Source organism: Anopheles arabiensis, chromosome 3 (genome assembly GCF_016920715.1).
Source record: "Anopheles arabiensis isolate DONGOLA chromosome 3, AaraD3, whole genome shotgun sequence".
NCBI lineage: Eukaryota > Metazoa > Arthropoda > Insecta > Diptera > Culicidae > Anopheles > Anopheles arabiensis.
This window is the reverse complement of record NC_053518.1, coordinates 76,253,062-76,325,150: the sequence shown is the minus strand read 5'-3', so window position 1 is coordinate 76,325,150 and position 72,089 is coordinate 76,253,062. Positions and strand designations below refer to the sequence as shown.

Below are 72,089 nucleotides of genomic sequence, written 5' to 3'. Positions count from 1 at the left end.
CCAATCAAATTGTCATTTGCTTTTGCACCTACGTCTGGGGCGTTTGTTTTAGCTATGCTTTGCCCGCACATTTTGATTGGAATTGTAGTCTGCAAGGATGCCGACCATCAGGGAAGGTGCGAGAAAGGCAAGCTGTTGTGCACTTTCACCAATAAAATGTATTGTTTTTTTCCTTCTGCCCGATGAAATAGGGCTCGATTAATGCCCCGCAGTGAGACAACGCTCGAAACATAAACGATCTAGCCCAAAACTTTTCCAACCGTCATTAGATTCCGTGTGTAGGTTTTGGCTAATAAAAAACTAAATTCGTCGCTCTGCCAACTACCTGCACCGGATTGAAGATTTTTGTCCCATAATCCTTTCTCCAGCCTTTCTGCAGCACCGGGCTTATGGGGTAAAATTTAATTGGATCTGTCAACTTTTTTAACGTGCAATTATATTCTTACCTCAACCTCACATTCCAATTCCACCGAAGACAAGAAATACACCGAGCCGTGGCTTGTTGAGAAAGTCATCAAACATTGGCAATACAAAATTGTCATAACACTGCGTTTTGTTGTGCAGGCTTACCTTTAACTGTGCGCGAAAACAATTAAGCAATCGGTCGTTGGGATTAGGGGAAAAGGTTCGCGAATGGGTCCGATTTGGGTTGTCTGAGTGTTGAGCTAGGTAAAAAAAAAACAAGGGATGTAAAACTGGCAATAACGACATCTTCCACGAACCAAGAATGGGAAAGTTTTTCCCTTCCCTTGGTTTGACTTCAAATTTTATGCCTCAAAGGATGGTACAATGGTACAACATACACACACAAAAAAACGAGAATGATCCCAAACAAAACGCCAAAACTCCAAGAAAACATTGCGCCACAAATACCCTTATCAAGATTCAATCATTGCCTATTTGTCACATTCCATTGTTGGCGTGGCTTTGGTCTTGCTCGGTTGTGTTGGTCCATCCGTTGGCTTATTTTGTGCCTGCCGCGGAGCGAACGAGCGCAGAGGATCTTTCCGCTTCTCCGCAACCGCAACCAAAACCGCAGGCTTGGCAGAATAGTTTTTGCTGGTAAGCCTGCCACATGGGAACACTTGCACACACACACAGACAGACAGACAGACACAGGGAGAGAGAACACACAGAGGGCTTAAACTCGCAAAAGGAGCCTCGCATTTTACCAACCACTAAAGATTTGAAAATCCATTTAGCAATTTAAGGTTCTTCTATCCTTTGCCCCGGCTAGAAAGCTGCTTTTGGGGGTTGTTATTTTTTATTTCCCCCACCCCACTGCCCGCTGTTGTTGCTGTATGTTTTTCTTAACAAAACCTTATGACTATGTGAATGGGTTTGTGTTTTTTTTACTCTTGCGTGTGCCAAGGGACACATCCAAATTCCTCCCGGGAGCTGATTATTGTGATAGATGGAAATGGTTGTTTTCTTTTGGCAGCAGCAGCATCAGCAGCAAAGCTTTTTAAGATTACGATTTTGAGTCGTGATTTTTCACTTTCACCAGGACACTTTTCGGCTATGCCTTTTCTATGAGCCGATTGGGTTGGAGAGGGTCAGTAGAATGTGCATCGTTGATTTGAAGGGTTATTGTTGAAGGGGGAAATCTTATCCCTAAGCGTGATTCATCATCGCAACGTCTCTATTTGCTGTAATTTTGATGTAAGATTGAATGTATGATTGTAACGATATAATGTTATTCAAATCGTATTATAATCAGTTTTTATTCTTCTAAAGGCATCATACGCAACAACTTGCCTGTCATGGGTTCAAAAACCGAATAGACCGTGCACCCATACGTAGGACTGACTATCCTGCTATAGTAACAATAAGTCACTGAAAGCCAAGCTCACTTCACTAGTGGGTACGGGCAAGCCTTGACCGACAGCGGTTGTTGTGCCAAAGAAGAAAAAGAAGAAAGGCATCATAATTATTATTTAAGATAAAATGATCTACAGACGCCATTCAATAGGAGACAGTTTCTATAGTAACTTAAGCTTCACTTATTGTATTTTTATTGAAGTCTAAACACATTCTATACATAAAGATAATTAAATCGTCCATTAAATAATTTGAATTCCATAATATATTGCCAGCAGTTTGAAAATCAAAGCCTTATATCTTACATATAAAATGAAATAAAATCTAATACGAATCTTAAGAGTAACTCGCTCAAGCTATTTTTTTCTCAAATCTTAGAACAAGCAAGAATTGTAAGGGTTATCAAGCTTATTGGACAGGTTTTAAGTATTTTTTTAAGGTAGTCACATAAGCAGTATTATCCTGTATATGAGTATATGAGCCTGTTTTATCTCTCGAGGGGCTTCGGATCCCATCCCATTGCAGAGCAAGTAAGTCATATAGAAATAACCTGTTTATTTGTTTTCTGGAAGTGTCAGAGTACAATTTTGTTTCTAACTGTGCATTTTGAGTTTTTATTAAAATGACTGGAATAACTTTCACAGTATTTTTTCATTACTTTTGACAGCTTTAGGTTCCTTCCACATAGCTTTGAAAATTAAGTACTTAATCAAATTCATTTCTTACATTTTATAAAGAAGGAACAATGTATTAAGTGTTCTAGACCTAACATTTAGTAAGCGTCGATATCATGAGCTAATTATGTTTTGCATTCAGAAAATAAACAACAGGTAACTTACGATGGAATTGCAAAAATTTCACGATAAAGATTCGCGGATATCTGTTCCTGATTTTTCGTTGCCATCAGAAACTGTAATTTTGACTGGACTTTCTAAGCAGGAATCGTTATATGAAAACAAGTCTCATGTTAATTTTAGAATGCCACAGTTAGAAATCAATCCAATTTGATCATGTTGTAAGTTAATGTTATCTTTAAATCATTGAAATATTGAAATTATATTACGTGAATCATTCGCCCCGCACATTATAGGTAGTTGAACAATTCAAATAATTCAGCTCGTCATTTAAAGAATATGAGATAACTTGATTGCATTTTTTTTTACTTTGAATAATTATCATATTTTTCATCAATTCGGGAATGATAAAGCACTTTTTAATGGGCCCAAATATCACTCTAGACGCGCTGTCGAGTACTACATTGTGCGAGGTAATTTTTGTACAAATTTCATTACATCGAACCACTCAACAATGCAGTCATCTGACCCCCGGTGTGAGGTCATGTTGTTTATTTACCTTTGCCTTTCCATGCTTTCGTTCCTGCCACTTGCCCGATGGTCGGTAATGTACAAGTATGATTTTGTTATTCCTCCAGCAAAGCCATCATCATAAAGGCAGCACCAGCACCAGCAAGCGTCGATCCATTCCGTTCCATTTTCCATTCATTCCGGCACGAAATGCCTGACCGGAATCTCCACACGGTGCGCGCACGGGGGCCGAGGTCCTGTCGAACAATGTTTTTCTTTTCGCATTCTCTGCCTGCCCGGTCCACGGAGGTTCGTCCACGTGCCGAGTCGAGTGCGTGCGTGGTCCGTGTTGTTGTTCTTTACCGACGCGATGCATAACTCACAGCGCGATGAGTACACATTTCCGCATTCCGGTTCCGATGTTTTGGTTTGGGATTTTTTTTCTGCCTCCCTTCCTTTCCTGTTCCTGTTCCATCCACATGTTCATCACGCTCTTCTCCTAACTTCCTGCCACTCGACGGCCGGAATAGGAGAATTATTATTTTTCTCTTTTAGCACGCATCTTCATTTAGTCGGTCGATTTCGTTCTCGGCTGATGCTGATGATTTTCAATTTTGTTTACTTTTCTGCACCAGTGGCCGGTTTGGTGGCGTGGCACGTGGTGCGTGCCCGTAGCACGTGGTTTACCGAAGCACGAAACACCCAGACAGCCAACCACACACAGAAATACTGTTTGCATATCAATAATCGCTCTAATAATAAGCAAACAGGCTGTAGCAGCAGCAGCAGCAGCACCAGCGTAACTGGCATCTTGCAGCTTCGACATTGTTTATCTTGTGTAAAACATTCAACAGATTCATTCATTTTGTCGAAGAATGGCATGAATTCATTCTGTTAGGCTGTTTTGCAACCATGCATTTGGCTGGTTTTTTTTTCAATTGATTAATAATTTACACCAGCGCGAATGAATAAAGCAAGAACGACGTCGTCTACGACGCAACCGATTGCAAACCCTCTTCCCTCGATGCGTGCCGTACTGCTATTGCATTATTCAATTCCCTGGCCGGGATTTGATGCGAATATTTAGCATAACTATCCTTAGGAGGGGAACCTTTCCGGCCGTGGACCTTGGGTTTGCCTATAATGTATTCCTTTCATGTGATTGATGCAACCGAAGCATGGCAAATCCCTTTGGACGTTGATTGAATTGTGGATTTGTTATTTGATTTGCACTTTTAAAATCGTCATTTTTTGTTGTTGTTGGGGATGTGTGATTGTTGATTTCACTTGAGAGGGATCTCTTGACATGATATTGCAAAACAATCACCATTTATCACAAACGTAGTACTTGTGGTGATGGATGGTGATGACGTTTTGTATAAGGAATAATTTTTGCGTTTGGAAAAACGTAGTATAGAGTTTGTGAAATCTCACTCAAGAGAAACTAGCTTCAATTTAAAAGATAATGAAATGAAAGCCATGATGTCTCAGATGAAGACTATCACATATCTTACAAATATAGCAATCGCATCAAATGACGTTACATCAAAATTTACTATTTTACTATGTTATGTCTTTCTTTTGGTATTTGGTGTGGTTCTCTCGCAGCATTTAAGATATTTTAGACTAGTTGTGTGTTTTTAATTCTTAAAATGAACTGATTTTAAATCAATTATATCATAAAACATGTATGCGAAGGCTGCAAATATCTCTCATGTTACTCTAAAAAACCTTTCCTGTCTAAGATTGCTATTCAATTTCAATATTCTGTTTGTCGTTTCAGAGTTTCCTCTTTCTGATCTTTTTTTTTTTAATTCCTCTCTTTCAAAACATCCTACGTCTTACCGAAACAGTGACAGCTTGGCCAAACACACCGTCCACCACCACCGTGTCTGGGCCCGGTGTGCCGCGGTGACGCATCAGCATAAGAAAAGCCGGCTGGAATCAAGATTTAATAATTCATAAGCACCATAAAGGAACGCGTCCAGGGGGGAGGATTTCAACGCACCGGAAAGCAACTTTAAGTGAAGCGACATTGCACAATAAAGATCAGACCCCGGAGTGACAGACGAAGACTGAGAGCGTTCCCTACCCTTACACCCTGTGTGATTGCTCTGCACAGCTCTGCTCGACAAACCGGCTGGTCGCGTTAAGTGGAATCAAGCATTTACACTGGGATCAGCCGGGCGTCGTTTTTTTGTTTTGCTACTACCACCGCGTCTACGGTGTAATAAAAGCCAGCCCAGTCCTTACGACGGGAGCAATATTTCGCTCCATCGTGCAAAGCCCGGCACGTGTCAGGGTGCCGCTTATCGTAAAATGTTTACCACCCCGTGCGCCTCGGCGCTCACGTGGCTTATTATTTTTGATATTTTTATTTCTACGTACTCTCCCGGGTGGAGTAAGAAATGGAATGTTGATTTTCAAGAAACTGTCAAAGGGGATGGAAGGGGTGGACATTCCTGTCGCTGTCGGTTATTGCACAACGCCGGTGCGGTGAAGACGAAGCAAACAATTAAGACAATTTCACCTAAGCTGACGCGTACGACATGGATGAAGTTTCGATGACTTACCGACTCTTGCGGGCGGTCATAGAGATAGATCGGCACGTGCGGTGTGGATTATCGGCGATGCAATTATGCGGCTAACAAACAAAAGCGAATGCCTGTGTGCCTGTGCGGCCTTTATCGTGCCGAGCGGGACCAATGGATCACAATTGTTCTGGAGCGATTGGCGTATGGGTTCCTAATTTTTCCAGAGCGAAATGTGTTGAGATGGGAGATACGGTGAGCTGACACAAGCACTAGCATACAATAGGTTTATTAGATTATCAATCAAACATGTAAATCATCCGTTTGAGTGTAACGGCCCTTGGCAGGGTTAAACAAAATGAAGAAATTGCGTTGCATATTTTGGAAGCAAGTAAAATGCGTTTTGCGGTAAAAGGAAATAAAATAAAAGTACAAATTCTAGGTATTCTGGAAAATGTTTCAAAATGTTTGATGGTTCGATGTTTTTGCTCCAAAGCGCAGTTGGTATGCCATTCCTGGAATTATCTACACATGAAGCGTTTGAATGAAACACATAAACTTTACATGATGGCTTGATGGTTTCATTGATGATGCTCCTTTGCACAAATTCCTATCATGAGCAAAGCTATTTTCAGTGTATAGAAATTCCAATTATTTTTTTAAATATTGTGGCATAAACGATTGACTGACATTGAAGCAGCAACTTGATTGCTTAATATCAATCGGATCAGATATTCATCAAAATGGAAGTTATTCTTGTTAGTGTCGTCGCCAGCTTTACTTAAATGAATTTAAAATGTATATCAATTGTGTGAATTTTTGAAGGATAGTTAATATGATCCATTAGCTTTTGGTTTGAGTTATTTCACTAGCTAACTTGAGCAGAGCAATGTTTTGCTTGCAGTGACGGAAGCTTCGAAAGTTGTATATTGAAACTACGTACTACGCAGTACGTTTATCAATCTATTTTAATTGTATGTTCATGGCTACTTGCAAAACCAATCGTGGATTAACGAGGGAACGATGATCTGAAGCGTTCATTATTAGGATTTGGGTACTTGAGACCTTAAGTAAAGAACCAATAAAAAGAGTTTCTTGAAGTTATTTCTATTAATTTGACTGGTAAAAATTTGACCCAGTATAATTTCTTTCTTGGAGTTGCTTTTCAAACCATTTCCAGCATTGAATGTTTTGAAAAGGAAATTATTAACAATCAGAAATAATGAATAGCATAGTAAACAGTACACAAAAAACATCAATTGCCCGATGAAATGACAAAAGATCTAATGATTTTTCAAAAAGGATTCACACGAATCTCCCCTCAGAAATATCTGTGTTTGAGCCCCTCCACCACATTGATTGCCATCTTTGCCATCGCGAGTAAATGAATTGATCACGCTTGAAAATGTTAAGATTTCACCCTCCAAATTAAGAACGTCACTTTATTACATTGTCAAGACGCTGTCCTCGATGCTTTGTCGGTTGCGGATGAAATGAACAGACGCTTAACGAAGAACTCACACTTTCCACAATACACCACAACGGGGCAAACGCCACTGGCAAACTGGCGCGAACCAATCATGGCGTAATTTATCAAGCAGCTCTGTCGCCAGTGGCCGGTGGCGAAAGTGGCATGGAGTGTAAGATGGACTTTCTTCGGCATGAGAATAAATCACACCGCGTGTCCTTGCAGCGGGGGGACGAATGTGCAGAGCGTAATCGAAGTGTAAAAAGAAATAGAATTTAATGACTTTTAAGTAACACCTTTCGTTTGCGCGTGTACAAAGAAAGAGTTCTGCGGGCGGGGATGGGCATGGGAAGGAGTCTTCCAAGGAGCAAGACAGAAAATATGCGAAGGATAGCGCGACAATCAGCGCAGCCACAATGGTCACCGATGGCCACCGGTCGGCCATAAACCGATCACGACCAGAGCAGCGCACCAGGGGTAGCTCGCTCGTTACTCTTTTCGGGGGACTTTTTTTGTGTGTGTGTGTGTTGAGTTTTGTTGTCGCAGGCAACCCCCCGGTGGGCTGAAACCATTCAGAGTACGGTAAGGATCGTGTGCTTCCAACGACCATTGTCCACGGTGCCATCGATTGCCGTCGATTGGCAATAGATAATGCTGACCCCGTCACCACCACCAGCAGCTATCCAGGAACAATGGCGAGGTTGCACCTCGGCAAGGATTCGCTCGTCCCTTCCGCTGACCAAACGAGCGACTTGGAGATGGTCAAACCCGGTGCGCCCGGTGTAGAAAACAATGCGAACGAAACATACTCAAAAAAAGACTGAGAAAAGAAGGACCCAAAAGGCAACGTGCATGCAAACAGCACACAAGCGGGATAAAAATGCAGCTTGCGCATCCTATTTGCTCTCCTCAGCGAGTGTCCTTAAGCACCGGTACAAGGATATAGGAACCTTTCGGTCCAGCGAACGGTCCAGTGTGAGTGAAAAATGTACCCCCGCTAGCTCGAGAGCAACCCTCGGGCATTGATTTATAGCGCTAAAAGGCAACCAAAAATCCTATTGTTTCTGCCCAATCGGTTGCAGTTTACAGAGCTTCAGTTTGCTGGCATTACACAACCCATGCGAAGACGTACCAAAAATCTTCCCCCTTTTCGGCTGGCAATTTCGGGGAAGCTTCCTGGAAGAGTGCAACGAATGCGTCCACCCGCCGCATAGGTAGCGCGGTAGCGGTGACGAGTGTGCTGAATTAAGGACAAATGAATGGAAAAATTATGGTCCATTTATTGGTTTCGAAAGCGAGTTGAATCGCCGCATTCCACCATTGTGTCGGCGCACATCTTGAAACGACAATTTTAGGTCTTTGTATTCCTGCACTTCGGTTCACGGGGTATTGGTCAACATACGCCCGTGCGCCCTTTTGAGACGGGGAAGAATGTAAAGATCGTGGGCCACTGGGGGAAATATTTTTATCCCGATTTTATTGATATGAAACTATAAAACTCTGCACTGCGGAGATGTTCCGTTGTTGACGAGAGAAAGGGACACAGGGCGAGAAGGTCCGGACAGAGGTTCTGTTTGACGTTATCCAGGAAAAAAGGTATTGTTATTGGAACGATCGTGAAGAATCAATTCTTGGGACATAATCAAATCACTGACCGTGCTTTCAGTTGATTGTGCCCAATGTCTCTGGAATAGAATGTTGATATTGGGGTTTTATTGGAAAATAATCACTCACACACCAGTCACAATCGTGCCAGAAGAAGCGAGGAGACATTAAATCTCTTGTTCATCTGAAGAAGATATGCTCCATGGGCCTGTTCTCTACCTATTTTGAAATGCACGGTTCAACATGCTTATTGGTGACACTTGGTGATAGAAAGCCGGGACCGGCTCGTTACCTCCCAAAAACCCAATGTAATCGGCTACGAAAAATCACGGTACCGAGAATTTCACGCGGGTGATTACGTGCTGCGTAAGCCGTAAAAGTGGACCACTTTCCCGCTCCTGCCGGGCAGCGCTTTTGATTACTTTACGACCGTTTCGGGACGGGGCCAATTCGGGACACGAGGCGACGAACGAATTAACCGATTGATGGGCGATTTTACAGCCCGCGACGATAAACGAATTTACTACTTCCAGTGAACTGCTCTCCTGTCCCGATGACGGGTTTTGGATGGCTAAAACAATACAGAGGATGGTAGATGGGTAGCAAACGTAATGGGGATGTTCGCCGTCTTTCGATCATTCGATTGATCACGTACGATTTTCGGGTGGCGGTGTGATGGATAGTTTTACTGCGCGCTGCGATATTCGATACGCCACGGGTTGTCTCTCCACTTGGATAATTGGTGGACAGCCTCTCTCTCTCTCTCTGTGCCCATGCTCATAATCGTTACAGAGCAAGGGGTAGTAAAAATTTTGATGATCAAAAATTAACCACTGATTTTGGGGCTCCGGTGGGTTTAAGATTTTTGGAGCGGTGATTTTATTGCCAAACAGTGAGATTTGATTCCAGCGGAGTAATATCGCAGTTGCATCTGTGTAGGAATGTAAATTCTTAGACAAACAAAGTAATTCAGCTAGGTTTTTCGTGGTGTCTAATCATGAAGCGATTAATTTCTTAAGCGGGGAATAAAACATGTGATAAATTCACCAATCTACTGTTTCAAGTTTATGTTATGTATGTTTTACTTTGCTTTGAGTATTCTACATGAGTTAACGTTTATTTTTGTTTCTTCTGGAAGGCATATAAACGTTAAATTTATGTATTTTTAATCCATTCTGTTCTTATGCAACAAGCTCAAATTTGAACTCACATTCCAGAATTAAAGAGTCTACTTATAGTAACGAGTACATAGCAGTCATTTATAAATATATATTTCGTCTTCAATTCTCCAATGTTATGCAATTTAAATGTTTCATTAAACGTTCTAGCAGATGTGTCCAATATACAGAATAACAGTACAGAGTAAAGTAATAGTCAACTTAGTCTATCACAGCACTACAATCAGATATCATTGTATATTGATTGGTTCCTTATTATTAAGTTGTGTCCAGAGGAAGTTCTAAGTCTTGATCTGATTAAGATGCTTAAAATGTATAAAGCATCAGTATTTAGTATTTCAATTACTGGTTTGTAAATTGAATGTGTTACTTGAATGATTTGATTTAAAAACGTTAGTATAATTTGATAAGATCTTCAATCAAAACAAAACTAAAATTGCAACAACTCTAAGATATCATCAAAAACCAACTTCGATGGATAGGGACGGGACATTCTATGCATCAAAAAGATGGTGTCGTTGATATATATACAAAAAAGAATAACATTGTAAATCGGTGTAATCCGGATGTCTAAAGCCGTTTCTATCAAGCCGAGGATATATAAAGTTCTTTAAGTTAATGTAATACTATCAAACTATTCCATAATTTGCAGAATGCATTATTTCTGAGAAAAATTCCATTATATTATCGAAGAAATTATGAATAAATGCAGTACTCTTACTTGGAGCTTTATTAGCAAAATCAGCGTTACGGTTAAGACATTCACGATTCATTAACCTCATTCATTGGAATTTGTTCTACATCCAATTCAGTGTGCACTGAACCATGCATTAACGAAGTATCAGGAGGCATTTCAAACAAAATTCGTCCGAAAATGTACTCCCGCTAAAAACCGCACGCCTGAAACACGTTATCTAACGCTAATAATCCATTCCCGAGCAAACCTTCTCGTCCACAGCGCCAACAGATACCGCGTGTAATTATAATGTTTCCAGGCCGAGCCGAAAATTTGCCGGAAAAGATGAAAGCGATGCAGATCCTACGTTTGTGCACCGGTCTTAAGCCACCAGCACCACCACAGGACGCACACCTTCTTCTGATCCATCTCAGCCATTTCCCTTCCTTGCTATGAGTTTGCTCTCGACAAGATAAATACTTCACCCGGGGTGCGCATAATCCCCTTTACACCCGATAATTATCACCCATCGATACTGGGCCCGGGCCCCGGGGTTTCGGGTCGTAAAGATTTTGGCGCCAAAGTAACGCCGGATGACCGCGAACCGGTTCGCCGGGCACCAGGCACCGCTTGAGCGATCGTGGATTCAAGAGGAACCCTTCGCCAGGACCCAAACTCAAGTTCCAACTACCTTCGTTTTGGGGACGAAAACATTTTCTTTCCGCCTACCGTAACGTTCGTGCGGGAAGGCCCCGTTAATGGTTAAATGGTCATTTCCGCTCCGTTCTCTCGCAGTGCGTAAGTAACGACACACTTCTCGAGCGAAAGTTGGCCCCGACATTTGTTCGTTCTTTTCTCCGTGTGGAAGGAAGACGTGGAAAAGGTGGCTGCAAAGACAAACTACGCACCGAGCAACGCCTACCGTGGCGTGTGTATGTGTGTACCTGGATTTGGAGCAGAGATGGGAAGACTTGAAACAAATGGGATATAATTTCATACCCGATTATTAAGTCCAGGTGAGCTTGAGGTTTTCGGTCATGGGAAGACGGTTGGTCGAACTTTGGCTGGCCTGGCAGACTGATGAGGTGAGGGAAGAGTGATGGTAGGTTGGTATTCGGCAGGGTCGAAAAGATCTACGACCGTCCGCATCGTGCGGCGGAGGCAAATTTGACAAACACCTTGAGATACAGTGTTGGTGTGCAAGGTGGCAGAATAATTATTACTTGACAAGAATTATGGTTCGTGTTACATTTAGTACGGTTGATTTTGTGTAGATCCAGTAGATTTATGCACTTCTTATTTCAATTGATTGGATTGTAGCAATGGATTCAAATTGTATCATTTGATTTAGTTTGATTTGGTGTATTGCATTTATAGTATTTTTTTTTTTTACTTTTTAGTTCAATGATTCTGAACTTGTGGATAGAAAACTTCTTTAACTTAAGCTTTAAAATGCATTTCTGCTTGATTTTATATGTTCAAATCTCACTCGAAAAAAATAAAAATAAAATAAATCCTAGTTAGCAAATACTTCTACCGACACTGTAGGGCATTGGTTCACCTTGCTTCCTTAGTAATCGCCACTGCTCCTGGCACGGACCTTGCTCGGCCGGATAACTCCACTCCATCCCAACGCGTCATTATCCGTTTTCTTTTTTGCCAGATTACCGCAAATCATCCTAGACACGGGGTCATAAGAGAAGAGAGAGAGAGAGAGAGAAATAAAGCAACAAGATCAAGCAGCCGAGACAGATCCATCGAGTGGCACAGAACACTCGTAGCAAACACCAGTCCAGTTTCACGCCTTCTTTGGCGATTTGGCGGCCGCCCTCTGCTGCTCTGCCGCGTCGGACGCTCTCCCTTTGCCCGCCCATTCTAATTAATGGCCTAGACCCGTGGAGAATGTGAATGGAAATGAGGAAAATTGGACTGGAATTCGATTTTAATTGAAAGCATTCGAATCGAATCTCGAGTTCCGACAGGTTCTTCCTTTCCTACCGTTTCGTCAGGGTTTGCTAAACGTTCCACCCTCCCCCCCCCTCCGCCTCCCCCATTACCATCGAATGTAGCCCTTTCTTTTGTGTTTGTACGGTTCCCTGCACCACCGTTCCATCGGCTTCAAAAGAAGCTCTTTTTCACCGTGTAGAATCGGAAAACGATACCGAAAACGAAGGGAAAGGCGGGCGGCGAAGGTGATTGTAAAATTCAAAGCAAGGTAACGAAAATCGTAACAAGCGATGGCTACCCTTTTTTGGCTACCACCGATCTCTCTCTCTCTCTGCGCGATCATTGTGCGACCGTGGTGCCGAGGTGAACCTGCCCGAGTATGACTAATTATCAATGGGAATATTCCTGATTGAAGCTCCCCTTCCCGAGCGAATGGTTTCTGTGGGTATGGTTTCCGCTACAGTGCGTCGGGGCAGGTGTGCACCAGAAATGATTAATTAACTCCCGGGGCACGCTGCTTAGGAGTCGATGGAAACGATGGGTTTATTGTTTGACTCGTCCAGTATCCCGTCGATTTTGCAATTGGAGCTCTTGGACGCGCGAACGAGTTACTTCCATTAAGGGTCTTACCCTGGGCAAGGTTAAAGCATCGATGCACAACGTATTGAAGCGCGATCAATTTCGATCCGTTTGTGATGATCGATCGAGGCCGAATGCGCTCTGGTATGTGTGTGTGTGTTCTGCTTCATCCCAAGTTAGGTCCCGCGATCTCCGGCAGGCGAGTTACGCCTGATCGTAAATTATTCCCAACTTCTCGTCTTTCCACACGGCGTGTGTTGCTCCCTCTGCCTTAAGCTCCCGGTGTTTGGAATTTAGGAGCAGCATCTCGGGACATTCCTGCACCGATGGCCCCGTTGGTTTTGGCTCGCTGAGAAACGCGCCGGGGCGCATCGAATTCGAACACTACCCGGTTGCAGAGCTACTGCGGCTGCTACTGCAATCCGGTATGCTGGGAACGAGCCGGTGTGGGAACACACCCGCGCTCCCCTCAGGGTGCCCCCTGATGAGCATTAGGCGTGCGGATTCTTTTCTCCCCTCCCATTGACCTCTGCCCCAGAAACCCCCGTACCGCCGCTGCTCCAGACGATTGGAGCACTAATCTATTTATAGGATTTATGGTGAGAAATGGGATGCGCTAGTTGATATGGTTCTGTTTTTTATGGGATGGCGACGACACTGCGATGTAGGTTGTGTTACTGGTGGCTTTGACAGGCGGGATTGTAATCGCACCCCACGGCAAACAATGGAGGGCGGGATGGTGGGCAGTGTTAGGAAAAATCCTGCTCCAATTTCAAAACAGGTGCAAGTTTGTTTTTCCTAATGCGATTAAATATCGTACGGTCGGTCTTTGGGAGGGCTGCAGTGGGATAGAGAACAATGGAATGGTTCTACGGAGAAAGATGCATTTCTTCCGGTTATACATATGAGCGGTAAAAACATCTTACAAATCGATAGAAATAGATTCTTTCTCCTAATCTTTTGCTGGCACTGACGATGGAAGTAAAAATTGATAAATCTACACCAAAGTAAAATGGTTTACTGATTCATGTTGAAAATTACATTGGAAACTAAAAACTGCATGGGCTTTCCTTGTTGTTAAAGCGTAATCTGAGCGGATTTAAATACGTTCTGGAATACTTGTGCAACTGGGATATAGCTCATGACGTCATCAAAACACAATTATAACGTCTAAAATATCATTCCTGACATTTAACTGTTCAATAGATTTGTAGATGTTTGTGTAATTATCCATTTTGTTTATTTGAACAGCTTGTCATCGATTCAATTAGTGTTTCTACATTTAATATTCTTCTTGGTGTAGCGTAACTTTTCCTTTTAGGATTCTTAGACTTAGGGGTCGTCCATAAATTACGTAACGCTGAAATTGGGATTTTTCGACCCCCTCCCCCCCTATCGTAACAAAACGTAACGTTGGAGGAGACCCCCCTTCCAAAATTACGTAACGCATGATCGAACACCCCCCCCCCCTTAATTTGGTTTTGCCTGAGACACTTGCCTGAGAGTCTTTACCTGAGACACACGGCTCTTAAACCTGTATTACACGGTGGATTTTTTCATGGCAATTTTCTGTCAAACCTCTGTTTTGGTATTTTATGAATGTCAAGTTCGTATTCCCTATCAAAAGATATAAAGAAATAAAAGTGCAAAACTTACCCAGATGGGCGATCATTTGTCAGTGACCAGTGATAGGATTGTATTACGTTACGTAACAGAATGTGAACCCCCCCTCTCCCCTATGTAACAAACCGTAACGCTACAGGGACCCTCCCCCCCTTTGAGCGTTACGTAATTTATGGACGGCCCCTTATTCATTTCAGTTTTGTACAAATAAATATTTATTAAATATTTAATAATTTGCCAGTTTGAACTAATACTTATAATTCTGAAAATTTGACAATTTTAACAGAACGTTGCATTGAATTGTAAAATTCAATTCTACACAATTTCTGAACCCTTCGGTGCGTTTTTGTTGTCTTTTTTATTCAAATGACTAAACGTTTTATTTTTTTAATATGAGAAATACAGAGAGAAGAAGATAGAAGATAGAAAGTGATACTGATGATAGCCTTTTTCGTATATTTTAAGTGTTTTAATAGTTTTTTTTATTGGGAAATTTACTAAAACGAACACTGAAATTATTATTTGATTTTATAAGCTCTAATAGTGTTACCTACCATTCGTTAGAGTTTAACATCACTCCTTATTTCCAAATGTAGCTCAAAAGCCAAATCGACAAAACTACGTTGGTGCAATATACAATCGAGCCGAAGGGAAATAATCGTCCGAAATCAGCAACGGAGCAGTGGTTGCAGCTGCCCGCTGAAGAAACTGTAATTTAGAAGTAATTATTTTATTATAAGTCCGTTTCTCATCTGCATCGTTAGCAGCCGCCCCCGGGGCGTGTTAGGGTAAATGGGCAACCCGGGAAGGATTCGGATCGTTTGGTCCAGTCGCTCAACAACAAAAAAAAAAAAAAAAAAAGAAAGACCCTCAAACCATCCAAACACCGGGCTAATTCCACCATCCACTTCCACGGTTCCTAATCGGTGCCTGCTCCTGCTCCACTTGGTTCAAGAATTGGAGCGTTCTCTTGTAGCAAATTGTGCGGTGATCGCTCCGGTGCTGCGGAGGGACCCCGGGACGCCAGTGGGTCGACGGCTAACCAACGATTGAGCCGAAAACTCCAGATCGTAAACACATAAACCTACCCTGCTTGTGACTGCTTTTGTTTGCCGTCGAAATCGTGCATCGATTCAATTTCCACTCACGATTGAAGGTTCGACCGAGCATGCTATCATCGCTCCGCCGTTGGTGGAGTTGTAGGATACATTTAAAACCTACCATAAATTTTCAATTCGTCCGTGTACGTCGGGTACGTCGGGAGTGGGGGTTACACTCTAAAATTAATACCTCCACCAGCCCGCCGTTCTCTCGGTGCTTTTTTGAGGGGGGGAGTGCATTTTCTTGAATGTGTGGAAACCGGCAGCCAGAATCAGCCGGCCACAACGCACGAACGGTCGATTCAAATGGGACGGAAAATGAAAATCATACCGGCCAGCTCGTGGAATCGTGCGACAAACCGCGACGACAAACGCGTCGAATCGTCCGTGGCACACGCCAGGGGACGTTCGCGTTTTCGTTGCAAGGCGTTCCTCTCTGCTCTTGTCGGCTTCACGTCGTGATTCAACCTGGATTGCGAGCGGTCCGAATACACCGGGCGTGCCGGCCGGAGTTGCCGGTAGACTTCTGAAAAATCTCCACTCCCTTGTGTTCGTGAGTTTGTGCCTTTTTCGGCAGTGTGCAGCGAACACGGAAGATGGACAAAAACAAAGAGGCGAAGCGCAGAAAGCAGTGTGTGACTGTGTAATAATAAATAAAGCAAGAACAATCCTCATGGCCCATTTGTCTTTTCGGCAGCGATGCACTTTTGTCTTGGGCGATGCATTTTTTCTCCCCTCCATGCTCTGCTTGCCTCTGCTGTTTAACAAATACAGTCACACAGAGCTAGAGAAGAGGCGGCTTTCGGCATTAGGCCGATTTGTTTCTTCTATTCTGTTGCTGCCGTTGCTTCCTAACTGGCCCGGGCCACAATGACGTCGTGATTGTGTGTATTTGGAATTCTTTTCAAATTTACATTCCATTGCAAGCACGCCGACAGGGCACAGGGCTGTATTATTGCATCACCCGGTGCTGCACCGTGTCACCCGGTGCAGTGCGAACGAACTGGCGCTGGGATATGGTTCTAATGATCTAAAGACGGGTTTTCCGCTTTCGAATAGTGCTGCTGCTGCTGCTGCTGCTTCGTTAGAAGGAAATCTCCTGCTAGGTTTTAGAAATCAATACCGACACCTGGAAGGAAGGGTTTCACCGTAGGGTTTCTTGTGTCTCTCTGTTGTGTTGTGCGTTCATTGTCTATTGAATGTTATGCATTATTTGGCCGCTTGACTGACGATAAGCTAGGATCGGACATCAACAATCGGGGCATGCCAAAGCCGACATTACGCTGCGGGATGTTTTTGAAGGCGTCTTCAAGAGAATTTAGATTAATACCACTACCTATTCGGGATGATGTACAAACACAACTTTTATTAGTAAAAACATGATTTTTGTTTAAAATAATACATTTTGTTGATTTGATTATTTATTTTTTAAAAAATGCATGTTTTAATATATGGTTCCCTGTCAATGAAGCAGATATTCGTGAATAATTGCTTGAATTAATGTTTTTTTTTTCATGTACTAGTGCACAGTTTTGTTTTCTCGTACCTTATTGCAAAATGAGAATTTTTCATTTGTATTTTAATCTATTTTTCTATGTTCCATTTAATTAATTTGCATTTGCGAATTAATATTCTGTCGTGTTTTACTGATTAATTTCTTTGTTCTTGTTGAATTTAGTCAATTTGTTTATCAACTTTTAATTGATGTTTTATTATATTATATTATGCTATTGTTAATTTGGTTAGGCTTGTTACGTATTAAGCGTTCACGGCAGAAATAACGAAAAGGTGTTTGAAACTTGAATCAGCGTCTTAATTGTACGCTGCTTAATAAAACAATCAAAAATGTATTTTTGTTTATATTGTTGAAGGTTACACATCTTTCTTTACCATTTTCCACCACAATTGCAACATTGGTTTTAGTTATTTTTTAAATATCTATTGTTCTATTAAATCTGTAGTTTCTGTCTATTTTATTATTTTTTTCATTTTTATTGATTTTTGTTGATTTCTGAAAGTTTTGTTTTTAATAACACTTTTTCTAATGCAACAGAAGGACCTTCTTGCGTTTTATAGGTGTTTAAATCATTTTCTTTGCTTTTTCAAATTTTAATTATATTGTTAAACTTGCATCCTCCTTTTTTGTTGATTGATCATTCATACCTCATGTAGCTCATTTTTTGTTTAATATATTTCCATTTAAGTCATACTATAAACGTGTGAATCGAATCAACATTCAGCGCCCGTAAATTTCATCCTTCGAGTTTCCCATTTCCCGTTGTAAACCGTGATACAGGAGCGCAAGCAAAACACGAAACAATTTGTTGTGCAATTTATTTCTCGCTGCACCACTCAGCACCACTACGGCAAGTTTTCATTTTCCAATTTTCCTTGCCATTTCTTACGGTGCAAAAAAAAAACAAAGAAAAAGAGAAGCAAAATGCACTTTCTCTGCTAGTGACGTTTTCTATTGCCACCGTTACAAACTACATCTGATTCTTCTTGCCGACCAAAGTTCAGTTGTGGTCTTTTCAATTTGAGTTTGTTGTTTGGTGTATTTGTTTCTCTTCCTCGCCTGTCGGCGCCTGTGGCACCCCACACCAGTTTGGATGGCCACTGTACAACATGGTGCTAAAACTCGGCTGCGCGTTTCCCGAGCGGACCACCGAAAACATCAGCCATGGCTCTGCTGAGGGCAACAAGCGCGTGCGGTTTGCTTTGCGAATCATCCCACCGGCATTGCGTGTGCACCAATTGCTAACGTTCTCTGGGTTACCGTTGGGTTTGGATTCAATCTGGACCGAGCCGTTGCAATGCACAAGCTCCATTCTTCATTTCGCCAACGTCGAGCGGGGTAGGACACACTTGGGCTTGTGGATGCAGCGTTTGGGCAAAGAGAAATTGAAATGCAACGCGTTTCGTCTTCGGTTAAGGGGAAATATTATTTTATGCAAAACACTGGCAGGAAGCATGTTGCGTTAGTGAAATTTACTGGAAATGAGTAAACTGTTTCAACTTGCGGGTGGGTGATGTAGGCTCTTTGTGAACAACAGGGTGCACCAACACTACTGCACTTCCTTGTGGGGCTAGAACCACACGGAAGGATTTGTCTTGTGGCCGTTTGTGATTGGAGAAGTTGGAAAGTTTCAGTCATGTTTTGATAGGGTCGCAGTTTGGCCGAGTTTTGCATATGCTTCGTGGTAGCCAGACATGCTTCTGCTTTTAAGTATTGAACGCTTTACGTAAGTTTAAGCCCAATATACTCGTATACATATATTAAAGTGTTTAAGTGGTAAACATTATTATTTGAATTTCCAATCCAACTATTTTGGATGAACACTATTGTTGCATGATCAACATGATTCTTTTGCCTGTTTTATGTAAGTAAATGTAAAGCCCTCAATAAAAATACATTAAAACAATGCACTGCAATGCGGAACTCTTATGCAAGCTCTCAGCCCTGCTTGCTTCAAAGAATTCGGCACTCAGCTGAACCTGCTGGACACTATGGGCATACTATTCGAACGTTCTGCAGCGGGTTCTCATCTTTTTGTAATTACAGAAAGTTCAGTTAAATATTAATCATCGTACTCCCAGCGGTCGGCACATTCGGGGCAAAACCATTCGCCCCGGCGTCGATCGGTGCCGCTGTGTCTCGTTCTGTCGTAAAGTTTGATTATTTATCACTCCCAACTGGACGAAGCCAAAACGAGGCCGACCGAAAACTATGACCTCTTCCGATCCATCCCGACACCCCGGTTCTACCGCATCGGTGAAAATCGCCGGTGCAGGATGTGGTTCTTCCTGGTTCGAAGCGGGTTTTTCGGGGGCCCCGGAACAATCTTCGACCGACCGCATTGTTACGCCAGCGAGGGCTGGGGTGGGTGAGGAACCAAAGCCGCATCATCAGATTTATGAAATTTTAATAAAACACCCGTAAGACCGAGAGGCTATAAATAATAATTAAAATTTATATCTACACCATATTGTTTCAGCACATTTCCGGGTGGGTGACGGTGGCCGGACTTGCTGTGACAGAACCAATTCTTCGGAGGGTGCAGCTTTTTGGAGAGAAGTAGGCAAGAACTTGGTCGGGACATTCAGGTTTTGATGGAGGACTAGAGGCTGTGCAGTGGAACTTAAGTGAACCAGAAGCATCTTTACTTCTCTTGCATTGCAATAGTTGATTGGTGATTAAATGCGCACAGCGATTTGCTAGGAACAATCTGCATGGTTGTAATGTACACGGCTAGAGCAGTATTATTCAATAAACAGTAGCTCAATGCACAACGTTCATTTAACAATGTACAAAACCTATTGAATAACGAAATATTCTAATAAGAATGCATATTTCATAAACCTAATGCATTCTATCATGACGCAGGTGCATAAAAAAGGCCGTACAAAGGCACTTTTGATAATCAAATTTGATTAAATATGATTACAACACAGGAAATTTATTAGACTGCACCACACACGCACAACAAAAGTGCAGTTTTTGTTCAATTAATTTTCAATTTTCCATTGTATTCAGCGACCCACCCATCTAAGCCAGAGATGCATTGGAGTTGACTCATCGCACCGTAAATCATAGCGATCTAGTTGCGCTGCAATAACTGTAATGATATAAAATAACAAACACACACACGCGCGCGCGCGTTTTGCAATGGTTGAATTGCTCCATTAATATAAATTATTTTTTCATTTGTCAAACGTTCCGCCGGGCAATCCCGAGTTTTCGCGGGTTCGGTGCCATTGTTATGGTTCCGCGACCTGTCCATGGTTCCATAATGTGTAATAGAATTCTCACCCGCATCGCGCGATTCGCGCTCGCGGGAAGCTCATTTTTGTTTGCACCTCTGCCGATCGGTCGGTGGAATGGTGCGAAAATATTGTCCATAAAAGCTGAAACCTGCAAAACTGAAAAACACCCAAACAAAAAACAACACACGGAATAATCATTTTTAGCTGCTTCCGATTTCCAAAAGGGAGGAAAACAAGATTTTCCACACCATGAAGTACACAAACAAATTGGAAAACTTTTGCCACGGTTTTTCCCGTTTTCATTCCCTTTGCCAGAAGCCGGAAACTACCACCCCCTACAGTCATGTTAGTCAATGGCCACAGTTCGGTCAACGCGTTGTGCGTCGCTGGTGCGCCGCGTTATTACATTCCGAAACTGGGCACCCGAAACCCGCTCGACTCCCGCAGCACCAGCACTAGCAGGTTGCACATTGCAGCCACATTACCCTACCGAATATGCTACACATTTCCGCATCCCGCGCTTGTGAAGCTTAGGACGCTTGGTTGGAGAGGTCAGAGGAGGACAGGACAAACTTTTAAGATAACTTCATTTGGAGGTTGGCTTAGTGAAATTTTCTCAATATTTTTTCACTCCCCCCTTTGCGCCACCCTTCCTTGCATTGGCAGCGGGGAGTGGTTTTTAACGCGGGCCAGGGTGGTCCGATTCGTATTCACGCTCCACCGTTGGGGGTCTTCGCGAGATGATTTATGGCTCACACTTTTTGCTGCACGGTCCGCAATGAAAGTAAAACCGCACCGCTAACGAAGACAGGGACCGTGTTTACTACAGCTGTGGCTTTTTGGGTGGGTTGTCTTAGCGAGCCTGGAAGCTTAGAAGCTTTTTTTGTGGGTAATAATGGTTTTAGCTGAATTGAAGATAAAAAGAAAGATAATTATAATTGTGTTGGATGGCCCGAAAGAGCATTGCGAAGGAGGGACATGTTTATTTGATAGCATTTTTATTATTAGTTTAGGAACACTTGCGTTTGCGTTGATTGTTTTCCGTGTTGTAGGATAAGGAATTGATCCGTTGGATAAGGAATATCCACAGTCTTCACAATATACTTAAAACATGGCAACAAAATTTCGATGACAAATTTCGATCAGTCAAGTATTCTTATATTGTATTATTTTATCAACGTTTTTTTTTAATTTTTACATTGTTTACAAACAATTTCAAGAATTTTGTCGACTCTGCTTCAAAACCTTTAATTAAAAGCTCATCACAAAATTGCGTACTCTCTCATATATTATTTGCAAATGCCTAACCTTTAAAAATTACTAAAGACTAATTGAAAAACCATCTTCAAGGAAATAGGTTGCTGAAACACTTTTTTCAACCAAGTTATCAAGGACACTAGTGCTAGTTTCTACAACTTAATTTGTGGCAAACAAGATCGCATTTATTTCCTATTCCGGAAGTAATTGGCCTTTTCATTTCATATGAAGTTAAACTTTAATCTAGCAATAAATGATAAAGCACAGAATAGTAAATTTTGATTAAAACATGAGTCGTGTGATGCCAATCAAAATTATGGCACAAAGCGTAAAATTCCAGAGCCATCGCAGTTGTGTGATCATTTTTACTACATATAAACTCGTCTAGCCAGTTGAGTACTCAGGCGTCGATAGTTGCAAAAAGATCTAAAGGATGCACCAAGATGAATTCTTTCTGGTAGTTCAGGCATTTCAATCTCACCTATCCGTAAACTTAGACATAAAATTAGGCTATGTTTTAATCAGTGTTTCTGTCATTTTTGTATGGAATATATTGTAATGTTGTCATGTTAAATATTAGAGAAATGGAAGTTCAAGTTTTAAGTTCAAATCTTATTTTGTAATTGACACTGAAGTATTATGGTAAAACGGTAGTGAAAACCGAGCAAGTTTCGATTATTTACTTGCCCTGTAAGGATTTGCATATAGTATTGGTATAACAGCATACGATAGAAACATACAAGATACAAAGATACAAGAATTAATTTCCATAGAATAGTGCAATTTTATAAGTGAGTTCAAATAATAAAATAAATGGAGATACTCAATCAACGTTCTTTAACACAAACCAAATTCTACATTCATATATCTGTTCTTGCAAGTTCTAGTTAAATCATTGAAGAACTATTTCGAAAGCATCGCACCCTTAAAATAGTGCTTGTGCAAAAAGGTTTCAATTAAACCAGGAAAAACAAACTCAGTTTCCATTCGCTCGGAACAACGCACCAACGGAACCGTCACTCCGTTCAATGTCATGTGCAGTGCGCACCCGTTCAACCTCAACATGCGCTCTGAAAGAGCGTCATAATGCAAATATTATGTAAATTTTCGAAATAAACCTAAAATGAACGCGCAAAACGTACCACGATGGGGAAAAGTGGGCTGCCGCCATGACACGGTGGCGGCACCTTGAGTGACAGAGTTGATTTGCAGAAACAAAAAAAAAAGAACGAAAAATAAAGGGCAAGATGTGGTACGAAGAAGAAACGCCGGTACGCCGGTTGTGTTTTGCAATAACTAATTTTCACACTCTCCTTCCTTTACCGTGCGCTCGGTGTTCGGCGCACAAACGAGCTGAAAGACAAGCAACTTATGTCTTTTGGTGCTCCGCACGTTCGGCGGTGTGGAAAATTGAAGCATTTAAAAACTGATGCCCGGTTTTTTTTTTTTTTTTTTGGCGGGTGCTATTTCCACCTTGTGGGCATGATTGTTTTTTCCCCCCTGTTCTGCGCTGCCGGGTTACACACATTCTAGCTGGGGCACCCAGAAGCCGGCAGCAATTCCGCGCGCTGATGAAATTGAAAAATAAAAGGTAAAGTTTTGCTCATTGTTTCGAGAAGCTGGCGAGAGGAGAGAATTTTTGCAGAGCTTTTTCTCTGTGACTGTGTATGCAAGAAGGCGAGGAAAGTGCCTGTGACGTGTGCAGTGTGGAAATGTGCTCCGAGGCTGAAAGAACAGAACCACTCGCAATGGAATCTTCATTGCTGTAGCTGTTTGATTCTACTGTGAAGTGAAAGCCTCCCTCGTCCCGCTGCCACTGTTCTCGTTGCGTTATTGTCGTGAATTAAATTCACTCTCCAGGAGCAGCTAAAATTCACTTCTATGATGAGTTCCGTATGGTTCTGCTTTTTTCCTCCATTCTTTAGGGCGAGTTTTCCATTTCAGGGCACACAAATGCTCTGAGTCTGCTTATTTTTGTATTGTTTCTAGCATTTCTTTATTTCTTCTGTCGCTGTCAAGCCATCTCCCATCAACCAATCACGAAAACAGCTATAGTTTTTGCTGAAGAAAGTACTTTTCGTTAACCTTTTTGGGGCATGTTTTTTGTACCTTTTTTAATGGAAAAATATGTTTCAACGTCAAAATGGTTTGTAAAACATATGACATTTTCAGCGTGCATGACAACAGATGCATTAAAATAATTAATTTTGCCTATTCAAATGGTGTAAAACTGCCAAGCGTGTACTTCAAGCTTTGAAGCAAGTCCGGCGTAATGGGCTTTGTATTAACAAGAATAACTTTGAGCAGACTTAACGCCATTTAACAGAACCAAAAAATAACAAAAATGCAACCCAAAAAAAGTAAAAAAGCTTCTTAACCATCTTTTTTGTCTACATCAATTTCCAGGCTTTCCGCTCCAATAAAAGCATTCCAGCGCCCGTCTCGAACAATTGTCCACCCGTGCGTCGGTCTGCCAGCATAAAATTAACCCACGTACCCACCCACAGGCTATATACAAACCGCTCCAAGTTAATGGGTAAATGATTCAGCCCGCTTTCCCGAAAAAAAAATTAAAGAAAAAATGATAAGCCACATTATCCCGGTACTCTTTGGGTGCTGGTGAAAATTTTTACAGCACATTCCGTTTCCGCGATAGTAGCAAGCAAAAGGAAGTATGACAAAATAATTATGCACAGTCTAGTCTGGAAACGGTTGATAGGCAAAAAAAGGGGCAGCTGTGTTGCAAACTTTTGCAGTGGCAGAGGGACTGGAAGAAGGTAAAAAAACAATAAATGAAAGTGAATTTAAGCAGACAATGCCTTTAAGCCTTTTGCTGTGGGGTAATTGGATTCGCAGTCGGTGCTTTTCTTTTCCAAGAACGTAAAAGCTTCTGTAGAGAAGAGTGGTTTTTCATTGAGTGTTGAACGAACGTTGCGTGAATGCTTCTTGCTTACAGATAGGGAATTGAATAGCCTTTTTTTGCTTGATTCAATGCCAATGCAGATAATTATAGTGAAGCAAGTGTTTTATTTCTTTCACCAAAGCAAATAGTAGCGAAACAAAAAGTCTTTCAAACTTTCACCAGTCTGCTCTGTGCAGAGCCATATGGGTTAGGGCATGTCGTTTTTTTAAGATTCTAGTTTGGTCCACGCTTTAAAGACTCTGTTTTATGTTCTCTGTACCTTATCCAGGCCCAACTATCCGTTGCACTTGAGCGGACTGCCAGTACATGGATCGCATATGTGACCGCAAGCCAAAGTCGTTAATTCTTCTCTCATCCCATATTTTATGCCCTTGTGGGTTGAGCCAAAGATTCGCTCGGAGCGCTGGTAAGCGGAAGTTATTATTTCTTCGGGTTTGCTTTGGGCTGAGCTAATCCTTCGGTCGTAGCATTCTTTGACATACTTTTACTGATATATAGTTGCTGTCGTAATGAAGTAAATGCAACAATTGTATTAAAATCAAATCAGTTCGTTTAAACACGTTTCAAAAGAATCTAAAGGATCTTGCTACAAGGCACAAGAATGCTCAACCATATGCACCAGCGTTCTAGCGTTCAAGTGTTGTGCATAGCAAATGGGTAAATAATTGCCAGCACGTGTACGACAATGGCAGAGGTTACGGTCATAAAGGACCTTTTTCCTTAGCCGTCTACCGTCTGACTTCCATACACAAACGCCAGACTTTTCAGCTCATTTTGCAACGTCCCGTAAGCCCCTTTGCTTCCAGTGGTCTGCCTGCTTTGAAACATTGTGCCTTTTAATCTTTTCCTCCATCGCATGATCGCTACAAATTTGCTGTCAGTAAGTCTAACGAGACCATGGGCGACTTCATCGTCGCCAAAGCTGGCAAATGCAGGCGGGTCGTGGCGTCTGCAAGACCAGGCTCATGAAAGTTGCATGAAATTCGGTGCCGAATTCATCATCGTTTCGGCAGCACACAGCTTGCAGAACGCCCGCAACCTCAACCACCAAACGATGGAGATCTTTCGGTTATCGATGAGCCAAAGGGGGGGTTTTGCGGCATGCGAGCAAATGACGTCCACTGCTGCTGTCTCGTTGGGCGAGTGTTTTAATCTTAGCAGTATCATGTTTCATGCCAAACTTGGGTGGTGAAAGACTTGCGCGTCCCTTTTGTCTAGACGGCAGATGAGACAAACGACTCCTAAGCTGACCACACACATATGCACACGCACCGTGTTGGGTCATATGCACTCGTACGCTAAAGGATTTTGGTAATCCTTTATTGGGACGTAATATTATTGATTATCGATAGGTAAAGTAAAACCAAACCTGATGCGTTATTGAATTTTCCATCAAATTAAAATGGGGATCATCTTACAATCACCGAACCAGACTGAGGTGACAAAATTATTTGAGCTGTTTTCTTTCAATAACCATACCAACAGGCATATTCGAAACTGTTGGACCTCATTACAGTAAAATCCTTGACAATTGTAAACCATCCTCTTATATGGACTAGGAACTTTGTGAGAGGAAACCGAATTTCGCACTGAAGCAAAAGAGTTTGAGGATGGAGAGGTTTTTGAGGTTGAATATCAGGTGTTTCATCTCTCAATTTTGTAGATAAATCGATGACATGAAGCCGGAGAGCTCTGTTTTTGTTGATGTTACTGCACCTGTAGTTGAACTGATCATATCATTTGATATTGTTCTTACACTATTGAAGTAACGATCCTGACAAGATCAATATTCTTGTGGAATTTCAAATAAGCAAAAGTCAAAAGAACAGTTGATGTGTAGTCATGTATACTTATGTCCATTATTGTCCATTATTCTGTTCAAATGTGACCAACAAACAATTCTAGAGTATTTTTTCCACTTCCGTTTCAAACATCCGATACTGCCATTCTTGTAATATCTCTAAAACTCGCAAAACGAATGTAAAAAGAATAAGCTGCACAATGTGTAATGTTTTACTTGAAACACACTATGACCTTTCCGTTTCTTAAAGGATCCTGTAACGAAACACCACACAATGAAGCATCTTCTAATACACTTGCTCGAATCTGCTTCAAACATCCTCGAAAAAAAAAATGCCCAAAATGCACAAAGCGAGAAACGACAATTTTATTTCACACGCGATCTAAATAAGATCCTTTTCATCCGGAGGCTAGAACCAATTCCAGAAGAACGAACCGAAAAAACAAGGAATGGGCATCAACTAGCGTCATCGTTTCATCTTCTCTTCCAACAAAAATCCCGCTCAGCAAGGACATTTTCACATTTAGCAAAAGCAATGAAATATTATCCCAATGCTATGTCGTCAGTCCAGTTTTTGGTGTCCGTCGGTTGACGTTGACCGGTGTCAAGTTCCCACCGTTGGTTCACACAGCGAGGGGCAAGACCAACACGACTTGTACTGGTGCAGCCCATCCGTGCGGGAACGGTCTGCTAATGATGTCTACTTTCCGACCCGGTCAGTCCCTCAGTCATTGAACCAAATTGTTTGGTCAATCCGTAACGTCGCTATTAGCTCCAGGCCAAATCTTCGGCATACAATCCTATTATTTTTATCTCGCACTGTTTCCTCCGCTTCTTAAAGGCGACACAATATCGTTGCGACCAAAATAACACCGACACCGGTGTATGCTTTCCCATGTGTGCCCTGGGAAGATTGCATTTTCCACCGCACTCCCGTGTCTTGGTTTGCCAGTTTATTTTGTCACCCAAAATCATCTTCGTCGTCCTCGGCGAGCAGCAATGTTTTGTAATCCTCCCTGCATAGCCGCACAGGTTGTTCATTGTCCAGGGAATCGGAGCGAACGTAGCGGATAGAATTCGGAGCGTAAAATCTTCGTTTTCGATTGCTTTTCACGTGTGGGTACACACCAAAGGGAGAGAGGCAAAACATTCCCGGTTCAAGCAAAGGAAGGGAACAAAAGTTTAAGGAGTAGCTGTAACAAACACATTAAGGTTACAGCTAAGAGGCACTACGAGCAACAGTACAGTAGAGACAGCGAAAAGAGAAATTCTACTCAACTTCCAAACCCACAGCCAAAGCACACGTGCAACTTTTCTGAGCTGCAGATCTCTGCAAGTGTGCAGTCTTGATGCAGTATGATGATGAAGATCCACAGCAACAGGAACGAAGGAGAATAGCCGAACGGTGAAGTTACGGTGCAGTGAGTGAATGAAAGGTTTATGGACCAAGCATCATCGCTCGATCGCTGTGTCTCTTCTATTCGTTCGCTTGCCTGGCTTTTTTTATCTCGTCATAGCATAAATCTTGTCCCAATAATGACAACGGAAGGAAAGAAACCGACTCGACGAACAAATCGCTCCGCGTAGAGACAGTGAGAGCGAAAAAGAAAGAAGAGACTAAAGGGCACTAAAAAAACGAAATCCCACGATCGGAGAACGAGCAAGGATCGGGACATTGGGCGAAACTGGGAAAGGAGCTAGAGAAGCGGACCGATTAAAATCTTCAGGGAGTGTACGGGAAAAAAGGACACCTCAGGCATCTCTGCGGGGTGGAGGCTCTCCGACCGAAGAGAGCGTAGAAGCGAGGCACCATGAACTTGACCCACCAGCCAAGCTTGGATAGCACAGAAACAAACCCCTGGACTGGAAACGTATAAACTTTCGGAATAAAGAACGCACTGAAGGAAGCAAGAGCTAAAGTTTTTTTTTGGTTGTTTTGTTCGTCTTTGTCTTTGACCAGTTTTATTACTCCTTTTTTATGTTCTCCTCTCTCCCTGTTCACGAAAGCAATTTAATGAACTCGTTTTGTTTTAATTCGCCAATTGCCCTCCCCTCCGTTGGCACCGCTGCCCTGCTCGGTCGCGGTCGTGGACAGTAAATGAAACTCGCTTCCATTGCGCTATGTTTCCCGTGTGCCACTTCCAAACTGTGCCGGGTCAGCAACGATGCTCCGTCCGAGCCCACTGTTTGCTGTAGGCTTGGTGGCTGGCTTGCCGGTAATCCGAACGTGATTATTCCTTCGATTACGCGGTGACGCGCCTGATTGACAGGCACATGTGATCATCCAGTGCGATGAGGCCCGAAGTCTCCCAAGTATCCCCCCTGGAAGCCGTTGCTTGCCGGCAGCGCTTACAGGTCGGACACTGGGATGGGCGTTTCGTAGATGTGGTGCTGGAACTGGGGCGGACACGGTGGCTTCTGCTGGTACATCTGCTGGTAGTTGCAGGTGTAGATGTTAAAGTTCGGCTGATGGTACTCAATCTCGGGGAAGGACTTGACAAACTCCAGATCCTTCTCCTCCTTCAGGGCGTTGCGCTTGTTGTGCCAGTTGGGACCCAGCACATCCACCAGCCGATGACGCAGGCGATAGGCCACCAGGATGAAGGTGGTCAGGGAGGCAGCGGACGCTACCAGCACCACTCCAACCATTGCGCGCTCCTTCGAGGGGCGCTGATGACAGCCAAGCAGCTCGGAGCTAATCTCCCGTAGCGCCTCTCCAGCGAACCGCTCCGGATACTGGCAGATCACCTGGCTTTGTTCCGTTTCCAGCTCCGGTTTGTCGCGCAGCAAATCCTTCATCCAGCGCAGGTGGCAGTTGCAGGCGAGCGGATTGCCGGAAATGTCAAAGTTGCGCAGCTGCTTCCACGGCAGCAGCTCCTCGCGGAACGTCCGGAACGCGTTGTCGCGCAGAATCACGTTCTCGATGTGGGGCAGACCCGAGAAGGCGCCCTCGTCCAGCTCCTGCAGCATGCGGTTCGAAGCGATCACGATCGTGTCCAGGTTGGTGTTGGAGGCGAACGCTCCGGACTGAATGCGCTGCAGGTTCAGTGCACCCGAGATGGACACTTTGCGCAGGTTGGAAAGGCCGAAGAACGCTCCCTCCGGAATCACTTCAAAGTCGTTCTGTCCGATCGCGAGCTCCTCCAGGCGTGTCAGCACACTGAGCGCTACGGTCGGCACCTTCAGCAGATGATTGTCGGAGATGTCCAGGGATCGTACGTTCTCCAGACCACGAAACGTATCGATCGTCAGGTTAACTAGCATCGAGCCGCGCACATCCAGCCGACGCAGATGCTGCAGTCCCTCGAACGAGCCGGGCTGAATCTGGTTCAGCGTGTTCAGCCCCAGGTACAGCTCAGCCAGCAGACGGAGCGGCGTGAACGAGGGCGTAGGAATCACGTTGATCGCATTATCGTCCAGATGCAGAATGCGCAGATAGGGCAGACCTTCGAACGCTTCTGGGTGCAGCGTAGCGATTTGATTTTCCCCCAAGTTTAGCTCCTCCAGCTTGGGCAGGGCACGGAAAAGACCCTTGGTCACTTGCTCAATGAAATTGCCACGCAAATTCAGCACTCGCAGCTCATCCATACCGGCGAACGTTTTGTTACCGATCGAGGCGATCTTGTTGTTGTTCAGGTGCAGCTGCAACAAACGCTTCTGATACCGGAAGATGCTTTTCGGCAGCCCGAGCAGATGGTTGTAGCTTAGGTCTAGCATGGTCAGATCACTGTAGAACTGGATCGACGAATCGATCGCCTTGATGCGATTGAACTTTATCACCAGCCGCTCGATGGCGGGATTGAGCGCGATCGGGAGCACATCCAGCTCGCCCTCGCCACAGGTCACGTGCAGTTTCACATCGTCACAAACACACCGCGACGGGCAGTAGGCAGCAGCGCCACTCGCGAATGGCGCCAAAACACACGCCAGCACACCAAACACAACACAGAAGTTCTTCACTGACACCATCTTGCAGGTTTAGCCGATTCTTGCTTGCTAGAACTGAACTCTTATCCCTCTCAAGCTTCGAACCAGAACGTGCGATGTGTTCGGTTTCGAAGTGATCGTCAAAGTGTGTCTCGAGCTGTGCCGGGTGCCCCTTTTTATGCTCAAGGGCCGGCCCTCAGGTACTCATGCAGCATGATCGTGTGCCGAGATCTTCGCTCAGCTTACTCTCTTTCTCGAGGATGTGATGGAATGCACTCACTCTCGCAGCATAAATGAGTGGCAATAGGTCGCTCTCTTGCTCTCTTGTGTTGGGTCTGAGATAGCTCTCTATTTATTTTGAGAAGAGCACCCAAAAAGAAATGGAGAAGAGATGAGGATCAAATGATCGTTGAATTTGTATTCCAGGCATGGCATTCAGGTACGATGCATTTCGAATACTGTCTCTTCTTCTAGCAAAGAAAGAGATTGACAAAAACGATGCACGAACGTCACCTAGAACCTATCCCAAGATAGCTTCATCTTGAGAAACCGGCGAGTCTGGGAAGCATAATTCGGCAATTTATAATCGTCTTGGCGTGCAATGCACCTGCAGCACTATGATTCTCGTTTTTGTGTATCTGCTTGTGTATCTTCTTGCCCGGGAACACACCGGCAAACGGGTGCAATGGAGCCTGGCACAAAATTATGATGATGACATTGTAGGAATTGGAAAGGTTGTCTTTTAATTTAAAATTCTAACACACAAAAACAACGCATCATTGCTGCACGGTGTTGGCAATTCTTGGCGTGTACAGACGATTGCTCAACGTCAGGCTATCCCAGCAGCATAAACACACAGTACCGGAAGACTTTCGCCGCTTTGATGATGCGCCCGAGCTTACGGGGAGCAGCTCACGGTGCTGCCTTTTGTACGAGGATGAATAATTCATACGAAAATCCAGCTCGAGTCCGTTTTGCAGCTAGCCACTTGATCCTTCGGGTTTGTTTTTCCAAGCTTCGTCAGGTTCTTTCGCTGCCACGCTCTGCGTCTGGCATTCAAGTGTCCCACGGGGAACACTCTCCCCCGGCTCGATGACTGACACCGACTGGAAACCGAAACCGCTTTTTCACCTTCCCCTGCCGGCACGCCCCGGTAGAGTTAAATTGACTTTTGAGAGGACCATCCCGAGTATCATTGTTTTGATTTGATGCTCGTCTGGTGGATGCGTTCTTGGTGGCTGTGGTGTCCCAAGTGTTCTGTGTGCCTTTACGATTGTTACCGTGACGTGTCCGAGCTGCTTAAAGCTGCCAACGCTGCTGCCAAGATCGGTGCTGTCAGATATTGGAACCGAGGCTATGGGAGTTTCACACTTTAAATCAACTCAACCGCACACACACACACACGACACTCGACGGCCGGTTCGGGGAACTTTTCGGACGAATGGGAGGAATCCAATCCGCGCTGTTTGGGTTTGGTTCGCGCCTCCAAGTGAACGGGTAATTGAAGTAAAACAAAGCCATTCTTACAAAAGCAGCATTGTTGGTTTGGCTTTGATGGCCACACCAGTTTGTTTGTTGATGGTGTTCATGGTTTGTTCACGGTGCGACTAAACATAAACGATCCTGGTGGTGTATAATTGTTTCGCATGATAATCGATCGGCTGCTGATAAACGTGTTTGGAGGGTGAGGAGCGATTCTTGGGATGGTCCGTTTCCTTTAAACTGCTGCATCATGCTTTTGAATGAGGCTGATGTTGGTTCTAACGTCATCAAAAAACTAAAGAGCAAAAATGATAGTCATTCTTTGGGGGGGGGGAATGTGTTTACCTTAAAGAAAGAGTAAGATGTTATGAGTGACGTTTCATAACTGAAATATCTGAGATGTCTAAACATCTGAATGATTAAATTTTGATCAAAGATTTGTATCCCGTACATCGCTAAATAATTATGTTGTTTTGTGGATTCGAATGCTGAAAATGTCATTTCTTTTGAAATCAAGATCATTTACATTGATGCGGGAGTTTCTTACCTACCGAACTTGTGGGAGGTTACACAAACCCATCTTTTTCTCTTTCGTAATAATTCTAATTTGTTGAGCTTTTAGGTTGAATATCCTCAATGACGGCTATCCTAAGGTACTTCAACACAAGTGAGATGAATCTGTCTTCCCATATGACGAAAAAGTAAAGTTAATTAGAAGATGTATTCTGTACTGTTCACCATTCAATAAAAACTTTCAATCCTATACACACACCTATATATAAATTTTTGATTTTGAAAATCAGAGTAGAATGATTAGTATTTATTAATTTTTATTGGTTAACGTTATTTTGAAACCTGATGTAGATGAACTACGGGTCATATGAATACTGCTTTGTTTAATTCTGATTAATTAAATTGTTTAATTAAATATTAAAATCTGATAAATATATCTCAACAGTAATAACTATTCTGCTACTGTCTATCCAGCTGACTACAATAATCAGATCTGGAAAGGATGAATTTGCACAATAATCTAAGTACAAAAACAAGCATCATCCGAAACACAATTGTTGAATTAGTATGTTGAAGGTTTATCAGCAATAAGAAGCTAATTGTTCGATATTCGAAATGAAATAGATTATATTGCACTATTTCATCTAATTTTGATAGCGCTTTACTTCCATCGCTTGACATTCGCCATTTGCTTTAGAAACATGATAGTATAGAGCAAACAGCAGCGCTTTTGATATTGTGAGCTTTGTGTTATTGTTACAGGAAATTTATTCAACACGATCAGATTCCCATTTCAACTGTTTCAAACCTTCATTTGAATGTCTAGTGTCCCCATTCCCAGAGCCACTCCATACCAACTTGACATAAATACACGCGTAGCACAGCGATCAGAACACATACATTTGTCAATAAAAATGCAAATTTTACATCACTTTGGAAGGAATTTAATTAATTAAACTCCCTTCTGCTCACCTAAAGGGTTCTCGGGCTTCCCTCCTCGGCCACACAAAATCGATAAACGTTTGAGTGATAGTCCGTGCGAGCCCGCGGTTTTCAAATCGCGCTGGGGAATTTATGTGGGGAAAAATCCATGACATACACACACCCAGCTCGCGTCCGGTTTCACCGTCGATGGCCCTTTTTTTTACGTCCCAAAAAGGGAGCCTAATTAAAAACGCATTTCCTACTCGCGTATGCTAATTTGTGATGCATGTTAGCTACACCACCCGGGCGAATGGATCGCAGCAAATGTGCCGGCTGGTCTGAGGTCGTTTGACCACGGTCGTTCCTGTTACCTTTGTCGCGACGTCTCCCCAAAATGCAAAGCTCTAGTTTTGGTTGAGCTGAAAATCGATCCCGAACAGAGTTGGAACCATAGAGAGTTGGCACCAGAGAGGGGCAAGTAGGTACAGATCCGAGGTCCCAGAAAGCCCAAAAACGACGTAGTAATTCCCCCTGCGGGTGAGTAGCCGTGGCCGTTTCAACGGGGCGACCCCGAGGAACGTGACGCGCTTTACGGGAATGAAAAATGACTCCCGAAAAAGTTGCCGTGTCTTTGGAGGTTTGCTTCTTAACTCGTTGGGTTTAGGGTTTCGTGTACAACTCCCCTGGGGTCGTCCCTTCTGGGCCAGTCACCTGCGGGGAGGGTCCGGAATGGATGGAGAAATAGACTCAAGACGGCACGGAATTATTGATGGCCAGTTTTGGAGCCCTCGCCGTCGTCGTCCGCGGCCTGGCAAACCCCGCTCACGCCGGGGTGCCTTGTAAAGTACCCTCAGGAAAAACGACTCTGAAAAGGAACGTGTGCCAGAAGCATGAACTTGTTGGTAGAACAAAGAACTGCTGTGACCAACCCACACAGCCTTCCGATCCCCCGGCTCCGGCAAAGCACTCGGAGGAAATAAAACGGTTTACAAATGTAATTAAAAATTATAATTTATCATGCCACCACCGATCGCCCGTCGGTGGGTCGCTGCTTCGTCTCCTCACGTCCGTCCAACGCTTCCACTGTTGCAAGCATCATTTTTCTTGACCGTGGCGTTTAGAAGTTGCTCGCCAGTCTTCCATCATTCTCCGTTTTTGTCGGGGTCCGGGGTGGAAGCTTTTGCCGCGTCTAGAATTTTGAAGTCAACGCTTCTGGCTGTTTTGGGCGAGTGCTCTCGTGCGCACCTCTTACCCTTAGGGTGACGAACGGAACGCCCAAACGGAAGACGGAAAGCCAGTTCTCGTTCTCCAACACCAAACTTGCCTTCTCTGGAGTAAAAAAAGGAGAAGAAAAAGCATCCAAGAACAGAACCAACAAGACGAAGGCGAGTTTACTCTCGTTTCGATAAATGATTAAACACTGACAGCACCGAAATGCACGCTCTCGAAGGCACTGGATTATTAATTTGGGTCCCTCTTTAAGGGGACCGATCGGGTGCTCGGGGATGAAAACCACCACCACCAATGCCGCCGCTATCTCCGGTTTTGGATTCCGGTATGTCTTGAGCCTCTTGAGTCGGTCTTTCTTCGCCTCCGGGTGAGGTGAATAAATGTTTGATTTAATTGCTGATCGGCGACCAACGATCGACATCACCAAAGTGTAGGGTGCGCGTGCGTATCTTTTTGGGGAAAGTTAAACATTACCCCTTATTTGCTGACGACAACGGTGGTGTTGGAGTGATGACCGGATCGTGGTTGAACAAATTGATAGCCGTTATCTGTTTCTCCAAAATTGGAATGAACGTGAAGAATGCGTTGCACGCAGGTCGGTGGTCGATGATCGAAGAACACTTTTGTAAACCACGATAAGAAGCTGAGAAGGGTGAAGTGTTACAAGAATCTACCCTATTGTGGTTTGATATTCCAATTCATAAAGATTTATTGCCATGGTTTAATTTAGTAGTGAACTATCAAAAGGGTGCTGGAGAAAATAGGAGGTAACTATGGGATATTTATTTTATGTTCAATGAAATGCAAACGATTAAAGTGAATGCAAAATTCAGTATAAAAGCATTTACCAATGTTTAATAATAGAGTATATCTTACAAATCCTAGATTGCGTTTATTACGAATTTGTCAATAAATGAATTATCTTGATTGTTTTTCCTTTAAATTGTTATTGTATTATCGATTTCAGAGATTCTCGCCTAATATTTATTCGTATTTTTTTCTAATCAAAATACCTGAGCAGAACAATAAAGATAGCAGTAATTAACAAAAAGGTTTAATTTAGAACAATTTTTGGTCAATTTTTCCAAAAACTATGTAAATTTTTTATGTATGATTTCGCTCAAAAACATAAATGTGATCATCCACAGGGTAAGTGAGCATGCCAAATTATCCCTCTCGTTGCCCTGTACTTGGATTACAGAGGATTTAACACCTTTCTAAGGTAATTCAATGTTTCATTGATACTAAAAAATCAATTAGTCTGGTTTATTGGGAAAAAAGCAACAACATGGCGCCTTGGAGAACTCTCAGCTCTCGTAACATACTTATTGATGAGAACAGGCGTACTCTATATAGATAAAACGAACATTAACTAACTATGACAAAATCAACCCATCCAAATAGCTAAACAATGCACTAAAGTGCATGTAATATCCGATTTTGACGATACCGGATCAAGACAGAGGCTAGGAAAATAATTTAGGGATTATGAGTAAGATAGCCTCAAAGTACTCTATTTGTCTTTGCCTCAAATGTGCAAGACACATGTGTTGGCAAATTGATAATTTCAAATGTTCAACAAACAGTTTTGGGCTTTTAGGAGTTTAGGACTTCTACAGTAAATGAGAAACTATTCACAATGATCAAAATCTAGTTGACTGAAATATTATTTAAGCTTTTAAGAGATGACATTCCTTCTTTTTTATATGAAATTATCTCTAAGAAGAAACAGGCCACAAATCAACCAAAAAACTTTACTTAAACTATATTTTCAACTTAACGAGTCAAGCTATTTCTAGCACAGCCTAAAATTATCACAGCCATACATTCTTGCTTTTTTTTTTCTTGCAACTCAACGATGCCCGCAATCATCTGCTTTCAACCATTTCTACGCCAAATAAATTCCGCCAAATCTGATAAGAAAAGCGAAGGCATTAACCGGGCAATAGTACCACTTAAGGCCGAAAGTTAACAACATCATCACAAAGAACCAAATGTCTACTAAAAACAAATTTATGTTTTTAAATGGTTCTATTTACCTTTTTTATCATGGGGCCGTTGCTTCTGCCGCTCTGCTGCTTCTGAAACATCGCACAACAAATTAGACCGGCCGGCGATGCTTACACACAAATGGGCAGCAAAGCGCACACAATGTTATAATTTACTTTAAATAGAATGAGATTTTAAGCAAACGTTTGACACAAATGTCTCTTTCAGCCGTCATAAAGTATATGTAATAAAAATATGTTTTTATACTCATTGCTTCCCGGAGAAGGGGGGGGGGGATTTTTTTGGGGAACACAGGCCAAACCAAATAAACAACATTGCGGTGGGCTGCTGCATACATTTTTGTAGCGCGGACAAGACGCGGACGAACTTGTTTGATCGTTTGCATTAATCTAAAAGATTAGGAAAAACTACATTCCTCTAGGTATGCGCCACATTTTCATCCGGAGGGTCTCGGTTGCATATAAGTGGTGAAATTTATCCACCCCTCCCTACCTACTGAAGGAATGGAAAACAAGCGAAGAGAAACGAAGCAACATTGCCACGTTCACGGTCCTATGTGAATAGGACGCTTCCGCACTCACCACTCACCCGTGTTCTAGACAATGATTTGCCTGTGATGGGGGCCCGTTTTTCTCCTTCGGGGGAACCGGGGAAAGATTCGGTGGCGATTTACAATTGCACCAACATTATGTAAAACCCCTCTCGACGAAACCCTCCCAAGCGCGATATAATGAAGCTCTAAAACTCACTCGAAACAATGGGCCGTTATGGTGCGCGGACGAAAATGGGAAACTAAACTTCTTTATTTGTTCTACAAGTTAATTTTCATCTACCAAAGGTTTCGTGTGTACTCCACACAACGCCGGTAGCGGGCGTGCGGGTCCGTACGCTACGAACGCTTGTCACGGGTGGACGCTCGGAGTGTTAAAACAAACACGCACTCTTGGCTGTCGCGCTAGGAAAAACCGGGTGCCCGATAATAGACGGAAAAATATGACTCGTTTTAGCATTTTATGACGCGGCGTCACCACCCTTCTACCGAATGTGGCTGCGCACTGACACTGCAGCTTGACTTCCGTCATTAGGCGAACTGACAAGTGGATTATTATGTGGAAGCATGCCGCATGGGTTAGACATTTAGAGAGAGAGAAAGATCTACACATCTACCCTTGCAATGCCCGTACTCACGCTTTCTACGCTCGTTCGCGTGTTAAACCTTGGGAATGCAAACAAAAGCTTCCTGCTTAAAACGGCTCGAGTGAGTGAGTGACAGCTCGGAAGCCCCCGAATCGGTTGTGCCCTTTGTTGCTTTTGTTTTGTTTGAGCAATATTTGCGGCTCCAATATGCAGTCGCAGTTCGCTTTTAAAACTATGCCGATCGGATAAGAAGAGTTTCGTCTACGTTCTCTAGGAGCGTTGCGAATAGGCCCGGTGGACAAAGAAATGGGGCTTTGCTAGACGAAGCATAAATTATCAAAAGCCCAGGAAGAAAGTCTGCACCGTCATTCAATAGGGCCTGCCACGTTCTGGAAGGCGATAATTATCATAAATAAAGTATAATTATGGCCAGGTTTTGTTATGATAATTGGCAGCTGATTTGGAAGACGTTTCCGAGCGGGGAGTTAGCCGGCGGCTGCTGATGCGGCTGCCTTCACGCGCACCGGGGAACCTAGACGCTGCTGCTTCAGGGTCATCCTTCGCCCAGCCAGACAGTGTACCTTCAAATGATGGGTATTTATTGCATGCACACCCTCACCATGGGCAGACGCAGAAAGAGACCAACTTCGGGGCATAATGGGTTTTAAGGAGAAAGACCCTACCCGTAGGATGAGCCCAGGGGTGAAGAACTTTTCCGTGTTTAATGGTCTGCAGCGTGTGGCGTGTGGTGCGGTATATTCACTCGAACGTTAAATTCGTTTTTGACAACCTCCAAAATGCAATTGTCCTTCCGGTGTGTTAGCGGGGATGGCGAAGGTTTTACAGACGATTGCTGCTCGCAGCGAATGGCAGGGACAGTTGGCAATTTGTTCTAATTGCCTGCACACGACAGCGAGAGAATGAGCGGCAGTGACGGCTACGGTGTGCCAAGGTGATAAACCTCACGACCAAGGGCACGCAACGTACAGTTTGCAATAATGTTTTGCCGGTTGAGTTTGAAGTCCTTGGAAAGAAATTATGATGTGGAGTGAAAACTTCACCCACCAAAAGCTTCTCAAACATTCCAGCCAAGGTTTGGAAATCTTCCTGGAACTTAAAATTGGAATGATGAGAATAGAATGTCTAGAGGAGCATAACCCATCGATCGTTTGTTATTAAGAGCCCATCGATCGAGCCGAAAAGACTGAAATCTGAAGAGACATCCGTGTGCATCAAACACCAAACACAGCTTCGATCGAGCTGTCACTTGTACGAATCATAACTGCTGCTCAAGAGCGAAACTTCGGTTCTCGGGAACACGCAGCACAGGAGGCTCTTGATATGCCCGCGAGCTGAGACCAATATTGAGGCAAATTTATTCAAATCACCAACTTCAATTTGAAGACCATTCCAGCCGGACTGACGCGGCACCATCATTCAGGCTCCCATTAATCGAACGACGGCCACTCGAGCTCCCCGAGCAGTGGGCTTTCGAAGGTGTGAAGTACGTGATGGGTTCCGTACCGCTGAAGATGGTGCTCTGGTGCTCCGGGCGTCCCAGCGGAGGTTTTCGACTTGATTGCTTGATATGTGCCGCCGTTGAGCGGGGTAGAACCGTTTGCAGATCGAACACTTCCCCCCAAAAACTGCGCCGGCAAACAGCTGCTGCTGCTGATCCATTCCCTGGGCCTGGGATCTTTTCCCTCCCCGCGCTAGTGGCTGCTTTTTCGGAACCTGTTGGAGCTGGCTCCCAAAACCCAATCGATAGTCCGCTCTCCACCAGTCATTAACATTCTTCAGCTGCTGCTGGTGCTGCTGTTCAAAGCGATGAAGCAAAAAAAAAAACCGTTCCCAATCGTTTGCCAGCTTCCTGACCCCGACGGACGCATGCAAACGCTTCGCTTAATGAAATTTACACCGGCCAACAGTGGTGTTGGTTTTTTTCTCCTTCTTCCTCTTTATTTCCCGACTACGGGTAGTAGCAGTTTTCTTCTGGCCCTCACCTCAACCCAACCACCCATTACCACCGGAAATCTCAACCGGCGGCCACTTAATCGACGGAGATTGTGCCTGTGTGCTTTGAATTTCCATCGGGAGAGCGATGCTGTTTTGGTGTTGTGTTGGTTTTCATTGTTTTTGTTGTTGTTATTGCTTTGCTCTTTTTACTCTCCTTTCGTTTCATTCGTTGGTTAATTCCACTTTTGATTTAATTTCCTTTCAAATTAATTAATCTCACATTAATCCACTCGATGGAATTTACATATTTATTACAAACCCCGCAAGGAAGGGGTGGCAGGGCAGGGATGTATTTGGGGCCGGGGCAGTTGATAGTTGGCACATCTGGGCTTTGGTTGAGGTGGACGGTGGCAAAATCTTTGCAGTTATGCACGCTTTTAGGTTGTATTTCACTTGTTGGCGAGATTCTTGAAGTTGTTGCGATTAAACTAGGTTAAAGTACAGTTGAAGTGGATGAAGCACCGGATAAGAAAGAAATAACCTGACAAAGTTTTACAATTAAAGGCATTTACATTTTTACCATCTAGATCCTGAAAAGTATATTCAAGTAGAATAAGTAAGCTGTTGTTGTTTATCAAAAATATAATCATCATCAATCATCGTCAGTAGTTGAAACCAATTCTACCGCTTCTAAATAGACACCAATATTCTTTTTAATATCTTCCACAATTTATCTAAAAAGGATCAGCTTTGGAGTGTTTGAATGTTCTTCTTTTTTGTATTTGACCTAACAAGCTCATGAGTCTTTTTTGAATCACGGGCCAGATTTGATGATTCTTATTGTATAAGGCCTCAAAATCTCAAGGTTTGAGTTTGAATTGCAGAACTTTTTTTTCTGCTCATCAACTTCAAGACTACTGTCAATGTCAAATTACTCTTTAGAGCTCCAATGTTTTATTCCTAGGATGATTGATGTTAGTTTGATACTAAATTAAACTAAACTTAGTATGTTAACTTCTAGATCTTTGGGATATTAAAAAAAATTGTTTTTTTTGCTTTTTGCAAAAAATATGATGTAATAAAATGATAATATATTCAGGCTTGCGTATTATGCACTTGAATCTGAGGTCATCAAGAAAAGATGTAAGCTACTTATTTCAGTCATAAAGTAGCTGACACATACTCTAGATACTCTCGTAACTCTCCATAGAAAATGGATACTATAAAATCTCTTTTTTCAGATTTGGTTACCAGACCTCCTGAAGATTCCTCTATCAACTGTGATTTGCAAAGATGTTTCCTTCATGTTTTATATATATATTACCCACTGATTCCAGTGTGATACCTTGTTAAGAACAATGTTGTAAGAGCGTACTAACATTACACGGAATTCCAAGTAATTAGAATTTTTATGTTTCAGAGGGACATCAATCGTTAACATTAATTTTTAACTTGTAGATCATTTTGCCCACGCCAAATTCATCTTCAGTTCCATTGTGTCCAACTATACCAGCTTGTTTAAAAAAAACTGATGCTATTCCTGTGGCTTCAGAGATCAAAAACAAATTCGATCCAACAAAAAAGCCCCTAAACCGGTCATAACATAGCTGTCACGGGCGACCAAAAAGGCTTACCTACCAAAACATGGGAGGTGATACCAAAAAAAGAAACGAAAAAACACACACACACACACACACATACACGGTTGCGGTGCGGTTTAAGTTATCTGATTTCTTTTCACACCCCCAAAACCCACACGGCCGATCAAACGATCATTAATCCACATTTGACATAATATCGTTCAGCTACCGCCGGCTGACGTTTCTGACTGGTGTTTTTGAATATTCATACGCGCGATAGGTTATGGAGAGTTGTTTTTTAATGTTTCCAATGTCCCCTCCCCAACATCCCCAACAACTTTGGTTTGTTTGCCCGGTCTGTTTTGATGGGAGAAAAACACCGCCACCGGAGGGACCACCTGTACAAGATAGGTAGGGGCAAAATATGCAAAAAAAAAAACACGACTGTATCCCAATCTACATTCCCCAAAAAGCGTAGAATCACTTCCACTACCGGATCGGGTGGGGAAGTAATTACGTTTTCATGAGCAGTGTTTTTTTTTCTATTCCGCTCCTCCTTCGGTTTCCCACACCACAAAAATTGACCTACGGTTGTGCTCGGTTGGTTTTAATAAGCGCAGCCCGGTATGCGGGCATTTGGAGTGTATAGTGAGGCTTCGGTATGCAAATTGTGGTGCTTGATTAGTTGATGGAATGCTGGAGTGGCAACACAGCGAGCCAATAATTGCCAAAAAGGTTAAAGACCGTTTCGAAAACCAACCCCGAGCTCCAGAGCTGCACTCTCCCAGACGGCACTCCTCGTGGGGTCGACCGACGGGGAAATGAAGTTCTGTATAGCCTGGGGAGAAATGGTGCTTCGGATGCTGCTAGCCACTGGCTAATTAGATCCATAATCCGTTATCGTTCTGATCAATCATTCATGGAAAATTAGCCGTGGAAGGAAAGCAAGTTTGCAAATATTCTCATGACCAGAAACACGCATAGGTTTTTTTTTGCTTTCCTGATTGTTCCGATCACATCCAACCATCGAATAACGAATGGCCATGGTTGGATAATTAAGATATAAAATTCTAATCTCGTTTTCTCGTCCCTCCCTGTATATCCTGTTTGGAATAATCTATGATGTCAGTTGATGGGGAGTGGCTGCCTTTGCCGTGGATATGATTGGCGATTTGCGATTGAAAGTCAGCAAATATTATTATTCAATAGCCTGCGAAAGGATTCACAGGCAGAAGCGAGTAAAAATTGAATATTCATCTTCTACCCGCTCGCTTGCACGTTTGTTGTAGGATCAAGTCGTTTTTTAGAGCCTTTAGCTTTATTTTGGCACGCTACGGGGATTATGAATGCTGTGTATGGGAAATGGAGTAAAAGGATGGCCAAGGATGAATACATGCTCGTATAATTTTTATGAGCACATCAAAAATCTTCCTCACCGGCACCAGCAGTATGGGTATGTATGCTGTAATATAGATGAAGTATCCAAAACATATTTAAATAATCATTGGTTGTATGGGCTCTGCATGATATAAGTATATTGTAACTCTGTATGTGTCTGTCTGTCTTCAACGTTTCTGTATAAAAATGTTTTTGCAGTTTTGAATCATGGCAATAATTAATAAAACAGAAATCCAAAATAATAAGGTTGTGAAAACCGTGTTAATTACTTTAAAAGATTATTTTGCAAATTGAAATGAATTACCGTACACAATAAAACATCTTTAGGCATACTAATCCCAGAAAGATCAAGTAGGAATTAATGAATAAATTTATCTATTTCTCGAATTCTGTCAGTATGATAGAACTATCAATCTCCATACACCCAAATGTTTGGCGCAAAGCAAATATCAAAGCCTAAGAATTCACCATAGCAATCCCTCCCGAAATTCCGTGCTTTTCTGATGGTGCGGCATAAAACATTTTACGACACCGGATGACTCCGTTTTCCATCACCCATAAAAAGAAGCCCAAACTGATCGGCTCAGCCAATTTCGAAATTGCTGCTTTTGACCATGGTAACGTAACCTAAAATAAAAAGAAAAACACACAATAGAAAGTGCACACGACCGGGTAAAGAAACGGTTTTGCAGAGTGCAGTGAAAACGGGTGAAGTAGTTGCACGAGCGAACTGCATGTCAAGTAGTTGGTGTTCAATTTTTCTTCCACCGTTGAAAAGATTTTAATTATTTTGCACCATCGCAACGGAACTTTAGGTGGAAAACTTAACATTCCGGTGCGCGTCCAATATTCATTTCGTTTTTGATATTTTTTTTTACCTGAAGCCTGCACTGTAAAATCGTTGAAAAAACTTGCGGAAAGAATCACGCACACAAAAACCGAAATCCTCATACGCTTTCTTTTGGGCGGTGGATTTTTTTAATTAGTTAAAGAAAAGAAACGTACACCTACAAGGAAGTAGGAAAGTGCTTCACGCGGTTCATGTTTTCTTGCCCCACGCCGCTTTTACGCGCTTATCTTGAAGTGAAAAGGTTAAACCATCGGGATCACGGGCTAGTGAGAAACGCTCCCAAGTGGGTTGCCGCCGCTCATGCTGTCGGTTGGAATTGGATGGAAAAAGTTTTATTTGCTTTCGCAGTGGCACCTATATAACCCTTTTACGATAGTACGTGCCGCGCCTGAACGATCGCACCGTCAATGATCCGTGCTCTTTTGCTCCACGCTCAAATAGCGCCTGGATAGCGTACGGGATACGGTTTTAACCGCTTCTATGATTAGGAAGAAATAGAAATGCTGCTACCTTTAATTTGCCGGTGGAAAAGATGAACCCACGAAACCCACCGGTTTGAGCCGGAAGGGCCTGGAAGCGATGGAGGCAATCGCAGCTACAGCGATGGAGCTCACACCGCCATGTGAATTGATTTATTGCAAAAACACCAGACCTCGGTCGAGTGTGTGCGAGTGTGTTCGAGGATCGTGATAGCGGGCTGTGTGAGCTTGTGTGAGCAGTTCGATAAGCGGATTATCCCCCGACGCCATCCCGATTAAGCTGTCTCTAGGTAGGTGCTGCTAGTTCGAAGTCGTTGCGCGGGCTAATTGGCTCCCGGGATGCAGCCCGGCCAGCAGGGCCACCATAAACGGGACGGCGCGGTAGAGAGCAGAAATCGCACGATATAAATGATATTTATTTTAGCTCTAATGAGTGTCATGCTGGGTGCTGCGGAACTTAACCAGCATATCATTAGTGGCTTTATGGCGGTTCGATTGTTATCACATGTTCGTTAGAAGCGAGTGAGTTAGAATAGGAACGGATGCAAAGCTATGAAGAATGGACGCAGAAATGTCAAGCATTTCATTTTATTTTTTTCACAGCATATCTTTAGAAATGTTATTTGGAAGGAATAGCAAACACAAATCCACAATTAAAATATTCTTTACATGTGTTCTTATGGCTTAAAATGGTAATGAAACTTGGATTCCTCAACATTCGATTTCAACATGTGGCTGATATGTTTTTTCTAGATCGTTTTGTCACATTACATATTTGGATATAGCTGAATATTTTCGCAATGCTTCAATGAATCACTATTGAATTATTTTTGGTTTTAGAACCTTTATGGGAGACCTAATAATCAATCCTTGCTGTTGGACGGCATTTGAAATGAGAATTGAACCTTTTATAGTATATTTGTATTGTTTCTGTGTCCTTGAGCCCGTCTCAAATACAGTGAAATCTCTCCACGGTGAATCTTCAAGAGACCGTCAGCTTAGAGAGATATTCCTGGGGAGGAAAACTTATGAAGGTGTTGCTATGAAGTATCGAAGAAACAACCATAATCGCCTTGGGGTGACATTCATCTTGATGAGATATAAAATGTAAGGAATAAGACGGTACCGTCAAAATGATCATTTTAAAGAAAAAATTCATCTTGAAGAGACTACATCTTAGAGAGATTTCACTGTACTCAAACACTCAACTTGCGTGACTTCACCGAACCTCAAGAATGACTATCCGGCAATGGATAAACCAATTATTGGTAGGCTTAAATTTTGGCCCGTTCAGCGAAAGTGTTCAGTGTATTCGAGTTTTGTTAGCCTATTGACAGTCGCGTTCTATATATAACTACAATAATTGAGATCGTTTTGTTTTTTTGTTAAAAAAGGGTTAAAAAACTTCGATTTAATTGTTAATGATTGGTTCAAACTGGTTCTATCATATATTGAAAAAATAAGTATGCTTCAGTACAAAAAAATCAATAATAGTGGATCTGCTCTACTGAAACTGAAGCAATCTGATGTTGATTTGGCGTTTGGTTTTGTATGGAGTACTGACATAATTTCAGACGAAAATTCAATCTTTAGACAACGGAAAGAAAATAGCTAGAATTTTTAAATATTATAATTCTGTTAATAATTTTATATTCATGTCACACTTTCTGTTTCTCTCATCAAATGTAAGGAGCAAATTGATAGTCTCACGATGAATTTAGTTTTTAATGATGCTTAAAGCCGCTTTACATAAGCATAATTAAATTAATTACATTCGAATAGTTTATAATAGTTTTTTCTCTTCATTTCCTTGAACTTACAATAAAGTTAGAGGATATTTGTAGTGTCACCGACAATAGAAAAATAACTTAAAAAGACCATTTTGTTAATAATCAACTACAAATTATTATTATTTCTTACGAAAAATCAATCTGTTCAAATGACTGTTTTGTAATAATAATCAAATACATAAAAACAAAAGAACAATTAAAAATAATTTTGGATTTTCGTCGTTTTTTTATTTATATGCTTGATATTTATACATTGTTAAACCGTGCCCAATCAATCGCAATCGTTCCGGCCAACACGCACGCTATATTTGTTCGGTTTCGTCAAGTTAAGCTGATTGACGCTAAAACACGCATCAATCAAATGAATAATTCACATCGACGATCCACAATCCCGATGGCGGTCCTCCTCTTCCATGTTTATTTTCCACCTTTCCTCATCATCCCGGCGGCAAATTTTCAATAAAATGCACTCACATTGCACACCCTGCCGATGCATTAACCGTACTTCGTTCCGTTTTTGCCACACCGTCCTGATGGTCACATCAGGCTGTACCGAGGCAGTTGTCTGGCCGGGCCTGAAGGCTGATAGCAAAACAATAAACAATTCCAATTCCCGATACACATCCTCTAAAACCGATGACAATCAACAGGATTCGCCCTGTCATTGTGAGACCGGGTTCGGGGAGTTAGTTTTTTTTAAACCATTGATCCACGTGGGATGATCGTAGAGGTTCTACGAAAATCATACCTGCCATTGGAGAAAGGACATTAATTTATGCAGCGGCCTGGTAAAAATAACATTCTCATGCACCCTTACAACCCATTGAAATAGCATCTGTGTTCGTACACGCTGCACTGATTTCTGACCCACTGATCCGAGCAGGGTGGGTGAAATGCAAAAAAAACCCTTTTTTCTCTCTATAACCCCGAACCCACCGCTTGTGTGACCGCTTTGTGTGTTCGGGTTTCGCCCGATCATCATTGAATGTCGTCCGTGTTTCGGAACCATCCTAAATTCTCCCCCCCCCGCCCTCGCCTTTTTCTTTGTTGTCATTTACCCTTCCCGGCACACAACGGTCCACGCAGTGGACGGAAGATTAAAAGCAAACAAATGGAAAGGGAGAAAAATCGTGAATCCGGCCTCAAAAATATGTTTTGGCTAATCCAAAATGCAAAATAAATGCACGCACACAAAAGAGCAGGTGAGGTTAAGCTTTTGGGGTCCGGCAAGGGCGGCAGGCTTTCGGGTGAGTGCGAAATTCCATGGAATGGGAAAGAGAGAGAGAGAGAGAGAGAGAGCGAGATCGGAATTAAAAAGGACGGGCTGGCATCCTTTCTGGGGATGTGTGCATTCTCGTGTACACATCGGCTGACCCGGCAAAGGATTAATGAAGTGCATATTGTTATTTCTGTAGCCGGATCCGGTTCACTTTCCGACACACACACACACACACACACACACGCTTAAGGACGGCCGGGTGCAGCGGACGCAGCACAAACGACGAGAGAAGCCGGCAGGCTCAAACTCCACCAAAGGTGTGTAAGCAGCCATGCAAAAGTGTATCCTTTCGCCGTGGCCGTGTGTTCGCCGAAAAGGGGTGAAGATCAGATAAAAAGATTTCTCTGACCAAATCGCAGACACACGGACATCGTGCACACACAGGCACCCAGGGTTATACAGGGAGCGGTTCGAGCAGGTGATGGCAAAAATGAAGTTGAATTTGTATTTTTATGCTTATCTGTTCTTGCTTCGTTTTCGCCTTGATGTAGCGCTGCAGCATATGGCGAAGTGTTTGCTTTACGAAGCTTATGCTCTGGTCAGCTTCTGCCCGGCCCGAGGGCTGCATTTCCATTCGCATGTAGTTCAAGGTGCTCGTCAGTTGCGGTAGGAGATCCGCATTTTGAATGCTTGGAATAACACAATTTTTTTTTTGCTGTTTTTATGACATGAACATTTTTGAACAGCTAGATCTTTTAAAAAGAAAGTGATTACACGGCTTAAAAAGCTCTTCAATTTTAATATTACACTTTTTAACTACATTCCTAGAAAGAACTCGGATTTGTGCATGATTTTGCAAGCGTAGCAATGTTTAACGCAACTGCAACATTTGATAAGACAAGCGCAACAGTTGTTTTCGGAAAGCCATCACGCTTAAGGTTCTCCGAAAAACCTTGTAAATCCAAATTTTCGAGCTATCAATTGCCCTTAATCCGTCTATACACGTATAGTTGAATATTTCCTCCAACCCACGGTGAATTAATAAGATCAAGAGGTAGAAACTAGAGCATTTTGATAATTCATCACTTGATGTAAGGTCCCCAGAATTCAAAATTTGTTTACTTTTTTTTCATATAATTTATTTACCACTTTCTTGCGATTTAATAAATTTTAAAAATAGATTTTGAGCTTTGTTATTTCTTCTTTAACCTTAAAACATAGATTTAAGTATGTTATTTCGCGTTATTTTGTGATTTTTTTTTTGAAATTTTTTTGTGTATTCCACATGTTTGAGTATAAAAAACTAAGAAATCATTTATTTGTCCTATTTTCACATTTATTCCTCATTATCTACAAAACATATGGGCAATTTAAGTGAGATTAGAACTGTTACTTATATGATTGTATTTTCGTGACTAAACAAATACTTAACTATTTTGTTGATATATTTCATGTTCATAATTTGTACGCATTGTATACGTTTCATGCTACAGCTATCTATTTGAAGTATTAAAACGAATTTACATAAAAATGCAAATGAAATTTTGAACACAGAACTCCTTTTTCTCAGAATGCACATAAAACAAACGCTAGTAATTATATCTGCTACTCCATAACGAGCACCACCCAGCTACGCCGATTAGGATCACAGGAATGGGTACAAACATGCAATGCCGCGTGTGACACACGCGGAGCTTTCGTTCCCATTTTTTGCTACTGCTGGTCGTGCTTTGGGTGCGCCTTGTTTCACTTGTACCACAGAACGCCCCGAGCCAATATATTATAAAACACGCAACGCATATGACAATGACAAGTGATCACGTACATGTTGTGTTTTTTTCTTTCGTGTTTGTACCACACTGTGTAACCGTCCTACGCCACCGTTAGACAGCGAAGGAGTAGCTTCACACGTTTGGCGCTCTTTAGGACGCTGCGCTATACACTGCTGGTTGCCCCATCCAGGCCGGACGATAGGGCAGATTTCCGGCGGACGAGCGACTCGCGAATGTCACTAATGTTGCCGTTGTAGGGTCCCACTTAGAGAGCCTTGGGTGGTGGCGAGGACGCATCCGAAGGGTGTGGTTAAGCATCTGGAGCGAACACTCGCTGCTCCTCCGGCATGTTTCCCGGTGCGCCCGGAGCTGGGGCAGCCGAGGGTGGAGATAAAAATAACTTACTATCACTTCGTACCGCTTTCGCTTCCTTCGTGCTTCCGGCGTAGACCGGAAAACGCCCCTGTGTGCTACCCGAAGAGAAACGATCGTACGTGGTACTACACTGGATGGAGGGGGGGCGAGCGATGTCGGTTCTTCCCAAAGGCAGCTAAAGCAAAGATGTTTCGCGCGGGCATAGTTTGGAGAAAACAATGCTGCGAGCATTCATCAAGCGAACGTGTGACTTTTACGGCCAGCTGGTTTCGCTTTGCTGTGCAATGGTGGAGAAAGGGGGAGTTGGGCTGAGGCGATAAGGAAAAACATTTTATGCGATCGTAACAAGGAAGCAGCAGAAACATTTAAGAGCTGGGATTGTGCGGTAAATCGAAACATAGGCAGATGCGAAATTGAATATTGTGCATAGGTTGTGCAAGCGAATCAATTGGTTGGAGTACTGTGGAGAGTTCACATTAGCGTTTTTATAACAAGCAAAATCTGTACCGTAAATTTGTGAAGTTCTAAACAGTGTGTAGCGAGTTGTATTTTTCCTCCACTTAACTTCTCAATTGATGTTTGTGCTAATCATTCCAATGTTATGGAACTAGTGCTGCTGTTTGTATTTACTTATACGTATACCTTACACATTCTTGAAATTGTTTGAGTTCTATTTTGATTATTGATAACTTTTCTCAACTTAATGTTTATGTAAAGTAAATTAGTTTATTTTATTTTTTATTCTTGGTTAGCAGTTTTGAGCTTACGGTAATTTATGTGTTTTTGGACATCGTTATTTATTTTAAAATAAAAAATGACAATTTTAATTGTGAGTTTCCTTATTTTTTATATTTTTAAAATATAAATATAAATCTGAGAGATTAGAATAAATATGTGTTAGACAATATTTAGTTATATTTTATTTTATTCTACATTTCGAATATTTCATATGAAAAATGAAATATACTCTCAGTCTCATTTTTATTAGTCACCAGAAAGGTGTTTTTCAGAGCATTAATTAGGTTATTAAAATAGCAGAAGCTCATGCTCTCGCTATCTTATTCCATGATAATGAACAAGAGTGCCACATGAGAAGTTACAATTTAGCTTTAATGAGCAATAATGGTCACTATCCTTCTCAGGCTACATGAAAATAAATGAGAAATTCTTATTTGAAAAACGAACGATGAACGAACAAGACAACGTGTAGACACCATTAGGAATAGTTCCAAAACCTCAAACTTTTCGAAACCACCATTTACGAATCTATATATAAATTTTCGTTAACGCTGACGCTCGATGTCACACTTTGCGTTACGCTGTTTCTATCTCGCCCGTTCTGCCTTCGCTGCCGTATAACACCATCACGCTCGCACGACTGCACGACGAATACCCCTACCATCGTGAGCACGACCAACGCTGCAGGGGTGCTCAACCGTTTCCTCGCTTTCCGAACTCGACCGAGCAGTGCGCACACTATCGACTCGCCCTTGCGAGCCCCTGCCAGCGCATGCGCGTACGAGCAAGCGAGCGAGCGAGCGAACGATCGAGTTGGCTACGCGATATGATATATTTTTTGACAAAACGAATATCGTTTATTAATACGGTTATAGGTGCGATTTACACTTTTTTAAGTTGATTTCCAGTTTTTTTAGTTTAGTTTGAGTATTAGGTTAATTTCTTTAGGTGCGCATGGTGAAGTATAGTGTAGTGTAGTTTAGAAAAGTGTTGTGTATTGTAGTGTAGTTTAGTACGCAGGGCAGTGTAGATTTAGTGTAAGGAGATTATTTTCGTAACGTACGTTTCGTGTACGTTTTGTGGTTCAATTTGTTGTTCCTGCGTGGAACGTGTGTTCCTGTGTTCCTGTGTTCCTGTGTTTCTGTGTTCCGGCGTTTTCTTGCAATTCTGTTTTTGCTACGATATGGAGCATAATGAGGAAAGTGTGGGCAACGGTTGCCCTATGATTGACATCATGTCAGGTATAATATTTCCTACTTTCTTTTATTCACAGCACTTATCTAAAATTCTTTTTTTTTGTTTTACAATTTTCAACAGCCCCAGTTACAGAACCCTATCCACAAACCATGCAGCCCTCCGTAAGTGATATCGTCTCACAGAATCTCACTCCACCGGAAGAAACTCCGAACGAAAAGAAAGCAAGGCTTCAAAGGAAGCGACAGGCGTTGTACAGGGCCAAGAAGCGCCTCCCGGGTGCAGCTCCTACGCTGGCAGCTGTACAGGACGACCAACAGGCTGTACCTTCAACTTTGGCCGGGTCATCCTTATCAGCAGCTTCTGCAATCCTGCAACAACAACAACGAAGGAATACGGACGACGAATTGCTCAATGAAATCGCTGGACGATACTCCACCCCACCGGATGAAACACCACCCGAGAAGAAGGCAAGGCTCGCCAGAAAGCGACAAGCGCTGTACAGGGCCAAGAAGCGCCTCGCGGGAGCAGCTCCTACGGTGGCAGCTGTACAGGACGACCAACAGGCTGTACCGTCTACTTCGGCCGGGACATCCTTATCAGGAGCTCCAGCAATCTTGCAACAACAACAACTACGAAGGAATATTGACGATGATTTGCTCAATGAAATCGCTGGACGGTACTCCACCCCACCGGATGAAACACCACCCGAGAAGAAGGCAAGGCTCGCCAGAAAGCGACAGGCACTGTACAATGCCAGGAAGCGCATGGTGCAAACTCCGAATGTCGCAACTGTGGTCAACCGCGCCCCAGCACCAGCATCAGCACCAGTACCAGCACCAGCACCAGCACCAACACCAGCATTGGTAGACCCAACTGCAGCAGTTGCTATCCGAGTGCCAATACATCAGCAGCTACAAACATACGTGCGCCATCTTCGCGACCATGAAGCAGATCAGCAGCGACAATTCATAGCCCGGCGTCGTATGACCGGCCATCTGAGAATAGCACATGGGAACCATGAGTCGTACAGTTGTCCCTCGCTTCATACGCTTGCACCACGCGTGCCTTGCAATTTCTGTTCCGCTCTCAAGTGGCCTGGAGAGCCGCCCTCTTAGTGCTGCAACAGTGGACAAGTTGTGCTTCCACCGTTTCCCGAACCGCCAGCAGAGTTGCGCCAACTATTTGACGTGCCGCAATTTCTGCTCAACATCCGGCGATACAATAATGCGTTTGCCTTCACCTCTATCGGTGCCTCAATACGAGGAAATGACCCAGTACGCCAGGATCTACGAGTCGGTCACGGTGGAATTTACAACTATCGCATACAAGGTGCGCTTTGCCATCGAATCGGTTCGCTCGCTGTGCTTCCAGGACGTCCACCATGCTACGCACAGCTGTACTTTTATGATTCAAGCTCGGAGGGTCAGTACGACGAAATGCTGAACGCTCGGGCCATAGCATATGGTAGTGAGCTGAATCGTGAAATATTGGCCATTTTGCAACGTGTTTTTTCGACTCACAATCCGATTGCAGAGATGTTTAAGCATGCGTACGAACCGTTCGGTCGATACATTGGTCAACCCGGAGGAACACGAGCATCTGCAACTTCCTTCCGAATACTTGAACACACTCAATGTCAGCGGCATCCCAGTGCATCGCTTGCGGCTAAAACGATTTGCACCAGTACTTTTATTGCGCAATCTTAATTCCGACATGGGATTGTGTAACGGTACGCGTTTGCAAATTGTAGGCCTAAAGCGAAACTGTTTACACGCTAAAATTCTGACAGGCACGCGGAGAGACGAAGACGTCCTGCTTCCACGGATCTTCTGTGACAGCAACGATAAGGGTCACCCGTTCCAGATCCGCCGTAAACAGTTTCCGGTGCAAGTGTGCTTTGCGATGACCATCAACAAGTCGCAAGGGCAATCGCTTCACCATTTGGGCCTATATCTGCCGCAAGATGTTTTCGCCCATGGCCAGCTATACGTTGCACTCTCGCGGGTGACATCACGAGCGAACATTGCTGTGCTGATACCGAACCCGAAACGCGCTGACGAGGAAGGTGTCTCCACAAGCAACATCGTCTACCGAGAGGTCGTTGACAGATGATTCTTCTACTGAACCAGAGTGTGACGTAATTACTGAAAACAGAAAATTAGACATTACATAAATATAAATATCCATTCTTTCAGTTTGAACCGGCTATTCACTAACAATACATCTACCAGAACCTAGAACAAGACGGCAGCAAAATACAAACAATACATGTGTACATCTTCCTTGGCTATCCTTACTGCATTTTCGTTTCATGCAGCGCCTGCAACCAAAACGATCACGTAAACGACGGGACAATCAATTGAACTTCCATGCTGGAAGGTGGAGCTTTACTTCATGCACCACGTTCCATGCGCACCTGACTTTGACTGAACACCCCACATTTCCAGGCTCTCCAGCAATCTTTCCTTGGAATGCCATGAGACTTCCAATTTCCACGAGGAACGAGGTGGCATGCTCCAGTTGTTTCTGTGCAGCCTGGAGTTTCCGTGCGTAGCACTGTAACCGGGCCTCTTAAGCTAGTCTATATATAAATTTTCGTTAACGCTGACGCTCGATGTCACACTTTGCGTTACGCTGTTTCTATCTCGCCCGTTCTGCCTTCGCTGCCGTATAACACCATCACGCTCGCACGACTGCACGACGAATACCCCTACCATCGTGAGCACGACCAACGCTGCAGGGGTGCTCAACCGTTTCCTCGCTTTCCGAACTCGACCGAGCAGTGCGCACACTATCGACTCGCCCTTGCGAGCCCCTGCCAGCGCATGCGCGTACGAGCAAGCGAGCGAGCGAGCGAACGATCGAGTTGGCTACGCGATATGATATATTTTTGACAAAACGAATATCGTTTATTAATACGGTTATAGGTGCGATTTACACTTTTTTAAGTTGATTTCCAGTTTTTTTAGTTTAGTTTGAGTATTAGGTTAATTTCTTTAGGTGCGCATGGTGAAGTATAGTGTAGTGTAGTTTAGAAAAGTGTTGTGTATTGTAGTGTAGTTTAGTACGCAGGGCAGTGTAGATTTAGTGTAAGGAGATTATTTTCGTAACGTACGTTTCGTGTACGTTTTGTGGTTCAATTTGTTGTTCCTGCGTGGAACGTGTGTTCCTGTGTTCCTGTGTTCCTGTGTTTCTGTGTTCCGGCGTTTTCTTGCAATTCTGTTTTTGCTACGATATGGAGCATAATGAGGAAAGTGTGGGCAACGGTTGCCCTATGATTGACATCATGTCAGGTATAATATTTCCTACTTTCTTTTATTCACAGCACTTATCTAAAATTCTTTTTTTTTGTTTTACAATTTTCAACAGCCCCAGTTACAGAACCCTATCCACAAACCATGCAGCCCTCCGTAAGTGATATCGTCTCACAGAATCTCACTCCACCGGAAGAAACTCCGAACGAAAAGAAAGCAAGGCTTCAAAGGAAGCGACAGGCGTTGTACAGGGCCAAGAAGCGCCTCCCGGGTGCAGCTCCTACGCTGGCAGCTGTACAGGACGACCAACAGGCTGTACCTTCAACTTTGGCCGGGTCATCCTTATCAGCAGCTTCTGCAATCCTGCAACAACAACAACGAAGGAATACGGACGACGAATTGCTCAATGAAATCGCTGGACGATACTCCACCCCACCGGATGAAACACCACCCGAGAAGAAGGCAAGGCTCGCCAGAAAGCGACAAGCGCTGTACAGGGCCAAGAAGCGCCTCGCGGGAGCAGCTCCTACGGTGGCAGCTGTACAGGACGACCAACAGGCTGTACCGTCTACTTCGGCCGGGACATCCTTATCAGGAGCTCCAGCAATCTTGCAACAACAACAACTACGAAGGAATATTGACGATGATTTGCTCAATGAAATCGCTGGACGGTACTCCACCCCACCGGATGAAACACCACCCGAGAAGAAGGCAAGGCTCGCCAGAAAGCGACAGGCACTGTACAATGCCAGGAAGCGCATGGTGCAAACTCCGAATGTCGCAACTGTGGTCAACCGCGCCCCAGCACCAGCATCAGCACCAGTACCAGCACCAGCACCAGCACCAACACCAGCATTGGTAGACCCAACTGCAGCAGTTGCTATCCGAGTGCCAATACATCAGCAGCTACAAACATACGTGCGCCATCTTCGCGACCATGAAGCAGATCAGCAGCGACAATTCATAGCCCGGCGTCGTATGACCGGCCATCTGAGAATAGCACATGGGAACCATGAGTCGTACAGTTGTCCCTCGCTTCATACGCTTGCACCACGCGTGCCTTGCAATTTCTGTTCCGCTCTCAAGTGGCCTGGAGAGCCGCCCTCTTAGTGCTGCAACAGTGGACAAGTTGTGCTTCCACCGTTTCCCGAACCGCCAGCAGAGTTGCGCCAACTATTTGACGTGCCGCAATTTCTGCTCAACATCCGGCGATACAATAATGCGTTTGCCTTCACCTCTATCGGTGCCTCAATACGAGGAAATGACCCAGTACGCCAGGATCTACGAGTCGGTCACGGTGGAATTTACAACTATCGCATACAAGGTGCGCTTTGCCATCGAATCGGTTCGCTCGCTGTGCTTCCAGGACGTCCACCATGCTACGCACAGCTGTACTTTTATGATTCAAGCTCGGAGGGTCAGTACGACGAAATGCTGAACGCTCGGGCCATAGCATATGGTAGTGAGCTGAATCGTGAAATATTGGCCATTTTGCAACGTGTTTTTTCGACTCACAATCCGATTGCAGAGATGTTTAAGCATGCGTACGAACCGTTCGGTCGATACATTGGTCAACCCGGAGGAACACGAGCATCTGCAACTTCCTTCCGAATACTTGAACACACTCAATGTCAGCGGCATCCCAGTGCATCGCTTGCGGCTAAAACGATTTGCACCAGTACTTTTATTGCGCAATCTTAATTCCGACATGGGATTGTGTAACGGTACGCGTTTGCAAATTGTAGGCCTAAAGCGAAACTGTTTACACGCTAAAATTCTGACAGGCACGCGGAGAGACGAAGACGTCCTGCTTCCACGGATCTTCTGTGACAGCAACGATAAGGGTCACCCGTTCCAGATCCGCCGTAAACAGTTTCCGGTGCAAGTGTGCTTTGCGATGACCATCAACAAGTCGCAAGGGCAATCGCTTCACCATTTGGGCCTATATCTGCCGCAAGATGTTTTCGCCCATGGCCAGCTATACGTTGCACTCTCGCGGGTGACATCACGAGCGAACATTGCTGTGCTGATACCGAACCCGAAACGCGCTGACGAGGAAGGTGTCTCCACAAGCAACATCGTCTACCGAGAGGTCGTTGACAGATGATTCTTCTACTGAACCAGAGTGTGACGTAATTACTGAAAACAGAAAATTAGACATTACATAAATATAAATATCCATTCTTTCAGTTTGAACCGGCTATTCACTAACAATACATCTACCAGAACCTAGAACAAGACGGCAGCAAAATACAAACAATACATGTGTACATCTTCCTTGGCTATCCTTACTGCATTTTCGTTTCATGCAGCGCCTGCAACCAAAACGATCACGTAAACGACGGGACAATCAATTGAACTTCCATGCTGGAAGGTGGAGCTTTACTTCATGCACCACGTTCCATGCGCACCTGACTTTGACTGAACACCCCACATTTCCAGGCTCTCCAGCAATCTTTCCTTGGAATGCCATGAGACTTCCAATTTCCACGAGGAACGAGGTGGCATGCTCCAGTTGTTTCTGTGCAGCCTGGAGTTTCCGTGCGTAGCACTGTAACCGGGCCTCTTAAGCTAGTACCTGATAAATGAATAGAAATAATACCTATCGAGCGACTTCAAAAGTAAGGCTTCAGAGCTTGCCATGATATTTATTCAAAAATGCAAAAAAAAAAAATTAAGTCTACCGATCAATCGTGCCACTGTAATTCCAAATTAAATGTACTGGGGAAAAAAGAACTGTGTGTGTTACGTTTCAATGCAACTCTGTTTTATGTTCACTAATCGCTATGAAAATGCTCCCTATGAAACCAATGAAAGGTGTGAGTTTAATCAAGCAGAAGCACAATAAACACATACACTTTAAAATGCAAACCCGACCAATAATCGTGCATTATTTACTTATGACACCCACTTCACCAGAGACAACCCTTCCCTGGTAGCTCCCAATGGATACGGCTAATCCTTCCCCCTTTGTCCTTCGCAACACAAATCTGTTTATGTTGAAGCGTGAAAAATGATCACCTTATCTGCATGTGTAACGCAAACATTCACACGCACTGCTAAACACTTTCTCTCCCCCTTGGGTCTGCACACAGCTTCAACAAATCTTTTATTTATCGTTCTATGCGACTCAGCAACACATCCTTTATCTAAGGAGTGCTTGCGGTAGGGAGAATCGTTTATAATTTCCTGAAACCGTTTCAGGATGGGAGAAAATTTTAATTAGGTTTTGTCGGCAACTGGCCACCATCACCAACCGCTAACCCATTGTCGAGATATGTACAAAAAACACACACTTGCAAAGCTGTAAAGGGTGCCCGTTTACCGAGCTGGAATCTAGATGGCCGGCATTCATACGCCCCCAAAAAGCGAAAACGCTCGGGAAGAATCATCACCGCTCCCGGTAAGCTATGGTAAAGGATTAGTGCCGGTTGGTGATGCAGGTGTGGGTGCAAAATTTGCCTTCCGGACGGAGTGCCATGGCTCGACCTCTTGCAACTCGACGACCGGTCGGTCGATGCAGGTCGGGACGGCCTGCAGTAAACAAGCAATAACAAAAGCGGTCTTCAGCTGGCTGGTAATTAAGTTTGAGATTATCCGGTTTTTGTGTTTCGCCGGCTAAACTCATTAAACTTTTTTCAACCGATAGAGAAACTTTACCAGGTGTGCGCGTGTATGAGTGTGAGAACGTGTGTGTTTTTGGGGATTGGAAAATATCCCTCACACGTGGGAAAAGGAATCAAGTTGATGGCGATGCAATGGATTGAATTGATGCACCTTGTCTAATGATGTGAACGATGTTGTTCAACTCGGACGTACTAACTCGCCTGTAAGTATCGTTGGCTTAGTAAACATTCTAATTTAATCAATAGTTTATGATCCCAACAAAAAGAAAAACAGAACGGAAATGCAGCAAACAAGCAATGCCATCCATCAAAATTTCTCCGTGTCATCTAAGTCGCTGAATGAAGTCACCCTTTGCTTAACCAAATTATCTACTTAACACCACATTAAGGAAGCCCGAGCACATGCTTTCATCAACTAGTTGCCTGCTTTAATTCCATTCCAGCGCCTCTCACTCGAGCAAACACACTAAACGCTCGTGCAAAAAAACATCAACAAGGGCACACGCGTTCGGTGGGAAATTTAACAGCGTACAATTAACTTTTCACCACCCTGGGTTGTGTTGGAAAAGAAATGCTTGCGGTGGAAAAAAAAATTGAAACAGCGAACGAGAAGGAAGATGACACCCGAAAACGAGATGTTAATAGACTGGGAGGGAAAGCTGGAAGATTTTTGCGAAGGTTCTTATTTGTGCTTTTATAAGCAGTCGCTTTCAGCATGAGAAAATGGGAAGGATGAGCTGAGGGAGAAAAAACGCTAAGCAAAGACATTTTGGCACTGCAAAATGAATACATTTCTCGGGGGTTTTTGTGTTAAAAGAGAGTTTTTCTTTGAAACACGTTTGACCAGTCTGGGATCTTTTGGGGTTGTTAGATAATGTCTTTTTTATTAAGATACCGTATAAAGAAGCTGAATAGCTTTCAAATTTACAATTTTTCAGCGTTTAAGTTTATATCCTCTTTTCCCTTACATTAATTGATTTTGGTGATGAAGATATAATGCCGGATGCACTCAGCTTTCATTCCGACAGTCTTTTCATTACTTTCCTTACTATCCATGTGGTAAGTAGATGGGCCAACATTACCGCGTAGGACTTTAGGGCAAGAAAGAACTTTTTTGAACATTCGTTCTGACTTCTAAATTAGAACCCTATAGCAAGACTTATACCACCCTTTAGCAATATCACACATCATAGTGTCTTCTTGGTTTTGTTAAGACTTCTATGCACCTAACTCTAGACCTATAAGTGTGGTAAGTTGCTGGTAAATTGTGAGCATCAATGTTCGGAACGCGATCTCGTATGACAATAACTAAAGTTTGTACATGACATCAATGAAAACTGAGACACGTTGGTTTAGAACTCAATTGTTAACAATTGCGATGAGGACACAGTGCCCATTATCTCAAGGTTCTTACTATGAAAGAATCTCCTCAAAAATCGTAGTATTCACCAGTGTTAATATTGAAGTTAATAGAGGATATCTGCTATCGCAAAACGGTTGTTATTTTGGACAGCAACATCTTCAATAGAATCCGGAAATAGTTTCTACTATGATCTTTACCATCCGGGAGAACACACCGGCTTAGTGTTACTTTCTGAAAATTGCACATATTGATAAATTTACTTAAGTTCACGATAAGCTTACGAGCTTAGACAATTGTACCGTGGACTGGAAAATTAGGCAGCTAAAACAATCAAGATACATTACATTTGTTATCTTACAAGGATGACAAGAAAAAGGTCAGTAAAGAGTCATTAAAGAGAACTTCACAGAGTTTGATAGCATATAAAACCATGAAAATCAAGTGAAGACGAAAACTGTAATTGCCAAAAAAAATGTTCAATTATCTTATAATAGTTTAGAAACATTATCTAGATACTTTTATGAAACAACTGAATAGGGTTATAGTTATAGTTATGAAAAATATAATGTTTTGAAAGAATGACGAATGATCTTTTCAATGTCTTACAATTCAAGCGCAAACCTCAATTAACCAACGATAAACGATTTTTAATTCTTGTATGAGCGACCAAGTAGGCCATATAACTGTATTAAAAGATTGAAAAAGGCGTCCAGTTTAAACCAACAACTTGGCCACTTGTTCAACCAAGACACTATAGTATTCTCAAACAATTTTGGGTTGACAATAAATGCAATAAATCCCTCGCTACGATACAAACTACCTCTTATATCAATAGTTTTACTTGTTATGAAAAGAGGACTCCTACATCCTATGAAACAAAAGATGTTCTCAAACATCAATTTTGTATTGTTGTACCTGTTCCCAAACCTTTCCACATGGTAAGCGTGATCCCTTCTAAGAGGGTTGCCTATTTAACATAATCAAATACATCCTTCAATATAACCAGGTTCTACATGACACTCATAATCGATATAGCGAGACACAAGTGAAATCACTCTGCCGCTTCCCCCAAAAGGAAACGAGGCAAAGGCCAAATCGGCCTGTCTAGAATCATCCCTTTATCCATTCCACCCTGTCAAGTTTACGCTTCAAACCCCACCGAGCTCAAACGCGATAAGCAGATCACGGGACAGCTACCGTTTCCTCCCGAAAGGTGAACCTTTGCCGTGCTACACCGAATATTGACTTCCTGCGAGAAACGTAAACTTACGTAAGATGTGTCCCCCCCCCCCAGCGCCCTTCCCCAGGCTCTAATCGATTCTTGTCTGTCAAAAATTTACAACCTCGGGAAATCAGCTCCACGGAAACTTCCGCCTTCTTCGCCTGTTCTGCGCCAAAAAAAACCCCCGGAGCTCGTCCCGTGAAAATGAAAAGGTGGAAATTGGTTGTGTCACATTCAATTTGCACCGTATAAACCCGCACTTTTGATGGGCGCTGGCATGGATTCCGATTCGAAGGCGGCCATCATCGACTGGTGCCTGTTCCATGGTTGTCTGCTCCAACCGAGCACCTCTAGACCCTCGCGCCCCCCTCCAGGAGCAAAACGAATGACAAAATCACGAGCCCGGCCGCCTCCGCGTGTGAGTTGGCAGGCGCGCCTCATCTGCAATGCTTACGGCTTAAGCATCCCGAGTGGGATGTTATGTAAATCTTTAAACCCATTTTTCCAGATAACGTCATCTGTCAGTGCTGTCAGTGCTGACGGGGCTTGCGGAGCTGAGCGAAGCGCTAGCAAATCGGTAGCGCCAGCGTAGGAGGGGGGGCCGCTCAACGATATGCGTGAGAAATTAAATGCACGCCAACTTCCGGCACTATACGGTGTGCTTCCGTTTTTTTTGACGTTCCTGGCCTGGCCGCATCGAGCGCGCAGACATATGCTTACGTTTCGGCGAGCTTTTCGTCCGGGGAAACTTTCTTTCCACGGGATGGTTCCTTCCTTCCTTTACTGCTTCACCCTTGACGAGACACGGATTTCTTCGCGTCGTTCGTTGTTTTTGGCACGTGTTTCCTCCACTCGGCACAGACACACGCTTCCGCATGTGCTTGCTCTTGCGCCAGTATCATTCATATCGTTCTGTGTGCTGATTTTCACTCGCAAAATCCCCAGCCCTTTCCGGGTCGGGATCCGTTTTGCTTTCCGTACTCCCCGTCTGCGAACGCCAGCACTAGCCCAATGTTTGCGGCTGCCAATCAAAGCACTTCATTGCTTATGCAACGTTCGTACGGTAGATTCATCGGTATGGTGTTCCCAGTACGCGTGTTTCTTATGCTGCTTTTCTTTTCCTGGTTTGTGTCTGTGTGTGTTTTTTTTTCCTTCTTTGTTCCAGATTGGTTTTGCTTTGCTAATTTTCCACTTTTCCCATCCGTCACGCAGGCCCAGCGCTGGAGGTTTTCGGCCTGGTAAAATCTGGCTAGCGCCTTCTGATTATCCTTTTCGCCCCCCTCCCACGTGCCCGTTAGTCAGCTTTTTGGCGAAGCTATTATCCTTCGTGCCGGCGTGTCCACCGCACGTCATGCTGCGTTGATGGAACTGATGGGAGAGCTTGGGGATGAGTGGGTTGGAGTCGGAAGCTCCAATCCGGAAGACGATGAATGCCGACAAAAAATCCTAGTTTCATATTGTTGCTGGTGTTGCTAATCGGTACGTTTTCTTGGCGGAAAAGCTTTAGACGCTTATGAGAAATGTCTTTCAATGAGTCCTTTTCGATTTTGGAAACGAAAGAAAAGTATCAAATATCACATTCACACTTGATGTGTGAAAAAATGTGAATGAATCACTCATTATTCTCTTTTTTTTCTATTTTTGTCAACAATTTCAAAACTTGTTGAAGTAAACTACAGAAATAAACTCAAAATTGTTTTTAAAAAAATTGGTTATTGGTAACTTGGAATAAATATCTGATTTATTGGTGCAAAAAAACAAACTGTTTAATACTTGAAACTTAACTTAAAACACCACACTAAAATGTTATTTACAAATAAAAAACCCTGTCACTTCTCTCGTAATGATTGTGCGAAATGTTTTATTTTTTCCTCTCCATTCTGCTCCAAACAGCTCCCATTCTGCCGTAGCAACTGTTTCCCCATCCCCATTTCACCGTAGCTGTTTACGATCATGTCAAATAATGAAACCGACCGAATGGTGCATTCGAACACGAAAATATGTGTGCTGTATTGTGGAGTGGCAAACCGTAACCATTATTTCACTCTTCATCCTCCCACACACACACACACAAACGCACAGCCCAGCCCCATTCGCTTTGATCCTTATGTGCTGTGGAAGTTCCGTGGCCACCGGGACTGGAAGCTGGAAGCTCATTTTTAAGGATTGAAAGATTTTCTTTTCACTTCACAACCGACAGACGTGACGTGCATTCTTAAAAGTGCACTCATTCCACGCCCGTGCGGAAGGGATAGTCACGTGGTGCTCCAAACCACGGGCAGCATGAGTTGAGTCTTTGCCGTGACTAACTTATCCATCTAACACACTGCTCCGCCGGAGTGCTTCAACCGTGGTGCGCGGCTTTCCCGATGGTTTGTGTGCTTTGGAGGAGTGTGTGTTTTTGTTGCAGCGAGACAAGTGAAATATTTGTACGCGCGTCTTGTGCGTTGTTGGGGCAGGGATTTGGGGAGCAGCTTGGTGGAGCTGTAAACGAGTGCGGGCAAGGGGAGAAGCAACATGGTAGTGCATTCAATTGCGCAGAAATGTACATTTGAAGCGTTGAAAGTATAATGTTAAATTTTTACTTTTTGTTTTAAAAGCAAGAAAAGGCTTTGAAAGTAAAAAGGAAGTTCTGAAAATAGTATTTACTAATGATATAAGTAATAGAATAGTATTGATATAAATACTAATACAGTTTATAAAATATTTCTAAAATAAGCTCAAATAGAAATGTAAAACAATCGAACAAAACAAGCAAATAAATGTTACAAGAAACAAATAAAATTATGAAAAAATCAACGAAAATCCATAATTACATAACGAAAAACTACAAACAGCGTGGACGTTGTGAAACAATGCCATTTATAGTAAAACTGTAATATAAGAAGAAACTAGACATATTAAAACTCTCGCTAAAGTAGTATAAACTAAAAGCAACGCAAATGAATTAATGCAAGGTACGAAGAATGGAAGAAAAGTTCACAAATAAAAAGAGTTTTATTTTCCTGCCAACATATTCGCTTCAACGATTCGTTTGTAATATTTAACTTCATCGTACGTACGTTTCAACCATAACCAATTCATTTTTGTAACTGTTTGCAGGTTGTTGTTTTTTTTCGCTTCATTCCAACTACAAATACAGCCCACCATCTCCGTGATTCTGTGCTCCGCGTAGGCGCCCCCCGACCATTCGGTTTTCCATTAATTTTCCACGAAAGTGAAAACGAACGCGCTTTTTCCTGCGAGCGCAGTCTCCCGTTTATTTCATTTTGCGCGCGTAACTCCCGAGCGTGCGTAGGTCGCCGGAGCGCGTAGCTCTGGGGACATCTTTTTCCGAGGCTATAGGCGAGGTTTGCATCGCTGCCCGCGGAATGAGTTTCATGAATTTTAATTTTTATTTCACGCTGCCAGACTCAGCCCCTGAATTGAGTTTCATATTTTCCGCCTTGCCGCCACTGCCTCCTGTACCAGTGGGTGGGTGGGTGCCTTATTGCTTCGGGGGGCTCAAAGAAGGAAACAGAAACACACACACACAAAAAGAGGTTGCAAACATGAATATTGTTCGGCACTTGCGGTGACTTGTGCTGGACACTGCACTGGCGAGACAACGGGCGTTACATTTACACCCCAAGCTAATGTTGCTGGCGACATTTTTTGTTGGTTTTGCTTTTCTATTTATTATTCGCTGTTGCTAGCGGCACCCGACTCTGCATTTTTTTTTCTTCTCTTTTTTTTGCTGTCTTTGGGGATATTTTGTGTGCCGGGAGTGCATATAACAACAAACGAAAAAACAAAAAATCCACAACAGGCCGGCCAGCAGCTTTGGCTTTTATAATGATTCGAGATATTTTTCCGCTTCGCTTTTGTCGACCAAATGAAACAATTTTCACCCCTCACTGACGCCGTGATTGTGGTCCATTTAAAGGCAGATGGTAAATTATGGTACTTGCTTCCGTTACTTCGGGTGGACTTCGACTATGGGAAGTGTGGAGAAGTGTGTAGGTCACTTACAGCGGCAGGCAAAGCTCTCGAGCAAGGGACAGGGCTAAATTTAAATCAATTTCTTTGAAATGGCTTCTCTTTGATTTGGGCTGTAGATTGGATTCTAGCTAAAAAGCTAGCTAAAAGCAGGAAATCAGTTTGCATGCAAACCGTTCTGATGAGCAGAGCTATTTATTTGACTTTTTATTGCGCTATCATCGTCAGTGGCCATAATTTTCCCAAAAAGTGGTCACAAGTTATTGTTTTAGATTTAGAAGCCACATTTGCTTTCCCAATCCATCTATGGAAGTGATGTCAATTGACAGTGGAATCATCTAGATTTAAAAAGCTGTAATGTCGATTTACGGTTTACGTTTGAGTGACTTCAGCCTTACTTCAGAGTTCTGAGTGATCTATTCAATGTTAAGTTTAGCATATTTATTATCATTATATACTTCCCCGGCTTTAAAAGAAGCTTATTCCATTAGTAAGAAAAGTAATTATATTTTTAAAATATTTAAGCTCATTCCTAGTTTTACAAACACAGTTTCAAGTTAAGATCTGTTCTCAAGTTTAAGATTTAAATTAAGATCTGAAATTAATACAGGAAATACAATCGCATTTTTGCAAGTATTAAATAATTCATTCAGAACATTTCAGAATGCTGGATAGTGATATTCTCACTATATCTTATGGTCATATCATTTCGGAGTCTCCCTCATTTTTCCGTCTATAAAATTTCAGTGTGCAAGAAAACTAATTGAGTCAAATTTACTATTAGAAGGACGAATTATTGGTAAAAAGTAAGAATCCCATCATCACCGCTTTTCAAATAAGACTTTGTACAATAAAAATGCACTATTGTGTGCTCCTCTCGATAGAATTTGATAAGTTCTTACTTTCTAACAAAAACAAATCTTGTTTCTGTTACAAATATAAAACAAACAAATTTTTTACTTATATAGAGCTAATTGATTAAAATGTAAAAACATTAACAATATACATCCCAGTGTCAGAGTGTCAAGGATAATAAATGAAATATATTCTACAACAAATTCTCGTTTAGAAGAAATCCCCCACAAGTACCTAGACGAACAAGCTCCGTACAGCATTCCGTCACTTTAAAGCAGTATCCCCGCGAACCCACTCGTGATAAATTGTCCTCCTGCCTATCTAAAGTCACCATGAACCATCCATTTGTTTGATGAACATATCGGGCGACTCCCCGTCTTACTTCTTGTACTTAACCTAACACCGTTGCAAAAGCACGCTAAGCGCATATTGCCTTAGCACACCAACAAGCTCACTTAAAGAGCAACCGATAAGGCAATTCGTCAGCGGTCTGGAAGCAAAACTTCTGGCACACTTTCCACATTAACACGATATGGTGTTGGCTTTCCATCCTCGCAGGTCGATTCTAAATCGATTTTTTAGCACAGCACAGTTTGAACCATCACCATTACCGCACTCTTTCTCTCTGTCTCTCTCTCTCTCTCCCCTTCACATAACGCTGACTTCTAGGGGTGATTTTTTTCCATCAAAATTTACACCCCCCACCACAGCACAATCCCAGCCCATCCATCACCATAATCCGAAGGATTGTTTGTTTGCTTGGAAGCGCCAATGAAACGAATCCGTATGACGCCGTGTCGGAATGCCCGGGTTCACTGGGTTCATTTCCTCACCCGAAACGGAAAAAAGGGGAGATTCAGTGTTTTTCTGCTGTTTTTTTTTTATTATTTTATTTCGTTGTTCAACCGCACGAGCATATAATGTTTAAATTTGCCGCATAGCGGATATGAAGCTGTGCGCGTTGACTTGGTGTTTGGAGGCCAAAACACACACACACATACCATGAATGAAAGCCAAAACAATATGCTGTCCCTGTTTTTTTTTGTGCCTGCACGATCGTTTTCATCTTCAATATCCTTTCACAACGCGCTCGCCCCAAAGTCGAGTGCCCTCGGTGCAGTTTCCACGAGACAGTGTGTTACAACAACCTTCCTGCTGTACGAAGTATTCGGCGATACGTCACGATGAAACGTTTCCTTTTTGCGATGGTTGTTTTTTTCTCTTTCTCCTGCTATGTTCGGAGGGAAAGTATCTAGCGAAAGGATATGCTTTCTCCGTTTTGACAGTCGAAAGGAAGAAAATGCTAGGAAAAGCGAACGCACATCACATGGGTTGCCTTCGGGAAAGTGTTTCCCTCTACCATCGGAAGCCACTCACACTCTACATGGGCGATGGCGCTGGTGGTGCAGGGCATTTTTTCTTCTCTGGTCCTTTCTGATTCATTCTGGTCGTTGATTGATGGTAAGGAAATGGTTGCAAAGGAAAAAGCCAACTCGATGCTGTAAGAGCTTCCCCTTGGAGTTGGGAAGAATGGATGGATGGGGTTCACGGCGGGGTGACAACAACATTGAAATCACATTCTTTTCTCTGCTGCTGCTGCTGCTGCTCAAATGTTTTCCTAACCTTTTGCTTGTGGTATGTGCTGGTGCTGCGTTTCCTTTCAGGCTCTTGCTGTTGTATGCTGGGCTTTCCGTAGAAACTGTCATTGTTTGCGGGGGGAAGAAAGTGATTTCGTTTTGTAAAATATTTTACTTATTTGGAAGAAAGTAAAATACTACTGATGTGTGGATGGTTATGCAAAGCAAACTAAAGAGACAACTGGGGTAAGTATGTATGAATATGTTAAAATTTACTGTCAACCATCTGCCTTATCAGTATTTGGAATATTTGCAATCAAATTTGTGGAATAAAAGAAATTAAATGAACCTTGAAAACAATATCGTCTAATTCAGCACATGCATTAACTCCAAAAATACAGCAGCTTATATTTTATATATAAACCCTCAATCATAACCGTCGATACAAGTAAATTTCATACATCCAACAATGGAGAGCTCTGGCCACATTTGAAAAACAAAGCTGTACGTTCCGAACAAGAGCCTTGTTATTTGTTAAATGTTGATTAATGCAACTTATGGCACAGTCGTCAACTCGTACGACTTTGACAACATGCCTGTCATGGGTTCAAGTCGCAAATAGTCCGTGCCCCCATACGTAGGACTGACTATTATGAAACTGTGTCTAGCCTAGTCTACTAATGGTTCAGGCATGCGTTGACGGATAACGGTAGTTGTGCCAAAAAAGAAGAAGAAGAAGGATAATAATAATAATAATAATAATAATAATAATAATAATAATAATAATAATAATAATAATAATAATAATAATAAGAAGAAGAATAAGAATAATAATAATAATATTAATAATAAAAATAATAATAATAATAATAAAAATAATAATAATAATAATAATAATAATAATAATAATAATAATAATACTAATAATAATAATAATAATACTTATAATAATAATAATAATAATAAAACATAATAATAATCATAATAATAATGATAATAATAACAATAATAATAATAATAATAATAATAATAATAATAATAACAATAATAATAATAATAATAATAAGAAGAAGAAGAAGAAAGTCCTACATGTAGGTTTATTTATTAATCATTACAGGGTTTTCCAAGTCACTTTCGAATGTGCACATAATTATTCATCGCATTCAATATGTTTTTCAACAGCTGTCAAATGATGTATTATAGAATGTTTCCTTCAAAATAAAATTTCAATTCTTACAAATGATTTTCAAAACATTATGAAGAACTGTCAAACTCAATCCAACATGAGACGTGTAGAAAATCATGTGGAAGAGCTGAAACATTATTGTGATGAAAATAAATCATTTGAAAGCTGTTGAAAAACATCTCAAAATCAATGAAAATTTTTGAACATATGAACTATGTAGTAGTCATTTTCATTTCAAATGCTTGCCAGGCTACTTTAGGAGAATTTTATATGAATGCAATATCATATGCAATTTCAAACAAAACTCAAAAAATGAAAAATTTAACAAATACTTTGAAATCAAACAACTGAAAGCTTACTTGCCTACTTCCTTACTTATTCTTGCTTTCATACGTACAACCGTTTTGCGATCCTTTTCCTTTTGCTGCAGAGTCCTTAATATCTGGAGTGCTGGAATTTTGTGACCTAGTCGGGCAAGGAGTGTGATGTACGTACGCTGTTTGTACAGAATCAAATAACCATTTCGTTAATAATGTCCATGTATTACACTGCAATCGCATAAAACAAAATAGGTCAATCTTGTAGCCATAAACGAAGCGTACAAAAACGTTTCGTCTCGCAATTAATTGCCTGGCAGATCCAATAAAACCATTTTTCCTACCATTCACTCTCGCAAACAGTCTGTGTGACCTTTCCCCCCATCGAATGAGTCATGAAAGTTGCATGATTTTACGGTGCACAGTTTTCGTTTCCCATTCCCTTTCTCATATCTCTAAGAATGCGCTCATCAGAGCAGGTCCTCCCGCTTCGGAACGGGTCCCATAATCTCAATCAAGCTCCGATTACAATTCGAACATGTATCAACATGGTACATCCCACCAGCAAACCATTACGCAGCCCCATTCTCCCTTGTAAAATAGAGTGTCCTCTCTCTACTCCCTATTTCCGATTCCCAATAAGTGACATTCCCGGAGTCGTGGAGACAGACAAACATGGTATAGTTTTTCTTCTCTACCAGCACTTCCTGCAGCCCCAGTCAACTGCAGCTCAACCGATGAAAACGCACAGGCATTTGACACTTTTTCTCGGGAGGGGGGGGGGGGGAGTGCAAGAAGACAAACCTACCCGCCTGGAGGGAAACTTTCTTGCTTCCCGTGCTGTATGCATTCGCTTCAAGATGTCATCTTCCATTGGCAATAATGGAAGGAGCGACAAAAAGCAGCAAAAAAAAAGTCTACAACCACACATCCTCCATCCAATTCCGATCCTTCCCATCAGGATAAGTACGTGAACTTCCGCCTCAGCATTCGTTTTCCGGAGGATTGTTTCCTTGCACGCAGGGCAAGTCGTCATTGGGGAGGAGATGAGCAAAAGAAAACTCCTCAGCAGGAGGCTGGCAGCACGCTGTCTACGAGTCGTTTTCGAGAGTGGTGTCGACACCACATTTCCTTCCCGGTGGTCGGCGGGGCGGGGAAATTTATTACAATTTATTTTGATACGAAAATGACAAGTGCCATCGCAGTTGTATAAATTTTATTGCATGTTTCACGATAAACAAAATAAATATCCCCGAGAAGGTTTGGATGGCGAGTGGGAGGTAGGAGCAAAAAAAACTGAAGCCATCAACACAGCAAGAAACCTGTGTGCTCTCGCGTAGCAGTCAGTATGAGGGTAATCTTTCTTGTTTAAGGATACACGCCAAGAAGGATGCCCTCGTGGGATGTAGTTGATTTGGAGGCGTTGTAGCCAATGCAGCGGCAATAGTCAAAAAACAACGGAACAGTGATGAATACAATTTCTTTGTTTCAAGAGCTTATTTACTTCAATATCGCACTGAATCCTCAAAGTAGAAGTTTGAAGGGAAGAATCTGCTTGGAGTTCGGAGCAAAAGACCAATTGCCTGAGCCTATTTCTGCCCTCCCTATCGGTTCTGTTTGCTAATGCTTCGAAAAAAAATGCCAGGAACCATCATAAATAGCAATGAGTCCAATCCATCACCATCATCATCAACATCGCGTTCAAGGAGCTGATTTAGCTGACGGTTTTCGAAACCATTTCGCAACCATTTCCCATCCATCTCTGCCCGAAGCCGTATGACTTTCTTTAGCTCGCTGTCGTTTTTTTTTGTATCCCCTTGAATGACACTTTATGAGTTATGCTCTGAGCTGTGTATTGCAAGGCATCTTTCACCGTAACGCCTCTTTTTCACGTACAATTCGTCACCAGTTTTAGGGCATTGTGCCCATTACTTTTACCACGCGTGCAATAAAAATTCCACCAAAATTAGAACTTATTTGTCTGCCGGAAGTCACGCGTCCACGATGCCCTTGGTACGGATTTTTCACCCCCGTGCAATGCACAATTCTTTCAAACAAAGACACACCCACCGGCACACAGCTACGCTTTCAGTACGCTGATGGTAAACTAAGTTGCGGACGCGTGAATGGCGCGCTCCCCAAAGGAATGGCACGTGGCTGGCCTATTTTAACTCCGCTGCGAGTACAAAGAGGTCACACCGTTCTACCGTCACCTTGTGCCCGCACACCGCTTCCAGCAGCCACCGATTGCGTGATTCAATTTGACCCGCAATTATTCAATTGATTGTAAAGCGATAAATCCTTACCCCATTGCTCTCGGGGTAAAGTCTTTGCCGTTCTTCTGCAATATTCTGCAAACGTCACGATGACACGAATGAAGCATTACGCTTAGTGTGTCGCTGTGTGACGGAGCGATGATGATTCCCTGGTGCCGGTTGGAGTAGACCTGGAACTTCCGATTCCGATAATAACAAATCGAACGGCAGCTGTGGAAACAAATTTCCCAAGGCTTCGTTAATTCTGAACTGCGATAGTTCTGGATGACATGTTTAAGGGTGATCGAACTATGAGCAGGTGAACAGAGATGTTTTGGAATTATTTACGGAAAGTTAAAATCTTTCGACTTTTGGATTTCAGACATTGAGATATTAAGACATTGGTCGTAGAAATATCCAAAAAGCTATATTTTGAGGGATATTTCTCGATGCAAATTATTTTTGTAATACATATGATAGGTTATATCTGTCTATCATAAAACGTTCACAAGTCCATGCTCGAATTTTTTTCATTTTTCTGAAAATTTTCCACTTTTTCAGACTCAGCTATTGAAGTTCAACAGCTACATAAACACCCACTTCCCACTGTGTGCTATTGATCCCGTTTTCAATATCATCTCCACCAACTATTCGGGATGTTGGTTCACGCTAGAGCAGCATCGAGCCGAGTACATCGGGTAGTTGGTAGTCCAGCTGGATATCTGTCCCATTGCTACGAACGTACCAACGAAAAGCCATGACTCGACACATATTCTCATTGTTGCGGGTGGGACATTTTCGGACCGAGCTTGGGCTGCCTGGGCTGTCCTAGCTGCTCGAGCAACAGTTTCCGCTCACTCGTACGTTCGCTCGCTTGTTCGAACTCGCGATGCACCGGGGCTCCTCTTAGTGCCATCGGGATCTCGATTGACAACTATGGCAACGTTTCGTCCAGACTGGCATGCAACGCAAGCTGCAGCTTTGTGGCTGTTCTATATGCGTTGGTTTGATTCGTTACTGACGGTCTATATCTTGCGCTTCCGTGTTGTTCCCGTGGATGCTGGCGGATGGAGCGCTGTCAGCGTGGAGCTTGTGTGGCCACGATGACAATGGGGCTTACGATTCGGTGCAAAGCTTATTCGGGGCTCTTGTAGCAATTATCAAACAATTGGTAGTGGATATATTTTGTTTTTTGTTTGTGGGAAAGCAAGACGAGGAATGTTGGAGGCTGGTTGTAAAAGCGGTCAATCCTCAACATCCTTTCATTTTGACGAATTGAAGTTTAATGAAATTGAGTTTTAT

The 72,089-nt window shown here is 42.8% G+C and overlaps 3 protein-coding genes across 4 annotated transcripts; 2 read left to right on the top strand and 1 right to left on the bottom strand.

Annotated features, from left to right (window-relative positions):
* Positions 1-28,505: 28,505 nt before the first annotated feature.
* Positions 28,506-30,638, bottom strand: LOC120904135 (insulin-like growth factor-binding protein complex acid labile subunit). Its single transcript, XM_040313921.1, has one exon. It carries the CDS (start codon positions 30,544-30,546, stop codon positions 28,927-28,929), a length of 1,620 nt encoding a protein of 539 aa, XP_040169855.1. The 5' UTR covers positions 30,547-30,638; the 3' UTR covers positions 28,506-28,926.
* Positions 30,639-50,498: 19,860 nt separating this feature from the next.
* LOC120903333 lies at positions 50,499-53,378 on the top strand. Its single transcript, XM_040312705.1, has 2 exons — positions 50,499-51,198; positions 51,275-53,378. Exons 1-2 carry the CDS (start codon positions 51,141-51,143, stop codon positions 52,267-52,269), a joined length of 1,053 nt encoding a protein of 350 aa, XP_040168639.1. The 5' UTR covers positions 50,499-51,140; the 3' UTR covers positions 52,270-53,378.
* A 669-nt stretch (positions 53,379-54,047) lies between these two features.
* Positions 54,048-57,279, top strand: LOC120903332. 2 transcript variants are annotated; one of them, XR_005739579.1, is made up of 3 exons: positions 54,048-54,447; positions 54,524-56,540; positions 56,599-57,279. XR_005739579.1 is itself a non-coding variant. In XM_040312704.1 (2 exons), the coding sequence occupies exons 1-2, from the start codon at positions 54,390-54,392 to the stop codon at positions 55,516-55,518; spliced, it is 1,053 nt and encodes a 350-aa protein (XP_040168638.1). In that variant the 5' UTR covers positions 54,048-54,389; the 3' UTR covers positions 55,519-57,279. The 2 variants fall into 2 exon arrangements, 1 of the variants encoding a protein (XP_040168638.1); XM_040312704.1 differs by having other exon boundaries at positions 54,524-57,279.
* Positions 57,280-72,089: the final 14,810 nt, after the last annotated feature.

Coding starts and splice junctions, on each gene's coding strand:
- LOC120904135 (XM_040313921.1), bottom strand. CDS start 30,546: ATGGTGTCAGTGAAGAACTTCTGTGTTGTGTTTGGTGTGCTGGCGTGT.
- LOC120903333 (XM_040312705.1), top strand. CDS start 51,141: ATGGAGCATAATGAGGAAAGTGTGGGCAACGGTTGCCCTATGATTGAC. Junction 51,199..51,274: donor TATGATTGACATCATGTCAG/GTATAATATTTC, acceptor AATTTTCAACAG/CCCCAGTTACAGAACCCTAT.
- LOC120903332 (XM_040312704.1), top strand. CDS start 54,390: ATGGAGCATAATGAGGAAAGTGTGGGCAACGGTTGCCCTATGATTGAC. Junction 54,448..54,523: donor TATGATTGACATCATGTCAG/GTATAATATTTC, acceptor AATTTTCAACAG/CCCCAGTTACAGAACCCTAT.